The sequence below is a fragment of the Theobroma cacao genome, chromosome 7 (genome assembly GCF_053813885.1).
Source record: "Theobroma cacao isolate CCN51 chromosome 7, ASM5381388v1, whole genome shotgun sequence".
NCBI lineage: Eukaryota > Viridiplantae > Streptophyta > Magnoliopsida > Malvales > Malvaceae > Theobroma > Theobroma cacao.
Window position 1 is genome coordinate 17,374,833 of NC_142645.1, and position 72,089 is coordinate 17,446,921.

Below are 72,089 nucleotides of genomic sequence, written 5' to 3' on the forward strand. Positions count from 1 at the left end.
ATTATGTGATTAAATATGCATTAAATGACAATATATATTCCCTAACTAATCTAATTGGCTCAAAGGAATACACCAACATGTAAGACCTTGAGCAAGAGGCCTACACATGGTGTAATATGAATTATCGATTAAGGACTATGCCAAATTATGATGAATGGGCTACCAAGTAGGTATATGGTCGATATGTATTTGGGTTAAAGGCACAATGATTGGGTGATATCAAATATGCGAGGTCGAGGGGCCATGGTTGCTTATGGAGTTGATCTATGCATGAATGCCCATGTAATTATGGTTGATTTGAAGATATGCATAAGGCTATTAAGCCATGATTGATAGGATTAAATATGATGAATACCCATGTGCGGTTAAGGGCAAGATGGCCTATAGATTTATTATGTTTCATTTGATGGTGCCTTAGAGATTTGAAGGCACTTAGAATTATATTGAGCTTAAAGATGGCTGAAGCTCGTTGAATTTGAAATATTATTTGATATGGACATATGGAATGTCACAGGCAATATGGCCTAATTTGTGGATATGTGTTCCGTTAAAATGATGAATTTTGGACGTTGATTTGACTTTAGGTTGAGTGGAGTCCCCTGCCCTATAACTTTGTGTGCCTATAGGGATAGTGGTAAGTAAGGACGATGGCATTTGTCACGACCCGGTACTCCCTTCGAGCTCGTAACAATTGTCGCGGTGTCTCAATTGACACTCATTACACGGAATGTCAATCGGAACCCCGCAAGGCTTTAATATCAGTTTTTCATTTCCCCTGTCAGTAATCGTTGCCAAATATCATGTTCTAAAAGATTTTAAGCTATTTCCAATTTAAATCAATAAAAAAAATTATTTCTGTCTCACATGGGCATTTTGGTCATTTTTCTTCAAAAATCTCAAAACCAGCTAAAAATGTAGTATGCAAGTGAAAAACACATATTTCATAATCAAAAATAAGTTTAGATATCTAAAACATTCATTTAAAGTGAAATTATAACTATTTGAATATAATAAAAATATTCATTAAAATATTCTATTTTTTTATTAAATAATATTTATAGGGTTACCGTTAAATAATTTTTACAACGTAAAAATTAAATAAATTCATACATACTGTAATACAGATAACCAAAGTATAAAATTTAATTTACAGTGACACGTGGGCGCACGAACGACCAAAAGTATCAAAAGCAATAAACCAACAATTTTTGAGGATGCAAGTCCAACTGTAGCCCTCAACAAAGTGAGCTATCTACCGACTATCCTGAGCCTGAAATGGGTGGAAATGAAGGTGGTGAGATTATATAATCCCAATGAGTAAACAAATACCATCTAAAATATCTAAATCTGAGTAAATGAAGACAGATAAAATAGATAAGCATAAAAATGATTCTCAGCATTTCGAACTCATTTTAATAAGATAGAATAGATTCATTTCATCAAAATAAATATTGAGGCATATGATTTCCTGAAAAGTTTGGCTCGTGCCAAAATCATTCTCATACTCAGTTATCAGGGATACCTTGGCTGAGGGCTATTCCAACCGAGTCTGCCAAGGCTGTTAAAAAGTTATGTATGCATAAATCATGTTTTTATTTTGAAAACATAGCCGTTTTTTGACTTTGGCTGAGTTCACCCTCACGTGGTGGTTTGGCATGAAGTGAACTCTAAAGTTTTAACCTCAGGAGTTATCCAACCGCGCCTCTCATATTGAGGTATGAATATAATAGGGTTACCGTACCCCTCTAATAGGCTGATCCACGAAACCCGTCCACTGCAGCGACCAATTATAACCCAACATACAATAAAATTTGTGATAACATGACATGGCAATTATTTTATTTTATAGCCCCTCAAGGTAAATCAACAGTTCATACATTTTCAGCACATTTGCTAATTCAACTATTCATGCCAATATTATCATAAGCCATTCAGTTCAAACCATGATTTATAACACAGCAATTAGTCTCCAATTACTCCATTTTCAAAACTATCTTTCAATTTCAAGACAATTTTACAAAATCATTTCATTTAATCACATTTTGCTTATAAAACATAAAGATTTACCATTTAAACTCATTTTCCATAAAATCACAAAAACGAGTTAAAATTCACTTCAGATAATCAAGATGATGATAAGGTTACTCACTATTTTGGGAGTCGAATTTCGAGTATTCCGATTCTTAATCCTCAGGTACTATCTCTTTACTTTTGCCAGAATGCTCACTACCTAGACATAATGCACAATAAGCCATTTACTACGTTTGTGCTAAATTGTTATAAAACCAATTCAGGCTCTATACTAATGCATGAAATGGGATGTAAATTGTTCAGATTATCGTCTAAACACAGTGTTCTACACAAATTCAATTGTGTACCTAAATAAAACGGTATTGGCCTAATTCGATCTATCACTCGATTAATTGGCCAATATGTCCAATTCAACTCCAAATAATTCCATTTTTCTCCCAATACTCCAAATCATCAAACACAAATTAAATAACTTGAAATATGGCAAAATCATCTTCACATTTCTTCTTGAGAATTTCGGCCATGGTGAGTGCAGCAACACTATAATTTTTCCTACTTGATTTTCTCACCATAATTCATCATTTCCTAACCAATTCACTTGAAATAAAATCAAATCCACCATCAACACTCTACAAGGAAGATTCGGCCAATGATGAACTCATGAGGAATATGTGAATTTCAAGCTTAATTCTTACACTTAACACCATAAACAACTAAAAACATCCATATATCTTAAAAATCTATTTAAATCATCATCAAATTCTTTCTCCTAGGGTTTGATCAGCACACCATCCTTCATGATATCTTGTGATTCAACCATGAAAAATGCAAAATAATGCATGGGAAAGGTAGATCACAAGTCAAAATCAAGAAATTTTACCTTTAATTACTTGATTACTTGAAATCCACCAATTTTCTCTTGAATTTTCACTCTAGGGTTCTTGTTCTTCTTTTCTTCCTTTGTTCTTGCTTTGGCTGGCCATATGAATGAGAAATGGGCTGGTTTTGTGCTGATTTATAAGGAAAATAATAAATGGATGAAAATTTGACACATGTCACCATTCCATTGGTCCATGTGTCATACTTACCTATTAAGCAATCTCTCTCCACCACTTAAATTTTCTCAATTATCTATGATAATATTGGGTAAAATCCATGTGCTGGACAAGTATTGGGTGGTGTAAATTACAATTTTGCCCTTAGGGTAGCAAAATGACTATTTTGCCCTTATGCTTAGAAAAATGTCAAAATTAAAATTTTTCACTTCACAAACTCAAATTATACTCCAAATGATCAATCTTAGTCAAAAATTTCATCCAACACTCACATCTTAACCTCAGGTAGCAAAATGACCATTTTGCCCCTAAGTCATGAAAATTCCAATTTGACTCCAAATTGGTCCTCGAACTCCGAATCACCATTTTAAGTCATTTTGGGGTTTTAAAATTCTCAATTTCATCTTAAAATCTCTATTTGCACTAGTTTGAGGCTTAATTTAACTTAATTGTACAATTTGGTACAATACCGTCCTTTAACGATTTTCAAGGTACCCAAGTAAGCAAACATGCATTCTTATGTAGGAATGGCACAGTAAACATATTGTAGAGTCAAGCTTGACAACATTAATCTCGCTTGTGATTTCGGCCTGCAGTGCTTTAAAGGCATCCATTGAGATTACTCTAAGTGATGGCAACTGTCGAGCTATTACTTTGGTCGATGATATGATTCCCTGTTAGCTGCTTTATTTTTAAGTGTGATTTGTTCTCCACCCGTTGCTTAGGCATGTGCATGATTTGATTCTCTACTAATTGGCCAGTAAGTGTGATTTGACTACGTCTAGCTAAGACCACTCATTTGATTTTGTTTGACTATGATAACATATATCGAGTATGGCATGATATGATTTGAAATATGAATAAGTGGTCACCACTGTGAATGATATTTGATGAAATGCTTCGGAATAAGCAATTATTTGTAAATATGTCACACGTGATGTGCCATTTGAATTGTATAAAGGTTGTATGATACAAACCTGCTATGACAGCCAATGTATGACCTTGTGAGAAATGTCTAAGTTATTGTATACAAATTATGTGTCAAAGGTAACACTTATGTATTTGAATTTGAATGTTATTATGAAATCCCTTGCTTATGTATCTTTGGAAATTCTGGGGCTTGCTCGGGTCTCGTAGGCTTCCCCTGTTGAACTCATGCGTCGGTCACGGACCCTCAAGTTTGGGTTGTTACAAGTTAGAAGACACCATTGCAGTAGTCTGAAGGTAGCTCGTCACCATCGTTGTCACCAACGTTGTCTTATGTTAAGTAGAGAAAAATGAGTGGGCGAGGTAAGGTCAAAAATTAACATTTCATGCATCTGCATTTTGATATAAATGAATTCGACCATAATTTCTTAGTGGTATATTACATGCACAAGCGTAATGTCAGGATATTAAGGGATCAAGGTTTATAGCTTTTCATGCATTTAGAGAAGCCTGACAACCAAATGAGGTCTGAACAAATCGATGCATGCGTCAGTGTCATTTTTAAGCGCCTTATAGGTTCAAAGATGTTTTTGTCGAGCAAGCATTATTACGTGGTTAACACGGCATTCTTCATAAGTTTAGGTTTAAGGGTTCTGAAATTATGATAATCTCTCTGTGTGTTGTAGTTACTGATGGCTAACAACTTTTAATTTTGTTTACAAGACATCATCCACATGTTAAGCATTCAATATGTGGAGAAGTTTGACCCCATGATTGCGTAAATTTTGCTTGGGTTGGTGTCTTATGTGTAGGGTGATTTACCAACCTAAGAAAAAAATGGACAGATGTTAATTACATTCTCACCTCATATAATGTGGATGAGCATTGAATTTTTGTAAAGATTGACTTGGTGAATTGGGGGATAAAGATGGTGGACTCTACACAAACTTTTGCTGCTATTGACTCTAGACTGCATCAAAATCAAATGCAATGCCTTAGTACATTGATGCCCATCATCTACCAGTAATCCAATTATTTCAATTATACGCGGCACAAGAAATGAGATTTAATGCCAATGCCACTAGAGATATCACCCCTAAAATCTGTAATACATCGACAAAGCGATCACTACAGCTATGAGATGTTTACTGTTGCATATATTGAAGACATTATGCTATCGAGACAATTCAAAGTCAAGTAGAAGATGATTGTGAAAAAGCAGAAGGAATTCGCTTTAGAAATATTTTCAAACAGTTGTGAGGGTGAAGTTGAAAGTTGGAAAAATCAATGTTGATTGAGCATTTCTGAATATATTTACTTGAATATGTGTAGAGTTCGTAACTTAATTGAATGTGTGTGATAGCTAGCATTCATGACAGCGTCGTTTGAAATGAGTATGCTAAATTATCAAATTAAGGTTAAGGAGTTATTTGATTGGTGTCATTAACGAAGGAAGCAGTTGACCATTAGGAATGGTGTTTGGCAGTTTAGCATGTTAAGCTTGGCATTTTGCCTTTTAAGTTATTAGAGTTGGCGCGTTGCGTTTTGCTTTAAGGCTTGGCGTATTGCATATTAGCATGTTAGGCATGGTGTGAGGCATATTCGCATTTTAGGAATGGCGCATCGCTTTTTCACATTTTATGCATGGTGTGTCACATATAATGAGGTTGCAATATGGCGTCTCGCATTGTCGCCTATTCGTCTGTTTTGCTCCAAATGAAATCATTAACCTAATCAATGATCTTATATGATTACCCTTTAACCACCTTCATCCAAAATCTTAGATCCACCACTAAGTTTGGGTATATAAAAAATAACAAATAACATACCTATTGACATACCTAATGGTAAGTGCAACAAGATCTAATTACTATAAAAGCAAAAGAAAATAAATATACTAGAATTTAGCACACTCATTACATGGGAAAAAAATCGACGTTCTAAAAGAAATAGAGAAGTAGAAGTTGCACAATAAAAAGGGGTAGTTTTTCTCTGTGCATGTGAAACAAAATACAAAATAAAAAAATCTATTTATAGGAAAAGCGTAAAGACATATATATATAACTTTAAACTATTTGATGTAGTTATTTTATTTTTAGATAATTAATCAATTAAGTTAGTATTACTTAATTGTATTATCAAATTCAATAATTGACATTATATTAATATATTAAATAAACTGATAACTAACATCAACTTATTATTTGAAAGTAATGAAACAAAAAATTTGTAAACCTTAGTTTTAGGAATCACATTTTCCCACAGTTTTCTAACCTTCGGTAGTTGCCTATTCTTGCCAACCCAAACCTCGCATGGAAAACCATTTCCCCTCCTTTTTATTCATTCTTACCTTTGAGGATGTGGATGAAATCCAAAATTATCCAATTGCCTTGCTTCAAAGCTATCACCGGGTCGACCAAAATTACCTTTCATTGGAAACTTGTAATCTAGTTTTTTACTGTTGCTCATCAACTTTATAAATTCATCTATGGTACACTACTTTAAAAAGTTCTTAAATTACTTTAAAAATTTTGAACAGACTTTTATTCTTATATTTCGTTCAATCAACCCCTTATACTTTTATTTTAGATTAAATAAGCTTTTGTAATTAATAGTTAATTAAATACCATTAGTCAAAACGTCGTCTATCATTTTATACTTACATGATATTGATGTGATGCTAACGTAGATAGTGAAAATGTCACGCGATCATGTCATCATGCTCTGTCACTATCAATTATGATATGTCAACATATCATGTCACTGCTATGTGACCTAAGATGACAAGTAACTTTTTAATAAAGATAGTTAATCAATCGTAAATTATAAGAATTTATTTGATCCAAATTAAAAGTAAAGAGTTTGATTGAACGTAATAAAAGAATAAAAACTTATTTAAATTTTTTAAATAGTTCAAAGACTTTGTTAAGTATTATACTTTCATATATTTATACATATACACATACGAAAATACACATATATATATTTAGACAGAAAATTATTAGTTTATAGATCACGATGGCATTTGAATGTATTTATGTGTATTTTTATTATTAATTAAGAAAATTTATTTAAAATTTTCAGTGATAAATAAATCAATCAATTAATATAAAATATAAAATTTGACGAAACTCATATGCAGTAAAATTTTTAAACTTACTTTAAAGATTCATACTTTGATATTGACCTTTAAACACCTTCCTTAAAAGGATCTTATCCTCTGGCAAAATGATGCATAAGTTTGAACTAACAATTTTGTCCTTTACGTAGAAAGTTCAAACATATAATCATGTCCCATAGGGGAAAAGAAAAGGAAACAAATAGTCATGTGCTAACAGAATAATTGAATCCTAACCAACAATCAATTGATTTCTTATGGATTTGTCGACACAAAATAGTGGAGAAAATTATGAAGGGCAGCAATCCTTGTTTTTTCTCTTATTTTCATCTTATTTTTTCTAATCTTTTTGCATATTTATTTCTTTGTAAACCTTATAATTGTTTGTTTTTGCAATTTTGGCATTTTTGAAATTTTGTTAGGACTCTTTTCAATATGTACTCCTTACAATTTGAGTGACACGTCAGACAGGACAAATGAGACCCATACTAAGTGTAACTCAAATTTGATATCACGATTACTTCAGGTCCCCATCATTATCTTCTTCTTTGGCATGTTCTTCCTAATGAGCTTGTTGAATCGTACATCTAGCATCTACAGCCAAACTTTCTTGGTCTCACATGCTTGACTTGAGCGTAATTCACATCTTCTTAATAGGATTCTTTTCATGATTCGTCATTCTCAAAGGATAAGAGTGTGGAGGTTGGGAGTCTGCCATGAATGAAGAAGAAGAAGAAGACCCGAGACCCACAGCATGTGATATGCTGATATTTATCCTTTTATATTTTATATCTTTTGTTTCGTTGTGGAATACAAACCGTTTTACTTTTACATTCTTCCATTCAACTTCTTGCTAATTCCAGTAAAATAAAACGCAAAAGGGTCATTTGATTGGGACATATAACATGCAAATTGCATGCTTCATGGAAAGCAATCATAAAATATCAATAAAAGCACTGTTCAGCTGCTGACAAAACATATGAAATGAGACCACTAAAATCAAGTTATATACTTTTGGCACTGCATTTTCCCCATAGTTTCACCCCAAATCTCACCCTTCCAACCCAAGTTTCCAAGTAAGAGAGGAGATTCATAATCAATAAAGGAAACTTCCCCTCCATTGAATTCTTTCCCACTGCTCGCATGGAAAACCAACTCCCCTTTTTCTTATTCCTTCTTACCTTTCTCTTCTTCACATTCAGGGCTTTGAGGACATGGATGAATACCAAATCTAGTGGCTCTCCATCAATGCTACCACCAGGTCCTCCAAAATTACCTCTGATAGGAAACTTGCACCTTCTTATTGGGACTCAACCTCATCGCTGCCTTGCCCGATTGGCTCAGAAGTATGGTCCAGTGATGCTTCTGCAACTTGGGGAAGTATCAACAGTTGTGATTTCTTCACCAGAAGCTGCTAAACAAGTGATGAAAACCCACGACTCTGTTTTCTCTGAGAGGCCTTTTCTCTATGCTGCACAGTTCATAACTTACAACTTTAGAGATATTGTATTTGCCCGTGGAGATTACAGGAGACAAATACGCAAAATTTGTGTGCTGGAGATGTTAAGTCAGAAACGAGTTCAGTCATTTAGACCAATCGGGGAAGAAGAGATATCTAATTTAGTAAGAACCATCTCATCGAAAGCAGGATCGCCCATCAACCTTAAGAACTTCTTGTACTCTTCAACAGTCAACATATTCTCCAGAGCAGCCTTCGGTGGGAAATGTAAGCACCAGGATGCATTCAAGAAACTTCTTCCGGACATTGTAGTGTTGTTTGGAGGTCTCAGTGTTGTTGATGTCTATCCTTCCGCAAAATTGCTCCATCTGATCAATGCCATGAGGCCTAAAAATAAAAAACTGCATAACAAGGTAGATGAGATTCTTGAAAGCATCATTCAGGAACATAGAGCTACAAAATTAACAACAATGACAGGAGAAAGTGAAGTAGACGACCTCGTCCAAGTCCTTCTGGATATTCAGGATCGTGGAGCCCTTGAAGTTCCCTTATCAACCAGCAGCATCAAAGCTATTATTCTGGTTAGTGAATTCAAAGTCTGTTCCTTTATAGTCAATTGCTTTTTTTTTTTTTCTCTTTTCTATATTTTGGCTAGGTGCGATCATAATGTTGACACACACAAAATCAGTCTTTTGTGCATGCTTAATTGAAACTTAATAATCCTACCTACTTCAGGATATGTTCCTTGCGGGGGTTGAAACCTCATCTACAGTTGTAGAATGGGCAATGTCAGAAATGTTAAGAAACCCTGAAGTATTGAAAAGGGCACAGGCAGAGGTGAGGCATGTGTTTGCTGGTAGAAGAGATGTTGATGAATCAGGCATTCATGAGTTGAAGTACCTCAGACTAGTTATCAAAGAGACACTAAGATTGCACCCTCCAGTTCCTTTGCTACTTCCAAGAGAATGCCAAGTGAACTGTGAGGTTAACGGATGTGTCATACCTGCCAAATCTAGGATCATAATTAATGCATGGGCAATAGGACAAAATCAAAATAACTGGACTGACGCTGAGAAGTTTTATCCTGAGAGATTTTGTGATAGTTCAATTAATTATAAGGGAGGAGACTTTGAATTTATTCCATTTGGTGCTGGAAGGAGGATGTGTCCTGGTATGTCGTATGGTATTGCAATTGTAGAGCTTATACTTGCAAATCTGCTCTACCATTTTGATTGGAAGCTTCCTAATGGAAAGAAGCCTGAAGATTTAGACATGACTGAACATTTCCGTGCTTCATTGCAAAGAAAAGATCTGTGCTTAGTTTCCATACCGCATCATCTGTGACTTCAGAATAATAATTGCGACATGCTTTAAGCGAAAAAAGGAACTTTGCTTGAAAAGAAGATTGGGGCAAGTTTTTGCAAATTAGAGTACGCACTAAAAATCTAGTTCATCTATGTATCAGAACCTGCATTTGTGCACTGTCTGTTGTGCCCCATTCCCTAGTGGTTTTAGCTTCCATCTTTATGTTGACTTGATTTGATCTGGCAGTGAAATTCATTTTGCTAAACCAAATTAAGCACACCATTATTCGAATATGCAAGACTACATGGAGTTTGTAGTCCTGCTCATGACAGATTAAAATATGAGACAAGCATGAACACAAAACTTTTGCATGTAAAACAAAGAAGAAGAAGATGACGATTATGATAACTAAAAGATTTTATGTTCTGACATTCCCATTTTCAACAACCAAAAGGGTTGACAGAATCTTCGTTGCATTTCTAGAGACAACAGTCTTTACACAGACAGATGATAATAATCCGACATCTAGGAAGCCTGTGAGTGATTACCATGACAGCTAGGAATTTGCAAATTAATGCTTCACACTCACACAGAATAGTTTCCAAATACCAGGCAAAAATGATGAAGTGAAATCATGCTCGTACACTACAGATATTACTTATCCAGAATTCTCCTGATCAAACTTACAAACAGATCAAAATGTCATCCTCAACTTGATTATTGCTCCACAATTGGGTTTAATAGTAGTTGAAGGTATTGAAGCAAAAAGTTTTTCATCAATTGTACAACTCCTCGAGATAGTAGTACATTAAACTAGTAAAGAAATGGAGAATCTCAAAATGCACAACCTGGTTAGGAGACTGTTGTTTAAGAGCCATAGAGAGGCAGGGAACAGTTAGTTCGGACCTGACCTTGGAATCCTGTCAATACATCGAGTACAGATATCTTTACCATATCCCTGGCAAAGTCTGTTCTAAAGGCTGATCCATTACCAAAGGCATAATCCCTTACATATCTAGCAGTCTTCTCATCAGCCATTAGTTGTTGATCAGAAAAGAGGAGTCCTCTACCCCTTACCAAGTTCTGATAAAAGTGATTGTCAAAACCAGCTCCGGAGGAAATTGAAGTTAGTCCTTGGAAGACAGTACTTTCCGAGATAGATGGATTTGTGGCAGTAGGAGACATACCATTGCTGCTGTCACGAATTTCTTGACAATTTATTCTCATTTCATTGAGAAAATCCAATGGAACGCTTGGGTCTGGCTGTCCAGTCCCTAAGAAATTGTAGAGGCGATTCTGAATAAACTCACAGCTAATTTTTCCAATATTATGTGCCCCTTCAGATAATCAGAAAGAACCATTATGACATCTTAAGTTTCACTTTTCAAGGACCATATAGAGGGAGATAAGGTAAGGGGACAAAAATTCCAGGTATATACCTAAAAGACTGACTGTTTCTCTTTCATCAAAACCTTTAAGGCCAAAGAGGAAAAGTGTCTCCGAGAGGTTACCATCAGGATTTGGAATCTCAGCAACTGCTTCATTGAAGTAAGACTGAATGCTATCCCTTCTACCCGTGAATACAGGATAAAATGGGCCACCAACCTGTGATTCAAACGGAAGATAGTGCATTAAGAAACCAGCATACTTTCAAATATATAATGATAAACTCTGAAAGCAACATTGTTTCATGATATAAGCATTGAAAATAAATATGAATGAGTATCCTCAAAGAGAACCACGCACGCAGTTATCTGGATTGGGTAACATGTTCAGCTACAATCTTAGCTTCTTTTTTTCTCTTTGGTTTTCAGAATACAAAAGGAAGGACAAAAAGAAAGACGTCCAAAGAACAATAGCATGTCTCCAAAGTCCAAACAATTCAGTTTTGAGATGTACCAAATAGAAAGCCCTATCAGTGAAAGCATCATACTCTTACTGCTAATATTGTAAAAGATATTAATCCTCCTCCCAATATCCAATTCCAATCTACATCTGTTTGTCTTCATGCTAATGACATATTAATTCAAGCGTAATGTGAAATCTAAAATCATTTTGAAGTTTCAGTACTCTTGAAGTTTTGGAAAAAGTATAATTATGGGCAATGACAAAAAGGGCATAATACTGAGAGAAAGAAGCATATATGTAAAAGCCTATATCTGTTAAAGAGCCCATTACAGTTATACTACAAAACCAACTTAAATTGCTGTACACTTTGATTTTTGAGCAACCAGTTAGAGGAGTAGCCCAGAGTATTTAACCAGAGTCTCCATTTACAAAATTGTGCAGAGAGAAGTACTCTTTTACCAGTCTATGCCTTACACACCAACACAAGTATATATCATACTCAAAACTAAAACGACCCCTCCAATTTTTGAACCTTGATATCCCTTGAATGGAAGAGGAATTTCAGAAAGAAAAAGAACATCTATGAAGAGAGAGATTAAACAGACCAGAAGAATGCCATCTCTGGTGGCAAGTGCAAGTATGTCAGCACATGATACTACTCCAGGACAAGCCTTTTCAACCTCCTCCTTAATCAAATCTATAATGTCAAAACCTTTCAATGTCCTATTTGGCACAGCTTGCCTCTCAGTGAAATTGCTTCGTTCACCTTTGCTGTCAGTTAAGATGACTGAAGCATCACAACCCTGATTCAGAAAATACCTCAACATTAAGAGCTATATCATGATCAAAAGTAGCGCAGCAAACCATTGGAGCAATAGAAAGAAAAATATACTCTGTCAAACAATTCAGATAAAGACTACGAAGTATAAAAACAGGTGTAACAGCAACATCTAATCAACAAAACTGCCCAAAAAGATGTAAGAACCTAAGAAACTTGAAATCTTTAGAATAGCCAGAACAGCTAAAGTTAACTACTGTAAAGGCAAAAGGCAAGAAATTAAGTTTCTTTTAATGTTAACCCTAAACCCGCACAGTCAACAGCATATTAATTAATTGCAATTGTGGGAAAACTCACAAAACTTCAAACCCAAATTGCTATTAACAGAGCAATGCTCACATCAAGAAAAGCTAATTTACCTTGACAAAGCAGTCATGAAAGAAGAGGCGCAATAGAGCAGCAGGAACATCGTTATGCCGAGAGACGATTTCAGCCATTTTCGACCTGACAATGGTTTCAGCTTGCGGACATGTGTTCCTATAGAAATCGTAGTCAAGGTAATTGCCTCTGCTGGTTATTGTTGTTGTTGTTGTTTCCTCATCATTTTCTTCCTCTTCTTGATCTTCTTCTATATTATCAAGGTAAATGTTATGGAATCCATCCCAAGAAGGAACCTTCACTTCATTTATTGAGCGTTTCAGGGAGATTACGACTGCGATTGTAAGCAGTACCGAGGCCACTCCGATCGATAAACCCCGCATTCTTTCTCTTTTCTTTTTTCTTGTCGGTTTCTGGAAACAGAGATAGGAGAAGGCGCGGGAAGAGATTCTTGTGACGACCACCAAATTGCCCTTTTCTTGTAACTACTTTCATTCTTCTTTTTGTTTTTTATTTTTTTTTCTTTAATACTTTTTTATGGTTTAAGTAGTACCTACATTATAAGTAATAGGCAAAAAAAAAAAAAAAGTTAATTCACAATTCTTTTGAAAAGATGCATCACAAAATTATAACTCAGTCAAACTCATTCAATATGTATATATTCATTTCGGTTACAAAATCAAGACCACTAATTGAAAAAGATAGGAAATCAACTAATTTGAAAAACCAAATTGGAAAATTGAAACCAAAATATCTTTTAAAATTCGTGTAATTTCATCTAAATCCAACTACAATAGTCATGAGACAATTCTTTTCAAGCAAAACACGTGGCATCAGAGAAGAACTTTGTACGTTATAATCAATATTATAAATAAAATATATATAAGAGATGGAAATAAAGTGCAAAAAAAATTAAAAATGAAGAATTGTTGGGTTATATGGCCCAATGAGTTAAGAATAAAATAATATTTCTTGGAGTTTACTTGGGTTGTATTTAATGTTAGCCTAATGTTTTCCTTTGATGTTGCGTTTTTTTACTTTCTTTATTTTTTTAATCCACTTATCAAATAACAAAGAAAAAGGCAAATTCTTAGGCACTCACGTGTTTGCCTAGTCAGACTCTTTGGTAGCGATAAATATCTGTGAAGCCTAAGTTCTTGCTAAACTTGGGAGAAAGACAATAGCCATGCACTGACCATCAGTGGTTGATTTTAAGAGATGAAAAATTCACAGGCAAATTTAGACGTATAACTCCAAAATTAAATTTTGGTAGATAAAACTTTTCATCATCAAATTTTGACCAGTGAGAATTTTATTGAAATGAAGTTGAGGCTTCTAATGTTCAATAGGAAAGGGAGGAGGCAAACCAAAATGAACCCTAACCTAACTTGCAAATACAATATGTAATCGTACTTGTACAGACATGGAAAGCCTTTTCTCAAATAGGAATGGGCTCAATGAGCACTTTGGTAATGTGGTCTTTCAAAATTTTCTCAGACATGGTAAATCCATCCTCATCCTTGTATGTAAGATCTATTACACATGCAATGTTACGAACACGATTAAGGATTTGCATTGGGACAGTCGTTGGCCTCATATGATCTTCATTAAGCTCATTCCAAGCAATGACAAGTCTTTTTCGAAATTCTTCAATAGCTTCTTCCTTTGAAACGCCATATTGCTTCATATAACATTTGATCCCACAAGCAACTAGTCCTCTCTTTTCCTCATCCTTCCATCATATCAAAGGGCATATAGTTAGCTAAAACTATAAAGCTTATTTGGTCGAATGAGAGAATATGGTAATTAGAATATTTTTCTATTTTCCCTTTGAAAATAAAATTATAAATATTACCTCATTGGTTGCGATGTCATCATAGAGACGGGCAATTATTTTTATTGCTGCAAGAGATTTACTGTCACCTTGTCTCAACCATTCAAAAACATTGGCATCTGCTTCTTCCATTCCGACCAAGACTTCAGCAATCACTAGAATGGCTGCACTTGAATGTAATGCAATGTCCAAATACTCATCGAATGTTGGCATATAACCTTCATGCGTCCACTGAGCTTCAACCAGGTAGGAAATAACAATTTTCTTCAACTAATTTACCACAAAAAGGTAAAGTCTCAGTGCCAACTCCAGTACATTGAGCCCTTAAGCATCAAAGAAATAACAAGGTGCATGTTTTTTTTGTCCCATGTTTTATTGGGCATAGAGTTTTTAGTCAAATGAGAAGTCTTCAATAAAAAATGTGAAATTTGAAACCATAGGGACAAAAATCATAAGTATGCATAGCTTTGGAAGTAACATATACACAACTTTACTCTAAGATATATGCTTCTCATCAATGTAAATAAAACTATCGATAATTGTGTAACTAGGTGGAGGATAAGAAAGAATGATCACCTCATCTTTGGTAAAAGACATGCTGTAACATCTCCCATCCATGCTCACCATTCTATCCACTTCATCATAAACATTAAGGAGTGCCCCATAAAGAAATTTCAAATAATCTGCAGGCAGCTGATCAAGGGCACTAATATCCCACCTAAACATGAAGAATTTACTTGATCAGACATCATCGAAAGAAAAAAAAAGAAAAAACCTTCCATATGTGAAACAAATGGAAAGAAAGACTTGTATAAAAAAGGAAAGGATAAAAAGGGTACCTTTGTATTGCATCTGTGAAACATTGGAGTTCTTCGAAGGTACCATATGCGTCATAGGTATCATCTATAAATCCTAAGATGATCAGCAGCTTAGTGAATATGTTTCGGGCAAGTGCATAACGTGGCTCGAAATAAAATCCAACTGTCCAAAAGAAGATCTCCACCGTTCTGTTTCTGGCGTAAGAAAGTTGTGATGCTATGTTCAAGTCTTTGGACCAACTGCAACACAAATAATAGAGTTTGCAATCAATTATCATCTAACATGTTTATCTCAAAAGAAGAATACCTTGCACCTATCATCCTTAAAGCTTAGAACTAATATTAACCTCGAAAGGATGCTTAATTCTTGCTGGTGTAGAAATTGGACTCGGTTAAAATCATATTTTGCGAGCTTGAGCAATGTTTCATTGGGCGATTCTTCTTTTTCATAGAAAGTTATATATTGCCTTGCTTCCACTCTCGGCATGCCTTTGTGATAAGGTCGGTTCAAAGCGTTTCCTATGTATTCTCTAAGATGGGGACTTGATTGGTCTGTCAAGGACTCTAAGTGCTTCGTTGTGAAAGCAAGGGCTTCATCTAAAATTTTCTCGCCATTTATTCTGAACTGGCTAGCTTCATACAAGCTTAGGATGCCCTTGACATCACTAGCTAACACTTCCTTGAACTCACCATCACCCTCCTTAAACTTGTTAAACACATCTGATATAAAATCCAATATTGGATTAGCTAGCATCCTTCATTGCATGCTAGTGATAAAAAATGTTCTTAATGAACTAATTCAATAAAATTTGCATATACATATATTCGTAAATGAGACTTACCACAGCGCATTCGATAACCATGTAGCCTGAAAACTTGAAATATCGCTGCAACTGTTTCCAAGTCATAGTCTTTATCATCCATATGTTTAGATAATGAAACAAAAAGGTAACTTAATTGCTCTTCAATCTCATTCTCAAAGTGGTACGATAATCCAAGGCGGCATAGAGAGTTGATCAAGAGGATTTTTTCTACTTGGTCACTCGGAGCCGATAACATGCCCTTCACCTTCTTTTTCAACACCTCTACTTGTCTACAGAGTGATTCAAATTACTGCAGAACGCACAAGGAAAGCAACTTAAGGTACAATAATTAGAGATCTTCGATACTTTCTCGTTATCATACTTTACTCCTCAATTTCAAATGAACTGTTGATTATTTGTACTTTCATACGTCTTTCAATCATGTTTTTATTTCTTTTTCAAACACCAAAAAGTTTCATGTTTGTTCTGTTTCATATTTATTAATTTTCCAACTATCGTACTTTTACCTTTCTTTTTTTTTTTTTTACGAAAAACATGTTATATTCTATTTTTGTTTGTTTATCTATAAACACTTACTTATATCGTATATAATAAATGTGAAAATTAACATACAAATGCATATAATTTACGTGAGAAACGTGAGTTACCAAGTTATCGAGCGAGAGAGACATGAAACAGTCGCCCCATATATCCGGGGGGAAGTCTGCCAAAGGACGAAAGACTTCTTGGTGAGTGTTTGCCGACAGCGGAGAGCCTTGCAGGGCTGCTGCAGCCATTGAGTTTGTGGAAGCCAAGCATTGTCTCCCCCGAAATTTGGACGGAAGAGTTGGCATATAAACGCCTCGGTGGAAGCAGGACTTAGTGAAAATACTGGCTTGGAGTGCCATATAAATGTTTTCGCCTGGGTAAACTTAATTAGCTGCTATAGATATATGGATTTTTCATAGCATTAGCATATTATATATATTGATAACCTTTTGGATTTTGAAACTGCTAAACTATTTATTTCTGTTTAATTATTAACAACTTGCATCCAACCATGATTGATCAGCATATTTTATTTCTCTTTAATAACAGATTTTATCCATCTATTATTCGTCCAATTATTTCTCTCCAAGCCACAATTTGCTCCATATCCATTATTTCTGAAATGAAGAGTTGAAAAATGTACAGTAAGTGTATCTTTAGTCAATGGGAATATGTGCTCATGTCGACAGTTGCTATGGATTCAATTAGTCAAACCAGGCGGCAAAAGCTGGTCCACGGCAAGCTTTTGAATCAGACAGCCACAGCCGCAAAATAATAGATGGAGAGAGTTGGGCATCAATAATTCTTTAGGGGTTTTGGTCTCACCAAGTTGTTTTGGTGGGAGTTATAGCCAAATTTTCTATGATTTAATTTCAAGCATTTTTTTAAAAATGTTTAAATATCATTGAATCATGGCAAGGATACAAATGTTCAATAGAGTCTCATAAACGAGACGTACATCACAACCACATCAATCCTGCATCAAAGCTCTCAAAAACTCCATACACAAAAACCACCATATCGGGAGCCAAATAGCAACCATCAAAAAAAAAATCACGCAGCCTGAAGCCAGCAAAAAACATACTCAAAGCAATCACAGTAGACAAAATTCAAAACCCACAACATCAAAACAAATTTTAATGTTATTACGTGCAAGTTTGGGAATCCGTCCATCTTGATGTGAAGGTTTTGGAGTTGTCACCAATCTTTTTTTTATAAGGTGTGATGGGCTACCTATTAAATTTGTTATATTCTCCTTCTTTTCTTTTAAGGATTCTTTTTCCCCCTCACCATGCTCCTATCTCCTAGTTTTATAACTAAAGGAGAGGGGATCACTTTGATGTTGCTCCCATTGGTAGCGAACAAGAGGCTTGACTACTGCCATTGGTAGCATTTGACTTGTCTTTTCCCTATCTTTTCTTAGTTTCATCATCTTTTAGTTTGCGTGTTTTTATTGTGTTTCCATTTTGGGGAAGGATTCAGAAAGTCCAAACCAGTGCTCGAGCAAAAGGGGAAAGCATGAGGCACAATGTCACGAACTACCCCCTATTCGCTTAAGTATACGATAGTCCATGTGGCGCTCGAGTGGACGCTTCCACTCAAGCCAGTCAATTGCTCGATTATATCTTAACAACATGAATAATAACCATGAGTTAAGGCATGAAAAGCAATATTAAAATCAAAGGGCATACCGAATACCATTTATACAACCACCAGTGTTATATAAAAGAAAATGTTTTATTAATATTGCAAATAAGTACAAAAGGACTAAGAAAAAGAACGCACCATCATCGGGCCATAGGGGCAGCCTTAGATGGCTAGCCACAGATGCACTTGAATTAGTGAGACAGCCCAACAACCCACCAACTACTTACCCCTATAAAGAATTTACAAGATTTTATAAGCATTTCACCAATAGCCATTACAATGCTTGAGATGGCAACATTCCTTTCCTAAAGGGTTTTCCCCCCTAAAAACTTAACAAGTATTTCTAGAGATGTCACCAAGAGCCATTACAATGTTTGAAAGTAACGGATATCTCCCTTAGAGGTACAAAAGACTCACTCTCTTAAGAAATTCTACCTTGTCATAGCCCTATACAAGGTTGGCTCATGACATCCTCCCCCACTCAATCTATCGACGTCCTCGTTCACTAGTTGGCTTAGAATACTCCAATTTTCTGCTTCGAGCTGCGGAGATCAATTTCCTTCTCCTAAGTGATTTCATCTGGCCCCAAACCTTCTTATCTCACCAGATACTCTTGTGTTGGTCGTTAGTTGATTATTGTCATCCTCCTTGCCAAGATCTCCTCTATTCTACGCTATGATAGTGGTTTGGTGCTGATAGTGGCTTTCATGGCTTGACTCCTACTTACATCTGTTGGATCTACGTGGAATGGTTTTAGGTTGCTGACGTGAAATACAAGGTGTACCTTCATCAACTTGGGTGAATCAATCATGTAGGAAGTCTTCCCCACCTTTACCATAATTGGTACTAGGCCTTCAGACTTTCGCATTAGTCTTCAATATCTCTTTCTTAAGAATCAAAGTTGTTCAGGTACCAACTTCACTAGCACCAGGTCTCATGTCTTAAAGTGTTGCTTCTTTTGACCTTTATCTGCCCAGTTTTCATGCGACTGGAGGCTTTCTCTAAATAGGCTTTGGCAATATTAGTGTTTTGTCTCCACTCCATTACAAAGTTAAAGGCTCGAGGACTGTTTCGACTATATGATTCCACTGAGGTATGGGGAAGTCTAGGTTGCTATCCAATGATGACTTCAAAAAGGGTTTTATTAGTCATTGAGCTTTGTACGAATTAAAACATAGTTAGGCCACATCTAGCAGGTTGGGCCAATTCTTCTAGTTCGCCTATACAAAGTGTCGTAGATATTCTTTTAACAACTCGTTTAAGCGTTCTGTTTGGTCATCTATTTACGGGTGATAATTAGAAGATATGTTGAGTTCTGACCCCAATAGCTTGAAAAACTCTGTATAGAAGAAACAAGTAAACCTCGGATCCCTGTCACTACTAATACTCATAAGAACACCCCACTATTTTATCACATGTTTAAAAACTATACAAGCCATTTCTTCTGTATAACCAAACTTCTACATGGGATGAACATCACGTACTTTGAGAAACAGTTCACCACTACCGAGATTGCTATCATATCTCTCACTTTAAAAAGTCCTACTATGAAGTTCAGAGAAATATTTTCTCATTGTTTGGTTGGCACTGGTAGAGGTTCGAGCATGCTCATTAATCTCTATTTGTTTACTTTGTCTTATTAGCAAATGAGGCATGTCTTGGCATAATCTATCACATTCTGCTACATATGAGGCCAATAGTAACCTTGTTTTAGTAATGTAACGATCCACTGCCAACCTGAGTGTCTTGCGTAAGAGGTGTTGTGACATTCCTGCATCAACTTCTATCTCAACTCTCTCACTCTTGGAATAAATAAACGTGGTCCTTTTATTGGTAGGAGTCTATGTTCCACCCAAAAGTATTTTGACTTTCCACTCTCAACCAACTTTATAATGGAAATTGCTTGGGGATCTCAATGCAAGTTTTCTTCAACAAGATTACGGATATTTGTGGTCACTTTGTTGCCTATCATTGGCTCGATTACCCTAAGAGCTATGAACTCGACCTTTCTACTTACGGCGTTTGCTGCACAGTTGGTTTTTCTGGCTTTGTGCTCAAAGGAGAAATCAAATTTAGTCAAGAGCTCTTGTCATCTTGCTTGCTTAGCTATAAGTTTTGGCTATGTGAGAAAATGGTTTACAGTTATGTTGTCTATCTTAACCATGAACTAAGATCTTAACAAGTAATGTTGCTACACCCGTAGAAAATGAATCACTGCTAAAAGTTCTTTCTCTAGTGCAATGTATTTTCTCTTGACTTCATTCAATTTTCGACTCTTAAATGCAACTAGGTATCCTTCTTGTAACAATACTTCTTCAAGAGCAAAGTCTGATGCATCTATTTGTACCTCAAAAGGCATTTTGATGTTTGAGAGGGCTAAAACAGGGTCTATCATCATGACTTGTTTTAGGCTTTCAAAAACTACTTGGCACTGTAGTGTCCAACTTCACTTTTGCCCCTTCTTCATCAATTTCATGAATGCCACCATCCTTTTTGAATAACTTTCCACAAATCCTGGTAATAATTAGCTAACCCCAAAAATGAACGAAGTTCAGTTGTATTCTTAGGGGTCACCCACTCCTTAATGGCCTTCACCTTTTGTATATCCATTTGGATATGACTCTATTCAATGATATGGCCTAGAAACTGAATTTTGGTTTGCGTAAAAGCACACTTCTCACTTTTCACATATAATTGATTGTCCCGAAGCCTTTGAAGCACCTTTCGCAAATGTTTTTTATGCTCTTTTAATGTTGACTTGTATACTACGATGTTGTCCAAGTAGATTACCACAAACTTGTCCAAGTAGTCATGAAAAACCTGATTCATCAATGTACAAAATGTGGCAGGAGTAGTAGTTAGTTCAAAAAGCATAACAAGAAATTCAAATGCACTGTACCATGTGACACAAGTGGTTTTTGGTTCATCCACATCAACAATTCTAACTTGATGATAGCCAGACCTAAGATCTAATTTAGATAAATAGTTTGTGTGACTCAGTTGGTTAGACAAACATGCTATTAAAGGCATAAGATATTTGTTTCATACTGTGACCTTGCTTAGAGCCCGGGAGTCTACTCACAACCATAAACTTTCGTCTTGCTTCTTCTGAAATAGTACCGGTGCCCTAAAAGGTGCTTTTGTAGGTTAAATAAATCCTGCTTGTATCAACTCATTAAGTTGCTTCTTTAGCTCTACTAGCTTTGGGGGAGCCATCCTATACTGTCCCTTTGTCGAAGGCTTAACTCCCGGAAATAGTTCTATCTCATGATCAATTGCTAGTCAAGGTGGTAGTATTTTAGGTAATTGTTCTAGCATCATATCCTTGAATTCTTCCAAAACTAACTTTAGTCTTACAAGTACTAGATCATGGCTTCTTCCATCTTTATAAATCGAAATCGCCACATAAAACAGTTTTCCTCTTTTAATCCCCTTCTTGAACTGAATGGAAGATATAACCTTCTTCTCACTCTTAGGTAGAATTGTAATTGGTACCACACATGGTTGTCTTCCCAAAAACATCAAGTAGTTAGCCACAGGAAATGGAATGGCCTATGCCTTTGTCATGAAATCCAAACCAAAGACAAAGTCAAAGTCATCTATAGTAGCTATAGTCAAATTTACACTCCCTTCTCAAGAGTTGAACTTGATCTTCACAATTTTTGAATTCCCCATAATAACGAAGGTTGGTGAGTTAATTGCTTTCATCTGTCCAAAGTCTTTCTGAATCTTTAGACCTTAATTCTTTACTTATCCGTAGGTGATGAAAGTGTTTGAGGCCTTTGTGTCAAGCATGGCTTTGGTTCTTTTCTCATTCAATGACACCTTTACATACATTAAACCTCATTGGGCCTCCTTCTCCATCTATTCCAATTGCGCTTGTAAGGCGCTGAGGAAACGAATGGAACCCATTCATGTTGACTCTTCCTCGACTTTTTCGACTATAGTTTGCACTAGTATTACCTGCAACAATAACCAAAAGATTTGCTTAAGTTTTCAATTCTCCAATCTCGCCTTGGAGAGTGCTCAACACATCCTTGGTCTCATCATTCAAGGTATTAATAATCTTGGACAGTTTTTGCTAGACTGTCTCAATTTTATTTATTCACTCACGTGGGACCATCTAAGCTTTTACTGCGGTCACCACGGTCTTTAGCTCATCAATCTTCTGATGGTCCTTTGGTGAACTCTATGTGGTCACCATGATTATTGTTTTGCTTAGCACATCTCACCCATGCTCTAATACCAACTGTCACATACTGCGCCGTATTTGCTTAAGTACATGATAATCCGTGCAGCACTTGGGTGGACATTTCTACTCAAGCTACCCAATTGTTCAATTATATTTGAACAACATGAATAATAGCCATGAGTTAAGTCATGGAAAGCAATATTAAAATCAAAAGGCATACCAAATGCCATATATGCAACCACTTGTGTTATATTAATATTGCAAATAAGTACAAAGGAACCAAGAAAAGGAACGCACCATCATCGAGCTATAGGGGCACCCCTAGATGGTTAGCCACAGACGTACCCAAACCAGTGAGATAGCCCAACAGCCCGCCAACTGCACACCCTCTAAAAAGAGTTTACAAGATTTTTTAAGTATTTCGCTAATAGCCATTACAATGCTTGAGATGGGGACAATCTTTTCCTAAAGGGTTTTCTCCCCTAAAAACTTAACAAGTATTTCTAAAGATGTCACCAAGAGCCATTGCAATGTTTGAAAGTGGGCAACATCTCCCTTAGAGGTACAAAAGACTCACTCTCCTAAGGAATTCTACCTTGTCATAGCTCTATACAAGGTTGACTCAATACACACAAGGTAGCGGTTGCCATGGTAGGTTTTTAGCAATGACCTCCATTTTTCAAATTTGTTGTTTTTTTTTTTTTTTTTTTTTATTGATTTTCTCTCTATTTTTTTGTTTTATTATTAAATCCATTTAATTAAAGGCCTTTGGACCTGGAAAGTCCAAGAAAGGTTCATGTAATAGTGGCCCAAAACACTTTGGATTTAAAAGCTCAAAAGACCCAACCTTTTAATTAAACTTCCATCCTAAAGGGGCTTAATCACTTAAACCCACACCTAATTTGAGCCAATACTAAATAAATACGGATACAAATAAAATAAAATAAAAATAATGACTTAAATTGACTTAGACAAAATGAGGTGTCTACACCATCACCACATTTGTCTTGTCGGAGTGATACAAAATGGTGCAATTATAGTCTTGAAGTAACTCTATCCATCGATGTTGTTTAAGGTTAAGGACGCTTTTGTTGAAAAATGTACTTCGAGCTCTTGTGATTGATATAAACCTCACATGTCTCTCTATATAAATAATAGCTCTATATTTTCAGTGTAAACACAATGGTTGCCATTTCCAAAATTCTTGTTTTGTATACAAGTTGTCAAATCAAAGGATCTCTAACAAATTTATTTCTACACTATTAATGAAAACAATGTTTTGGATTGTAGCTGGAAAACAATAAATAAAACAAAGTTTCTCAATGCATTGAAGTAGCTTAGGCATTGTAGCTTTCTCAATGGGACGACGTTGAGCCAAGTTGCCAATATTTAATTAAATTTCCTGTACCTACTCTTCTTACTTTCTTTGGTTTGGAAGGCTCCATGCAAAATGAGCAACGTTGCATCAGAAGAATCACAATACAGTGTAACAAGAATGTAAAACTACGTTAAAGCATAATCTGAATTTTACTAGCTGCTGCTGCTACATGTTAGCAAATTACCAAGTATTCTCATTTCTTTCTTCCATCTTTCTTCTATTTTACTTGTTAATTTTTGGGTGGTTCGTTTGTATTAACCTCCTAACCATCTTTACTGTTTATACATCAATAAATAGGTGGTTGATTAAGCTTTTAGTTCTTACCACTTCGAAAAATAGGCGTGTTAGTCTTCATAAAATATAATTATTCTTGGGAAATTTAGAATAATATTTTATACATTATCAGTTTAGTTTCTAAACAACACAAGATAGATTAGAATATTGTCACGTATCTTTTTATTCATCACATTAATTTATTATTAATTTTTTAAATGCACTTAATAAGATATTTGACAACCTTTTAACTCGACTGGTAGAGATTTTAAACTCCATCAGCAATTTATTAAATAGTTTTCCATAATTTAATCAATTTAAAACTTAGCTTATTGAGGTCTTCATTATTTAGAAAAGGACAATATATTATATAGATGTTTAAATAAGGTATTTTCTCATAATTGTAAAATGACTAATAATTATTGGAAGAAGCCACTAGTACTCCAAGGCCATCACCTCAAAGACCAAGGAGAAAGTCAAGTGATGAAAGATGGAAGGAGCATCAACTATAAAAAGGGTAAAAGGCTTTGGCTCCAATTTTTTATTTTGATTTTAACTATATAAATACATTTCTACTGCCTTGTTAATTAATTGACGATTATCCATACTTCATCCATGAACTCATGGCCTCCAGCCATTGAATATCACTAAACTAGAAAGCATAAACAATTCGAAATTGATTTTGTTTATATGGGTGAGATTAGGCTAGTAAATCTTAAACAAAGAGTGAAATGAAATCAATTGATTATTGATAAAACAAACTTGAAGAAATAAAAATGTTCTTCATCTGCAGAGCTTTTGTTTCATAAGGAAGTTGTCAATTGCATTTTCAATTTTCAAGCTGGTCGTTCGACAATTTATTCTCATGTGACTCACATTTTCATTAAGATATTGCTCAGAAGGTAAGGTACTTAATTTGTAAATATTTCATAATGGGGCATTTTAAAAAATAGTCCTCAAAGATAAGATGTTTTAAAAAAATAACCCTTTTATAATTTTAATTATTTTTAACTAAGTTTGACAAAATTATCCTTAATGAAACCTCTTTATATCAAGTGCACATAATGTTACATGCCATGTACAAAAACATATTATACGTCATGTATTAAACCTCTTTATATCAAGTGTACATGATGTTACATGCCGTGTTGAAAAAAAATATTATTGTTACACGCCATGTACAAAAATATGTTACATGTCATGGTTAAAAAAAGTTATTATACGCCATGTTCAAAAATATGTTACACGCTATGGTTAAAAAAGGGTTGTTACATGCCATATTGAAAAAAAAAATATTGTTGTTACACACCATGTACAAAACTATGTTACACACCATGTTGAACAAAATGATGTTGTTACACACCATGTTGAAAAAATATTATTGTTACACACCATGTTTAAAAAATTTTGTTACACTTTAATGCTTGAAATGTTGTTATTACCTACGAACCAAAACTTCAAATCTTTTCAACTCTCTTCATTTCTTTTTTTTTTTTTTACGATTTGGCACTGATTAAAATGTTTCTAACACGTTTTCATAAATCAAAACAAAATTTTCCTAATCTAAAACACCTATTTTAACTAAAAATTGAAAAAAATTCCCTTTGAAACCCTAGAATTATAAATTTTAAATTCTTGAGTTTATTAGTGTTTAGGCCCGAATTGATTCAATTAAAAACTATTTCAAACATCTGTGATCATTTCTATAATTTTAGTTTCATCCAAAACACCTAAAATCAAATTTTCTAAATAGCCACCCACCCCAAGCACATTAAAATCATCTCTTGGCATCCTGAAAGCATAGGAAAGAAAAATCAAGAGCACGATAGACAAATGTTGAAAAGAGAAATCGATAAATTAGAGAGAGCTGAATGGTGAGAGAGAGAAATCTAAAGCAGATACGATAATCGAGAGCAATTGTAGTGAATAGTTTAATTTATTTGAAATGGTTTCAAAGATATTTTTGTCAAGTCATGGTTAAATATGGCTAAAAACAGTTAATTTTATTTTGATGGTTATTTTTAAAGTCAAGTTTTGAAGACGATCAACTTTCATAATTTTCTCTTTCATTAATTGTATTTATCTCTCTGTAACACTTTTTACTTTTTGAAGTCACTTTTCTTTTCTTTTTTCTCATCAAAGTTGCTTTTCAATCTCAAATCATCAAAGAATGGCTGCTGAGTTTGCTATTGCTGCCAACATTGTAGGGAACCTGGAAACTAAATACGCATCACCTTATGTCAATTGCTTTATTCGTTTGGGCAAAATTGTTGAGCAGTTCAAGAATCGGCAAAACCAACTTGAATTGAGAAAAGATCGGGTGAAAAATGATGTTGATGAGGCTTTAAGGCAAACTGAGGTAATTGAGAAGGACGTTGAGGACTGACTAACAAGGGCAGAGAAAGAACTAGAAGAAGCTCAAAGTTTGGAAAATGAAATAGAATGTAAAAAGTGTTTCAATTAGTGTCCTTGTTGGGGTTAGCATTATTGATTAAGTAAGAAAGTAGCGAAGAAGACACTTTCTATCTCTCAAATTTTAAAGACTTGTAATTTTCAACGAGTAGGTTACCAAGCTACTATTCTAGGATTAGAGTTCATTCCATCTAAGGATTTCATGTCTTCTGAATCTTCGAATTCTTCTCAACATGATTGGACTATATGGGATGGGAAGAGTCGGTAAAAGCACTTTGGCAAAAGAAGTGGGAAACCAAGCCAAACAACTTTTCCATAAAGTTGTGATCATAACCGTGTCCCAAACTCCAAATTTCAACAATATTCAAGACAAAATTGCAAACTTATTAGATTTAGATTTTAAAAAGAACGCTATCAAAGGAAAAGCAGAGCAATTGTTGTTGAGAATAAAAGAGGTGAAGAGCATCTTATAATCCCTGATGATGTTTGGGAAGAACTTGACTTGAAGGTTATCAGAATTCCATTCGGTGATGATCACAATGGCTGCAAAATTTTTCTAACCACCTGCCTTAAACAAGTTTTCACTCAAATGAATTGTCAAAAGGATGTTCTGCTCAATATCTTATCTGAACATGAAGCATGGGCTTTATTCAAAGATAATGTTTGGGTTAAAAGATGTCACTTCCCTTTTGCATGATGTAGCTGAGGAGGTTGCCGAAGAATGCAAGGGTTTGCCTCTTACAATTGTGATTGTTGGAAGAGCTTTGAAAACTGAAACTCTAGATGGGTGGGAAGTAGTAAATCAATGACTAAAAGGCTCTAGACATAAAGAGAATCAAGATGTTTGTGGAGGTATCTACAACAGACTTCAGATTAGTTATGATTATTTAAAAGGAAACAATAGTCATTCATGTTGGTTATTGTGTTATTCTTTTCCCAGAAGATTATGAAGTTAGTATCGACCAATTAACTATGTATGGAATTGGAGAAGGAATGTTCGACGATGTTAACTTACTTGAAGATGCAAGGAGGGAAATGCATGTAACAATAAAAAAACCTCCAAAAGTTAGGTTTGTTGTTGGAAAGTAGTAATAAAAGACATGTGAAAATGCATGATATGATGTGGCTCATGATTTTATTCATTGGATGAAATCAGAAGGGGAAAACACATTCATGGTGAAAAGTGAGTTAGAGAAATGGCCTAGGAATGAAAGGTTTGAAAGCTACACAACAATGTCATTAATAAAGAGTAACATAAATATTCTTCTTCACAAAATAGAGTTTCCACATCTCAAAACTCTCTTGTTGAGTTATGGTTATCAATATCACAAAGGCAGTTTAACAAGAGTTTCAATTATGTTCTTTGAAGGAATGAAAACCCTTAAAGTTTTAGTTCTTACAAGAATCTTTTGTTGTCAGAAGGACTTCAATTCTTAACAAACCTTCGAACTCTATACTTAGTACGTTGTCGTTTGGAGAATGCTTGGGCATCCAGAAGTTTGAAAAAACTTGAAATTCTTGTTATCTTTTATTCTAACATCAAGAAGCTACCCTACGAATCATGGGAATTGACTACTTTAATGTAGCATTTGGTATAAGAGAAGTGGGAGCCCATTCCCTGTAATGTGTCAAATTAAATTACACTGCAATGTTCGTTTTTGTAACAGACCACTGCAATGTAAGATTGCAATGCAATCACATTGTAACCAAGTAATGTAATGTGATTACAATCCAAAACCAATACAATCCCATTACATTGCACTCTGCAATGTTGGTAAAGACATTTTTACCCTTCAACTTTATTACTTTATTAAAAACATTTTCTAATGTTATAATTAAAATAAAAAATATTAAAATAAAATATATAATATAAAAATTAGAAATTAAAATAAAATAAAATATAAGAAATTAAAAGTTATATAATATAGGTAAAAGAAATTAAAATAAATATATAATGTAAAAATTATATTAAAGAAATGAAAATAAAATATATAAGATTATAATAAGAAATGAAAATAAAATATATGACATTAAAAATATATTTAAGAGATGATATTATATAAAAATTAACAATAAAAAATACAAGTATATTAAATTTTCATTTTAATAATAGGGATAATTTTGAAAATTAACATTACATTTCCATCAAAGTACTTGTAAATCAAACGCTGTAATATTATCTTCCTACATTTTAATTATTATTTTGCTTGTATACCAAATATTGTAATGTTATTTTTTCCTATAATCATATTGCTTGCAATCACATTATGGTGGCGTTTGTTACTTTACAATGCTATTTGATTACAAGTAATGTGATTGTAAGTAATGTGATTGTATAAATGAATATGGATTAATCAAATAAAATGGTGCAATTGAATAATATTTGAGTGTTGCCTAGAGTTATGAATATGAATTAATTTGTACCATTTCAATTGCGTATCTTCATTTCATCAAGTTATTTAATTTTAGAAATTAATTTTATTTAAATGAATATAGATTAACTTTTGAGGATATTAAAGGAAAGGTAACTAAAATTTTAGTTACTTAAATAAGAGTAATTTGTACCATTTTATCCTCCTTATCTTCATGCTTTCCAAACCTACAAACTCAACAAACAAGGTAAGGAGAGGTAAGTTTTTTATTAGCAACTCGTTTGTCACATTCACTTTAGGGAATGAACTATATAATAGCAAATTCACTTTCCAATCAAAAGATAAAATATAATATATACAACATAATAGTAAAATTCATATTAAGGTTGATTTTAAAAGAATGAAAATACTAAAGAGATATCAAGTCACTTACCTGATTCTCTAAAATCAGAAATCAAAACCCAATCATTGAAATCCTTTTGGAGCTTGAAGATGATGAAAACATAATAATTCTAAAATTTGAGAGATCGGATAATCGTTCTGATAACGTGTTATGAAATAAATCTGAAAGACCAATTACAAGAGAAATATAAAAGAAAGTATTTAGAGGAAAGAGAAAGTATTTAGAGGGAGTAAGAAGATCTTATTCAAGTGTTTATTTACAAATGAAGTGAAGGGGCCTATTTATAGGCTAATAACCCCTTATCTATATTGAATTTACAAAAAGAAGATAATACTAAGGGATTAGATGGATTAAATCTTAATATTCATCCAATCTAATTTACATCCAACTCTAGATATACATGGTATAAATAAATATTCACAAAAATATTCATAACATTTTGATGATTTTTTCTAATCAAATCAAATTAAATCGGATCAGAATTTGAATAAGTCAAATGGATTTTTATCAATCCGTAGTACAAATCTCCAATTATGTTTGATGCATATCCATCAAAAAGATTTACACGTGGGTTCTTCTATTTGTTGGTATAATGCTTATATATAAGTAAATAATTTAAAAATTAATTATTTGAATAACAAAACCGAAAGACATGCTGTTTTGTCATTTAGAACTATTTGTGGGTTCTACTATTTCTGCTGTTAATTATTATCCTCTGTTATGTTATGGATAAATTCTTCATTGCATCTCTATATAAATACCTGTAACCGGTCGAGTTACAACGCAATATTAATCATTTTAGTATTACCATGGAAGCAGAAGGTATTGAACAACGATCAGCAGGTAACCTTCCCACTGTTTGGGATGTTGAACTCGTCAAGTCCTTCACCACACCCTACTCAGTAAGTTTACTTTCATTAGATGCCCAAGCTTCATCACCTTAGAATTACTCTGTGTTTAACCTGCACCACTTTATTTTGGTTAACTTTGCAGTTCGAGAACCATGTCACTCGTCTTGAGGAACTTAAGCAAGGTGCTGGGGATTTACTTGCTAGCTGAAAGAACCACGTGACCAACTGGATCTGATCAATACAATGCAACGCTTAGGAGGGGCTTACCACTTTGAGAAGGATATCAAGGATATTCTCGCTAAACTTGTTGATGCCAACATTGCCACTGATCTTTACACTGCCGCCTTGCAATTTAGACTTATACGTCAAAATGGTTTCTTCATTGGTACAGGTTATATGCGCAAAATGTTTTCACTATAGTTAACTTATTTTTTTATCATTTTGAATAGCGTTTCATTAAAGGACACTATATTTAATTTATGGTCATCTTTTTTTGTCAAGCCTAGTGTTAAACTTAAATATGATAGTTGTCCCTTTCCTATCAACTAAAGTTTTGAAATAATTGAACGCCCAACTTAATATAATATTAGAGCTTTGATTTCGAATGTTAGAAAATGTGTTTCTCTCCTTTTAATATTGTTTCGAGTGTTTGGTTACAAATTGAACTTTACAATACTTCTTTAATCCTTTTTTGGGCGTGGCTTATTTCTACACTTGAGTCCACCTGCAAGCCCATTAAATATTCATCTGAAATACATGTGAAGAAGTGTATTAGAATTTAAATATAATAATCAAGTTTTTTTTATTAGTTTAACTTTTTGGAATAATCAATCATTCAATTTAACACTTCAGATTGGCTAACAAGACTCAAAATGTTCGTGTTCTTTTTTAATTTTAATTTTCCTCCTTATTTAATTTTTTTTTGACAAATCTAGTTTATTTCGCTTTATTGAAACTATCACAATAAATAGATATTCATGAATACAATATCTTTTACCAATCTATACCCAACTATCTTGAAAGGAATAGTTTGCTTTACTATGCATTCGAATCCTTACCGACGCCTCATCTTCATTTAGCATTTTCAACAGCTGTGCCCTTGCAGGGACCCTGCAGCTGGATCATTTAAGGGATTCCACTTCTTGTTTATTTGGGTAACATACATACTCAAGATGTAAGGGGTGAAAATGTGCAGATCTGTTTAATAAGTTCATGGAGATAGATGGAAAATTCATGGACAGCTCACGAGAAGATGTTATTGGGCTATTGAGTTTACACAAAGCTTCTTACCTTGGGATGCCAGAAGAAGATGTTTTAGACGAGGCCCTGAATTTTAGTACAAAACATCTGTTAGTGCTAAAGAAGACTATAGCTCGGCAAATACAACAATCACTGGAATATCCACTGCACTGGAGGATGCCTTGGACAGAAGCACGAGATTTCATTGCTATCTACCAATATGATGATAAGATGAATTTGGTTTTGCTCGAGCTTGCCAAGTTGAACTACAATATCATGCAATCTGTTTATCTGAAGGAGTTGCAGGAACTAGTGGAGTAAGATTATCTATTAAAAAATAAATCTGAAAAAGAAAAAAAAAAGAACTTTTAAGCTAAGATTGTCATCAGATTTTTAAATTACGATTACTTGACATCAGTAATTAGTTAAATTACATTGTTAAGAAATCAGATTTTTAAATTATTATTACTAGATATCATTAGTTAAATTAGATTGAAAATAAATCAGATTTTAAAATGTCAGTTTTTTTATGGGTAAAAATAAAATGTGATAGTTAAGAAATTTAATTTTCACATCAACTTAAATCATTTAAATTGTTACTAAATATCAGTGCTGTTAAATGGATATACATGGTTTAATGGAAAATGCCCCTAAATCGCGAATAGGTAGTAAATTGTAATAAAGTCTACAAATTGAATTTAGTTGCTGTTTGTATGTAAAGATATTTACTGTTTTCCAATTGATTGGGCAGGGGGTGGAGGGACTTGAACTATAAGGAAAGGCGACCTTTCGCTCGGGATAGGCTACTTGAGTCTTATTTTTGGGCACTGGGGAGTTGCCCTCCGGGGCCCCAATTACCCCTATTGAGGAGGAACCTCGCGAAATTCGGATTCATGGGAACAGCCTTAGATGACATATTGGACGTATATGGCTCACTTGATGAGCTTGAGAAGTACACAGATGCAGTAAATAGGTGAGAAATTTAGATTTTCAACAACTTCTTTCCTTAGTCTGAGCAATGCTTTTGAAAATTTGTGTTCATTCTACGTACACGTTTCCAAACTCTTTTAATGACAAACTTTTCCCGAATTGCAGATGGGATCTTAATAAGGCAATGGAGGAACTTCCAAGAGTACATGAAAGTATCCTCAGCCATGTGCAACCATGTTAGTGAATTGGTTCAATTTGCCTTGAAAGATAATGGCATGGATATTTTACCCTATATTAAGGAATAGCTATGTTCACAAAAAAAAAAATGTAATAGGTATGGTACATAATCGAATGACCAAATAAAATATTATTTATTTGTCTTTCTTGAACTTTTATAGAAATTAAGGGAAAAAAACCTTTAGTTTTAGTCTATTTGTTAAAAAAATTTCAAAACAATTTTGTAAATTAATTGATGTTTTACAATTTTTAATGCTGAAAAGTAAAAAAAGAAATTATAAATAATAATTTATAAAATACAAAAAAGAATTTTAGATGTTTAAAAAAATGACATAATTTTAAAAAAAGATATATAAAGAAAAAATGGAAATTATGCATGGAGTACATACATAATGAGAACTTTATCTATTAATTGTAATTTATACTGACAAGTTGACATTCAATTTTTGTAGTGGTTGTGTTATATTAGAGGATATCTCAAGGAAGCACGATGGTTTCACAGCGGATACACTCCAACTGCAGAGGAATATCTTGAGAATGCTTGGGTCTCGATTGGTGTACCTGTATCCATTGTCTATGGCTTTTTTGGAGTGGTAGGACACTCTATAAATGATTATTTGTCAGAATTTGTGGAGCATTGGTCTGTCTCTGACTTAGTTAGGTTGCCTGGCTACATTGGTCAACTCATTAATGATTTAAACACTGCCGAGGTTTGTTCTTACCTGCATTGCTATTGCTTTATTGCTGTACCAATTTAACGTTTCAACAAATCTCTCTCACTTGTCTACCAAACTAGTGGCTACCTATTTTATTATATTTCAATAATTTGTTAAGTTAGATATTACTTATCTTTTGAAGGTTGAAATCAAAAGGGGAGAATCAATGAATTTCATCCATTTTTACATGACCCAAGAAGGTGTTTCGGAAGAAGAAGCACATAATCATGTGACAGGCTTGATCAGAAATTTGTGGTAAAATTTTAACGAAGTAATAGTTAAAGATTCTCTTCGAGCACCCGATATTGTCAAAGTTGCTGTCGAAATGACACGATGTATTCATCGGATCTACCAATATTGCGATTGGTTTGGCATTCAAATCAAAGAAAATCAAGATTGTGTCAAGCCAATCCTTGAGCCCATTTCGATGGAACAATGTGATCAAGCTTTACTGAAATAAGATTTTGAAATTTCAGCCCAAGAGTGGCTTAATAATTGGATTTTATGCTTTATGAGGTCTTTGAATAAAAGGTTGCTTATCTTTTTCTAATTGAGTCTTGCTTGTAGCTATTATGCTATGTTGTATCATTTATTGCACCTAATTCTAGTAAATTATATTTATACATTAAGGAAAATTTTTTAAAGCTAGCAGGGGTCCTATGTAGTACATATTGAATCAAAATACTAAATGCAATCTCGTTTTCCAAATGGATATTTGGTCTTGCTATTAGCAATTTTGGTGTAAATAGAAAAAAACTACTAACCGTAAACATTTTCCCATTATATATCTACTTACATCTATAATCTAGTTGTGTGTGTCATAATGTGCAGGTTCCGAAACTAAACCATTTAATGTTAAATGAAATCATTATCAATATTTTTTGTTTAGGTGTGATTGACCACTTATTTGAATTTACTTTATAAAATGTTACCTATTTTTTTTTGAAAGGTAATGACTTTGTATTCATGATGAGAACAACAAAAGAAAACACATAAGGGTGGCCTAGATAGCCTTCCCCTGTGATCTCAAAAACTTCAAATGAGCAAAACTAAATCTGCGTAGCAACCATATAGCTTTGTCAGCTACCCCTACTAACGATACCCTTTATGATACTATCACGATCCCTTTTTGGGGTTCCATGACCAGCACTAGAATTTAGATAGGTATAGCCCGCTAGTCCCAAGCAAACCTCTTACATTCATATAATGAAACTCCCCCATTTTATGAAATGATGTTGCTTAAACTTAAGTAAATGTTGGACAAGTTTGAATGAATTACGTGTTAATATAATTTGAATGTTGGTTGAGTTTTCCTAACTAGATTGACATGAACTTCCTACTCTGATGTTGTTGGATTAATGTGGTATCAATGGATGAAAGTATGATTGCATAAGGAAACCAAAGAAATGTAATTTTTGCAAATAAGGCATGAAAGGTTGTTCACATGGCAAGGAGGGGTCGATCCCTAGAGGTTTTAAGCTTGGCATAGCTACTGGAATTGTAATACCCCGTACTTTGATATGGTGATTAATAAGGCTTATTGAATGCCAGTTGAGGTTAATTATAATGTTTAAAATTGATGAAAGATGAAAGGAATAGTTTGGGATAAAATATTTCGCACGCGAAGAAATAATAATAAAATAATAATATTTTTATCAAGGAAGAATTTGCAAGATAAAAAAAGTGATTTGACATCATAATAAGGTATTTTGGGCACCAAGGAGACAAGAGGAGTGTGAGACCTTGACCTCTATAGACCCATAATTAAAAGTAGATGTGATAACATGGACTAGGGGTAATTTCGTCATTTCTCATGGTGAGCTCCTTGAAGTAGCTCTCAAATGTTATTAAGGTCTAAATAGACCTAAGGAATAAATGAATGATGATAAAATAAATGAAGAAGATAGAAATACTGATAATTTTCATGGTAAGGGTAAAACGGTCATTTTACATCTTGAGTCAAAACTTTTAAGTTTTCATGAACTCGAGTATTTCTAGACTATTATGGACTTTGTCTCAGTGTCAAAGAAGTAAAAAGATTGTCTAAAGGTAAGAGGAAGACAAAGTGACCTCGTTAAGGGCATTTTGATAATTTTGTGAGAAATTGGATAAACATTAGGCATAAATATCTAAGTTTCTAGCAACTTCTTCTTCTTCTTCTTCTTCCCTCCTCACATTTTCTCACATTCCATGGAAGCTTGCTTTGAAACCTCCATAAATTTTCTCAAGTTAACCCAAATTTTTATGCTTTTCTTCACCTTTTTACAAAGTCCTTTGTGCTCTTTTACTCTTTCACCTTAAAACCCTCCAAAGCCTTTCCTTAATACTTGCTCTCACTAGTTGGATGTTCTAGAGAGAGAAAGAAAGATTTTTCACAATAGTTTGAAAGCTTTTGAAAACGAATTCAATTACAAAGCTACCAAGGTGAGTAATGAAAATTGAGTTGATTTTTAAGTTGTTGAGAATGGCTAGTGGTTAGATTTGTGAGTGTTTTATAGTTGAGGTGGTTTATTCATTTTAGTGTGACTAGAATAGTGAAAATAGATATCCACTTAATGGTAGTTGGAAGCTAGCTAGGAATAACTAGTAGAACATGATTTAGGAGATAGCTTTTAGAATTATGGTTATGTGAATTGAGTTGATTTGTGATGCTATTATGTGTGATAGGTTCTAACGAGACCCCACATCTCCTTTCGGACCATTAGGGGGAGTTAGAGTCGATTTAAGAATCAACGAGGATCGGTGAATGTGTTGGTCCTGATAATATGTGCTAGAACGGGGGTGAATAGCACAATTTGGCTCTTGACAAGATTGGAAACTAATTTTCAGAACTTAAGAAAACAAAAAACAGAGTATAAAATGCACAGTAATTTAGAGTGGCTCATTCTAAGACCTACATCCACTACCTTGATTATCCAACCAAGGATGTTCCCACAAATCCACTATGGACCGGTGAAATTCACAAGCTTTCACCAAGCTTTACAATAGCTTTTACCAGGCTCAACCACAACCTTTTACACTAGTTTTTCATGGGCTCAATTAAAACCCAATGTGGTTTTCTAAGGCTCAACCACAACCTACAACAATCAAGCTATCCCAAGCTTGAACAACCCCTTAGAGTGACTCCCTCACTCTAACAATACAAGAGAAGTAATAAAGAAGTACCTACGATCACTTACTTGATCTAGATGGTACAAGATGAAGTACTGAACTCTGTTACAAAGATTGGCGTTTAAGTACAGTAAGGTGCAGTGAAGCTTTTCTGGTTTTTTCTACTTTCTATAGCTCAAATCTCATTCAAGGCTTCAAAAAATTTCTTTTTTATTGTTGGAAGACCCTTTTATACTTGGAAACGCAACTCTGATGGCAGTTTGGCAGTTTATATCTGTTGGAAATAGTTGAGGATGAGTTCTAGCTGTTAATCTGTCTTATAATGCTCTGGTTCAAATTACAGACAAAGAGCTCTTAGTCGACTAACTTGGTTGACTAATTTGGTTCTGTTTCTAGTTTGCAGATTCTGGCAAAGAGCACTTAGTCGACTGACTTGGTTGACTAAATTGGTTCTGTTTCTCAAACTCTTCAGCCCGTCATTTCTCCAATTTGAAATTTGGTCAACCAATGTTCTTCCTTGTTTCACCAATAAGCTTGCTCCTTGTTATTTAGTTACATCTTATTGATTTTATTCTTCTTTTTCTTTCAAAAATACTCTTTGAAGAGTCAATAAATTAATTTCATATATTACTTTCCTGCACACTCAAGTAAAGGCATTAGACACACATAAATGGGAATGTTTTATTATCATAAAAAACTAATGGAGTCAACAATCTCCCCCTTTTTGATGATGACAAAACATTCATTGATTAACAGCATAGTATCATTTTAATTCTTTTTAGTTTCTGTAAAAATTGAGGATTGCTCCCCCTAAGTATAAGCTCCCCCTTAGTGTGTGCATATTTTGCTTATTTTATTTCAGCCAATTTTATTCTCGTCATATAGAAAATGATATTGTACATTTAGAGTATACATATGTTCAGCAAAATAGAGTGATTTGCAGCAAGTAAGTATTAGCAGATCATCATTAAACTTTCAGCTTTAAATGTTGACAGATTTTCATCACTATTCCAGCAGCTGTTAATAGTTTATTCATTTCAGATTTTGTTCACTTCATTTATGTTTCAATTGATATACTATTCATACCATCTATATCTATTTTCAAACAAAAATTATCCACAATGGCATAACAAAAATAATTTATCAGCATGTAAATCAATATCAGCATAGCACCGGTAGATTTTGTTCATGACAGTCAAAATACCAAAATAACAAATTATTAGCAGACTTCAATTTTTAGCAATTAAGCAACATAGCTATATCAACATTCATTTTTCACATACAACCACATAAATAACAGAATTAAAACTGAGTGTTTAAGTGCCACCATGGCACAAATAACAGTTAATCAACAAGTATTTTGAAACTGCCCCTGGACTATTTTTGCTTCCTATCTTCTATTTTTCTAAGTTCATTCATCTTTGATTTTGTCTTTTTTCCTTTCCTAGGTTCCTTCCTGGTTCCTCAACCCTAACATTTTTTTTTTAAATTTATTCTCTGGTTCTTGGTTCTTGTGGTTCTTGGTTCGTGCACCCATTCTACTCTACTCTCCCTTTTTGTCAGCATCAAAGGGAGGGGCTTCTATTCATCTTATGTGTCAGAGGGTGAGGATTCAGTGCTGTAGAAAGGGTTAAGAGGAAAATGAGAGGGCTCTCGGAGAGGTGATGAATGTCTTGGGGAAGGTTTTGGTGAGGACTTGTCTGAGACAGGGATTGGAGAGAAGGTTGAAACTGGTCTGGATTTCTCTGCCAACCTGGAAGACTTTCTTCTCTTGAGAAAAGCTGTCTTAGTTGCCATGGTCTTCCTGCGTTTGGTTGGTAGTTTTGCCTCAATTGGTGGTGCTGTAGTGGCTTTGGCTTTCCCTGCTTTTGTCTTTACTCTGGTAGCTGATGTAGATTTCTTTCCTTTTCCTACACCTTTACCATCCTTTTGAGTTTCTGTCCTAGCAATGTCCTTTTCAGCTTGTCCCTCCTTAACCATTTGGTGGAAGACATCCATGATGGAAACTTCCTCTAAGTTTGGAGGAGAGGCCTGGTGTTTCTCTATCTCTGAATTATTTTTGCTTTGAGGTTCAGGGGAGGGTGTCTTGGTTGGTTGATCAACCCCTTGGGGAGAGTCTTCAGTCTGTAGAGCAGGACTGGCAGATTTATGGGTGGAACCTTCAGTCTAAATGCTAGAACTTTCAACACGAGGAGCAAATGTTTCTACTGACTTAACTAAACTTTCAGCACTTGTTGTGCAGGTGCAGTGCTGGATGTGGCAGAGCTATCTGTAGCCATAGTTTCAGATGGCATGTTTTCCTTCTCCTTCAGCTTGTTTTCCAACTTAGTGATTTTATCTTCCATTTTCTGTAGCTTCATTCCTTGGTCAGTCAGGTTACCATCAATCCTCATGAGCAAATTAAAAATCACTTCATTTGAAAATCTGAAGGGAGCTTTTTCAGGTTAAGCAGGTAGGCTGTGTTCTTTTCTTGGACCAGTCTTGGAAGTTTTAATGAACCTTTCTCCATCAAGTACATACCCCATTTTAACCAAGCTACCAAAATGAATAGCTTGGTCTCTGGTTTTTACCAAGTCCATATCATACCTCTTTGCCCATATTCCCTTCTTTTGCACAAGGGATGTAATCATTTTCCCATACGGCAGATTTACCTTATCAAGTCTGCAGGCACTTCTCTTTTTCTTAATCATAAATCTTCCCAAATTCATAGACACTCCATTGAAAGCATGCTCCATTAGCCAAAGGTCCTGAAAGCTGATGTAGCTAAGGCTTCCACTTCTGCCTTGTATATTTGCTGCTATGAAATAATGTAGAATTCTGATATGAGGGCTGGTTATCAAACCAGAATTACTTTTTGAAGAATAATTTTCTTTCCTTCTAGTGATGATCTCCCACAATGAGGACGGATCATATTTTTCAAGCAGTTCAAATTCACCTTCTTCATACTCTATTTTCAGCAGGTTCCCTAAATCCTCAGCAGTCATAATAAACTCTTTTCCATTCAGATAAACATTCAACCCATTTTCTACATAATCATCAGAATCTATTAATTCCTTTCCTTTCAAAGCAATTCCAGAGTAAAACTCTTTGATCAGACTTGGACTACAAGACCTATTCTTAAAGGTGTTGTAACCTTTCAGTTCTAGTTCATCAAAGTACTCAGATAAACTAGTTTGGATTTCGACATTTTCCTCAAAACTCTTCTAATCAATAAACTTTCCATAGGAGATTGGTGCATTCTCGATGTTTTTGAATCTATACTCATGTAACTTATTCCTAAATTTTGAAGAAGAAGAATTGGTACCTTTGTGGAGTGAAGGCTCTGTATCTTTCTTCTTGCCAGTTTTCTGCTTCTTTTCTCTTAGTTTCTCGAATATATCTTTCACTGAACCAGGCATGATTTTTAGTTTCTTCTTCAGACTTTCAGTTCCTGTTTCTTCCTCCATTGGCCTGTTCCCTTTCTTTTTCTCTGATATCTCTTTGCTTTGAGATGTTCTAGCCATATTGGTTGTAGAAATTTTTTAGGGTTTGAGTCGGTTTCAGAGGCAAAAAGGGAGATTTAGGTTTTTATTTTTAGAGCAACGAGTTTCAAGGGTGAGAGGAGGAAGGCAGTCAGCAGTTATTACCAAAAAAAAATCCTCACCTTCCTTTAAGTGCTGCCTTATTTTATTTCTTTATAATTTCAAACTTCCCTCTAAAATCTAGTTATTTACCTTTGACAGTTTTTCTTCATTCTTTTTGCACCCGGTAAACCTAAATTTTTACCAAATTTTACACTTCTTTCTCTAAAACTCACCGAGTCTTATTATTTAAGGCTATCAGACCACTCTTAGTTGACTAAAAGCATTCTATTTTCTATGTGAGAGCCTAAGGTTTTCTTATAATTCCTTCACACTAATTATCCCTAAATTTCTTTTAATCTCACAGAATTTATCTTCACTTAGAGGTTTGGTAAAAATATATGCTAATTGATGTAAAGTATTCATGAATTCTATCTTAATATCATTTTTCACCACATGGTCTCTAATAAAATGGTGTCTAATTTCAATGTGCTTTGTCCTAGAGTGCTACACAGGATTTTTTGATATATTGATTGCACTTGTGTTATCACAGTATATTGGTACATTATGCATAGTTATTCCATAGTCTTTTAATTGTTGCTTGATCCAAAGGATTTGTGCACAGCAACTACCTAATGATACATATTCAGCCTCTGCTGTAGACAGTGCCACTGAGTTTTGCTTTTTGCTGGACCAAGACACAAGCATCCTTCCTAAAAATTGGCATGTTCCACTAGTGCTTTTCCTATCAGTTCTGCTGCCGGCAAAGTCAGCATCTGAATATCCAACTAAGCTAAGAGTTGAGTCTCTAGAGTACCATATTCCTAGTTCTTGAGTGTCTATGAGGTATCTAAAAATTCTCTTAACAGCTGTTAGGTGTGATTCTTTAGGGTGTGACTGAAATCTAGCACACAAGCACACACTAAACTGAATATCTGGTCTACTTACTGTTAAGTAGAAAATAGAGCCAATTATACCTCTATAGAGCTTTTGATCTACATCCTTACCTTTTTCATCTAAGTCGAGTTTGGTGGATGGACTCATTGGTGTAGACATTGATTTCAGCTTCAGCATATCATGAGTGTATCTTTCTTGGTTGATAAAGATTCCTTCCTTACTTTGTTTGATTTGAAGACCAAGGAAGTACTTCAACTCTCCCATCATGCTTATTTCAAATTCACCCTGCATTTCCTTAGCAAAGTTCTTGCAAAAAGCCTCATTAGTTGCACCAAAAACAATGTCATCCACATATATTTGCACAACAATTAAATCATTTATATATCTCTTAATGAACAATGTAGTATCGATGCTACCTCTATCATACCCCTTTTCAACTAGAAATTTTGAAAGCCTTTCATACCAAGCTCTAGGAGCTTGTTTCAATCCATACAAGGCTTTTTGAAGTTTGAAAACATGATCAGATTTTTCAAAGTCTTCAAAACCAGGTGGTTGTTCTACATATACTTCCTCTTGAATTAATCCATTTAAGAATGCACTTTTTACATCCATTTGGAACAATTTAAAATTCATGAAACATGCAAAAGTTAGCAACAACCTTATGGCTTTAATCCTAACAACCGGAGCAAAAGTTTCATCATAATCTATTCCTTCCTCTTTGTTGTATCCTTTTGCTACCAACCTAGCTTTATTTCTAACTACATTTCCTTGCTTATTTACCTTATTTCTAAATACCCATTTTGTACCAACAATAGGGTGATTTGAAGGTCTAGGTACCAATGACCATACATGACTCCTTGTGAATTGATCAAGTTCTTCTTGCATGGCCACTATCCAACTTTCCTCTTTTTCAGCTTCTTCAAAGTTTTTAGGTTCAATTTGAGATATAAACGATGAAAACTCACAAAGTTCTCTAGTTGCTTTCCTAGTTTTAACTCCTTGAGAAATCTCACCAATTATTTGGTCTTGTGGGTGATCTCTCACAAATCTCCAACTCCTTGGTAGATCATCATGCTGATTGTCTACTCTTTGCAGATTTTCTAAAGGTGGAGTTTCATCTTCTCTTCTAGGTGAGCTTTCGTCATTATTTTTGTTGTTTTCTAAGCTCATTTCCTTTATTTGTTTTTCTAGGACTTCTACATCATCATCATCATCATGAACTTCTTTTTGCAATGCATTTGACTCATCAAAAACTACATGAATTGATTCTTTAACGGTTAAGGTCCTTTTGTTGAAAACTCTATAGGCCTTTAAGTTTAAAGCATATCCTAAAAATATTGTGTCACGACCCGGAACTCCCATCGAGCCCGTGACAACCGCCGCGACGTCCCGATAAGCACTCATTACCCCGAATGCCGATCGAAACCCCGCAAGGCTTAGCATCAACTTCCGCATCTCCCCGGTGAGCGACAGTTATTAAATCTCGTATTTCAAGAAATCATAAGTTGTTTCCAACTCAAAACAATAAAAATATTATTTTCTAGCTCACTGGGGCATTTTCGTCATTTTTTTTTTTTGAAATTTCGAAATTCGAAAAAATGTAATATGTAAGTGGAAACACATATTTCATGATTTAAACTAAATTTTGAAGTCTAAAACATTCGTTTAAAGTAAAATTATAGCTATTTGAATATAATAAAAATATTAAATAAAATATTCTATTTTCTTAAAACACAATATTTTCAAAGTCTTCCTAAAATAACTTTTGTAGCGTAAGAGTAAAATAAATTTATTCATATAGTAATAAAGATAATTAAAGTATGAAATTTCGTTTATAGTGACACGTGGGCCCCCAACTAACCAAGAAGGTGTAGAGCTACTAACCCTTACTTCCTATGATGCAACTCCGAGATTAATTATCGCCTTAATCAACTATCAACAAACTGTCCTGAGCCTAAAAAATGGATAGGAAGAGGGGTGAGATTAAATAATCCCAGTGAGTAAACAATTACCATCAAAAGCATCTAAAGCCGAGTAGATGGAGACAATATAAAAACGTTATATCTCAATAATGTTCATAACACAAAATTCGTTTCAATCTATACCAAATAATTTCTTTTCATCAAAATTTCCCCGACTTATGAATTTTTTTAAACTTGGCCCTTGCCAATATCATTCTCGCGGGTACCTTCGTCAAGGTATCCCACTGAGACCGCCAAGGCTGTTCAATGACCCATACCCATAAACATGTTTTCACATCTGACACACAGCCGTTCCTTGGCGTTGGCTGAGTCTCACTCTCACGTGGTGGCCCAAACGTGAGGTGCACTCAAATCATACCTCAGGAGATACTTCACCCAACATCTCCCCCCGGAGGTAAGTATATAATTGAGTTACCATGCCCCTCTCATAGGCAGTCCACGGAAACCCCCACCACTGTAGTGACCGTTTAATATACCACCAGACCCATAAAAATTCCAGTAGCACAATATGGCGAATAAAATGTAATCCAGTCTATCGAGACCAATCCAAAACTATTCATATATTTCATGCCAACCCCAAAAATTTAGCCATCATGCTACCATAGTGTCATAAGCCACAATTTCAATAACATATAAAATCATAAATTTCAACACAGTCTCCATATACTCAATTTTCCCAAAACAATATTAGTTTTCAAAACCAGTATAAATCTCATTTTTTATTAAAAAACATTTTAATTGGAAAACATAATATTTTATAATTTAAACTCACCATTCAATAAAAGCATCAAACAAGTATAATTACTCTAGATATTTATGACGATAAATTGTCCACTCATAGTTCTAGGAGTCGATGTACTCCTAATCCCAATCTTCAAGCACAATTTTGGTACTTTTACCAGTGTAATTTGCTCACCACCTATCCACAATGTACAATACATAATTCACCACATCAATGCTTGACCATTATAAAATCAATTCAGGCTCGGTATATATGCATGATATGACATGCAACTTATCCGACTACCGCTTAAATGCGGTGTTGACTTAATTCGACCTATTACCCGATTAAATTACTAACGCGTCCAATTTAATCTCAAATTAATTTTTTTCAGTTTCTATACCTCAATTGCACCCAAATTGACTTAATGTCCCTCGGTGTGGTGCAAATTATCAGTCCTGATAGCAAATTACGAAAATACCCCTAATGGGTAAAAATTCATATTTTTGCTCCAAAAATTTCCATTATTTTTCTAGACTCATAATTCATCATTATTCATCATAATTCCTCAAATAAACATCAAGATCATCAGCCAATATTCCCGTAGAAAATTCAGCCAATAATGGTAATGGAGGAAAATAAATTCTTTTCTTGTTGTTTTGTTCCTAAATATGCTAAACTAACTTAAAACACTAACATAACTTAAAATCAAATTAATCTAACAAGTTTCTCTCTCCTAACCCATTTTTTTCAGAATTGAATTCATCCTCAAATCACATGATTCAACCATGGAAAATGCATGGGAAAGGTAAAGCACAAGTCAAAATCAAGAAATTTTACCTTTGGTCACTTGTTTCCTTGAATTTTCACCAATTTTTCTTTGAATTTCTCCCCCTAGGTTTTTGTTTTTCTTTTCCCCTTTGTTTTCTTGCTATGGCCGGCCATAATGAAGAGAAAATGGTGGTGTGGGCTGATTTTTATAGTTAAATAATATAATAATCTAAACTTGCCACATGTCACTACATTATTGGTCCATTTTTTAAATTCTTATCTTTTAAGCTTTAAATCTCCACCACACATTATTCCTTAAAATATCCATAACTTAGATAAAATTCTCAAACTTATCCAAAGTCTTGGTGAAGTAATTTTTGATATTTACACTTTTGCCCCCGTAAAAATAAAAAATTACATTTTTGCCCCAAAAACTGAAAAATTGCCCATAGACATATTTTTTATCCCTTATACTCATATCATTCCCCAATTTTTCAAATGTGATCTAAATTCTCTTAAAATCTCAAATTTTGTCCGCAGATGGAAAAATTACAATTTTACCCCTATATAGTGAAAATTTCAATTTGACTCCGAATTGATCCTCGAACTCCTAATTACCATTTTGAGTCATCCCTGAACTGTGAAACTCTTAATTTCACCTTAAAATTCCTATTTGAACTAGTTCGAGGCTTAATCGACTTAATGATACCATTAGGGGCAATATCGTCTTTTAACGATTTCTCGAACTTCCTAAATATACAAACATTCTATCGAGCATGTGAATGATATTATAATTATTTTACAAAGCAGGGTTTGACATATTGCTTCATCACTCTTTGCATCAAACTTCCCTAGGGGCTGTTTTCCATTGTTCAATACAAAGCATTTACAGCCAAAGCTCCTAAGGTGAGAAATATTTGGTTTCCTACCTTTATAAAGTTCATATGGAGTCTTTGAAATTAAGGGTCTTATTGAGACTCTATTAAGAATATAAGCTGTTGTATTTACTGCCTCAACCCAAAGATATTTAAGTAGGTTGTTCTCACATAGCATGGTCCTAGCCATTTCTTTCAAGGTTCAGTTTTTTCTCTCTACAACTCCATTTTGTTGGGGTGTTCTAGGTGCAGAAAAATTGTGATCCAACCCCTTTTCATTGCAAAACTTTTCAAACTCATCATTTTCAAATTCTCCTTCATGATCACTCCTTATGCTAACTATGGCTATTCTTTTTCCATTTTCTATTCTCTTACAATGACATAAGAATGCTTGTAGAGCATCATTCTTATGAGCAAGAAAATACACCCAAGTATATCTTGAATAGTCATCAACTATAACAAACCCATAAGATAATACTCTTAAGCTAGTTATCCTTATTGGACCAAATAGATCAATATGAAGCAATTCAAGACGTCTAGATGTTGACACAATTTTCTTAGACTTAAAGGATGTTCTAACTTGTTTTCCTAGTTGGCAAGCATCACATATCCTATCATTTTCAAATTTTAACTCAAGCAGTCCAACAACAAGATTTTTCTTAATTAATTTTGACATAGTATTCATGCTCACATGTCCTAATCTCCTATGCCATAGCCAACTATCATTTTCAGCATTTGCAATAGGACATACTTCACTATTTACTTCAAGATCTTCAAGAAAAATTACATACATATTCTTCAATCTATTTCCTATAAATGAGATTTTATTTGTACTTATGTCTATCACTTCACACTTAGTTGAATCAAAGCACACTCTAAATCCTTTATCACATAATTGACTAATACTTAGTAAATTATGCTTTAAGCCTTTAACCAACAACACATGACTAATTTGAGTTTGGGAATTCTTACCAATCGTACCTATACCATGAATTCTTCCTTTTGAATCATCTCCAAAGGATACGGTTGCTCCCTTTCTCTTATCCAGCTGAGCAAACAGCATTTGATGTCCTGTCATATGCTGTGAATAGCCACTATCCAAGTACCAAGGCTGTTTCTTCTTGAGTTGAGTTTTTGAACATGTCTCATTTAAGTCCAGCTCAACCTACAAAATAGAATTTCAGTTTTTCTTTATAGGTACCCATACTTTGATGGGTCCTTGAGTGTTAGTTGCAACAAAAGATCCCTTAAGAACCCAGATTTTCTTAACTTTCTGCACTATTCTTTTCTTAAAACACTCATATGATAAATGACCATGTTTACCACAATTATAACATCTAGGTAATGCTTTAGTTGAATTTTTATTGTGGTGTACATCTCTTTTTGAGGATTCATGTTTCAAACATTTAAGAGCTGTATTTTCATTAGGAGTTATTTGCAAAGCTTCAGACTTGTTTTCCAACTCTTGTTTAAAATCCTCAAAGTCTGTTTTTGAGTGTTCTAACTCAATTTGCAAAATATTTCTTTGCTAAAAAACAGAAGTAAATTCTTGTTTGATTTGTTCCAAATCATTTTCAAGAAATGCAACCTTTTTCTTTAATGATTTGTATTTTGAAAAAAGCTTTTCAAATTCATCATAAAGGCACTCATACTCATCCTAAAAATCATCATCTGAATTAATGCAGGGGGATAAGGGTACCTCTGTTTGATCCTCTTGTTCCATTAAACAGATGTTTACTCTTTCCTCAGATTTTTCATCATCAATTTTCGAGCTTGATGTATCACTATCCGACCATGCAGCAGCCACCATTGCTTTCTTGGATTTCTTATTTTTCTTGGGAGTTTCATCTTTCAGCATTGAACACTCGGACTTGAAGTGACTAGGTTACTTGCATTTGTAGCAGATCATCTCCTCTTTTTTGTTCCTTATTTTCCATGAAGCACCTTGGTCTTTCCTGAAACCTCTTCTAATTAGCTTTTGATTTCTTCTGCTCATTAGCTTTTTGAATTTTCTTGCAACTAGAGCTAATTCTTCATCATCATCACAGGAAAGCTCTTCCAACTCTTCTTCAAGGATGCTAGCTTTAAGTTCAATACTTTTTTTCTTTTCGTTTGCTTCCCTTCGGTCTTTTTCTTCTTCTTCCTTAAGCTCCAGCTCATGAGTAAGAAGAGAACCACAAATCTCATCGAGAGTGATGATGTTTAGATCTTTAGCCTTTCTAATGGCAGTCACTTTTGGTTTCCAGGATTTTGGTAGGCTTTTAAGTAGTCTCTTAACTAATTCATGTTCAGAGATAGGTTTGCCTAGCTGGCTCAAGTTATTTGTGATGTTTGTAAACCTATCAAACATGCTGGTGATGTCTTCACCATGCTCCATTTTGAACATTTCATAATTATGTGTTTAGAGAGCAATTTTGGACTCCTTGACTTGGGAAGTCCCTTCATGGATTATCCTAAGTTTCTCCCACACTTGTTTAGCTGTTGTATAGCTTGAGACTTTGTTAAATTCAATGGGGGTCAAGGCACAATCTAATGTGTTGATGGCCTTAAAGTTTGTTTAAACTTTCTTAGTTTCAGCCTCAGTCCATTCAGACTTTGGCTTGGGCATCAACTCATTTGTCACTACATTCACTGTTGAGGGCATAAAGGGTCCATCAATTATGACATCCCACATTTCATAATCTATAGCCCTACTATAAATTGACATTCTATTGCTCCAATAAAGGTAATTAGAGCAATCAAACAGAGGTGGTATGTTTGTTGATTGTCCCTCTGCAACTATGGTTTTTTGTTGAGCCATTTGGATCCTCCTAAAGGATGTTAAGCCTTAAAAACAGGTAACTAGCTCTAATACCAATTGTTGGTCATGATAATATGTGCTAGAGGGGGGGTGAATAGCACAATTTGGCTCTTGACAAGATTGGAAACTAATTTCCAGAACTTAAGAAAACCAAAAACAGAGTATAAAATGCACCGTAATTTAGAGTGGTTTAGTCCAAGACCTACATCCACTACCTTGATTATCCAACCAAGGATTTTCCCACAAATCCACTATGGACCGGTGAAATTCACAAGCTTTCACCAAGCTTTACAATGGCTTTTACCAGGCTTAGCCGCAACCTTTTACACTAGTTTTTCACAGGCTCAACTAAAACCCAATGTGGTTTTCCAAGGCTCAACCACAACCTACAACAATCAAGCTATCCCAAGCTTGAACAACCCCTTAAAGTGACTCCCTCACTCTAAGAATACAAAAGAAGTAATAAAGAAGTACCTATGATCACTTACTTGATTTAGATGGTACAAGATGAAGTGTTGAACTCTATTACAAAGATTGGCATTTAAGTGCAGTAAGGTGCAGTGAAGCTTTTCTGGTTTTTTCTACTTTCTATAGCTCAAATCTCATTCAAGGCTTTAAAAAACTTCTTTCTTATTGTTGGAAGACCCTTTTATACTTGGAAATGCAACTTTGATGTCAATTTGGCAGTTTATATTCATTGGAAATAGTTGAGAATGAGTTCTAGCCGTTAATCTGTCTTGTAGTGCTCTGGTTCAAATTGCAGACAGAGAGCTCTTAGTCGACTAACTTGGTTGACTAAGTTGGTTCTGTTTCTGGTTTACAGATTCTGGCAAAGAGCACTTAGTCGACGGACTTGGTTGACTAAATTGGTTCTGTTTCTCAAACTTTTCAAGCCACCATTTCTCCAATTTGAAATTTGGTCAACCAATGTTCTTCCTTGTTTCACCAATAAGCTTGCTCCTTGTTATTTAGTTACATCTTGTTGATTTTATCCCTCTTTTTCTTTCAAAAATAATCTTTGAAGAGTCAATAAATTAATTTCATATATTACTTTCCTGACCACTCAAGTAAATGCATTAGACACACATAAATGGGAATGTTTTATTATCATCAAAAACTAATGGAGACAACAGAATGAACTTGCATCAAAATGTTTTGGAATAAATGATTAGATGCTTGATTGAACCACTTGAGATATTTGGTTGGTTTTTCTTTAAAATTTGCACGGGAAGAAGCCCTTAATGAAACATTTTTATGTTGTGAAATATGAATGTGATGAATTTCTGTGTTTCCACATTATGTTGATGTGAATGTTATGCATTGAATGATATTATTGTTTGATAATTATGACCCAGCTATGTGCGGTGTGGGAGTGCACATGAGCTGATGATGACCCAGCTATGTGTGGTGTGGTAGTGCACATGAGCTGATGATGACCCAGCTATGTGCGGTGTAGGAGTGCACATGAGCTGATAATGACCCAGTTATGTGCAATGTGGGAGTGCACGTGAGCTGAGGGAGAGTTGGGGTGATGCCAGTGGTCGTATGTATGTTTATATATGTTATATATAGAGAGGTTATGGAAATTATATTGTGCTTGCATTGATTATTGAATGTTAAAATTTGAGAAATGCTTTCAAATTGATTTTCACTGTAGTAAAAATGGATTTTCATTGTGATAAGAAATTAAGTTGAATTGCATTGTTTTCAACATAAGTGCATCATGTTTTCTAAAACTTCCCGAATTGATGCTTGTTCCCTTTTTATGTTCATTCACTGGGTTTATACTCACGTTTTTAAACTTCATGTTTTAGGTTTTTTGAGTTAAAGGTGACTGGTCCTAGGAAGAGGTACTCTTCCTTATCCATTGCTCGGTAGGTTTACCATGACACTAAACGTTAGCAACCGTGCCCAGATTCACTCCGCTGACGATCAAGGTCTAATTATGTGTATATGAATGCTGGATGTGAAATTCTAAGACTCATTTGTCAAGCTATATATGTATATTATGGTTGATGATGCTATTATGAATACATAATTGGGTCTTCTGAATTGTTTTCAAAGGAATTATATTTGAACATTACAAATTTTGGATTTTAAAGACATATGGATTAGTGTACAAGATTATATAAATAGGCTTGCTTGGGCTTAGTGGGCTAAGCCCATGGGCCCTTGCACTGGTCATGGTTCGGAAATTAGGTTGTGACAGGAATAGCCAAGGAGCAACTCCCATGGACGGGTATATCGATCCTCACAGCACAAGGTGCTTGTATGAGTGTTATTGATTTTTCACATAAGTGCATGTTACCACAAACAAGTAATATAGTTATAAGTAGAGTATCGTTCCCACAAAGATTTCTTCCTAAAGTTTTAGTAAGTACTAAAATTTTATAACAAATCAATCTTATTTAAGTAACTCAAATTTTAAGAACATTAATTAAAACTAAATTAAAGCAAGAACTAAATTAACTAACAGAAATTAAAGTTACTTGAGAAAGACAACAGACTAAAGACCTAGGATTATGGGTTCGTTCAACACTTCATTTGATACGAGCTTCGCTTATTATTTACCTTCCTAGGTGGTTTTACTAACCTAGAATCCAAAGCTGTCTACAAGTCTCCATCGAGATGCTTGCACAAATACCTAACTTAATTAGCTCACTATATGTCTATAGGACTCAATTAAATTAAGTTTATTAAGCTAGTGTCCTAATTTGGCTATGTATGGCAATTGGCATATGTCTATCCAAATCGTGAATCAGATCACCTAAGTGATGTTAGCATACACTATTTAAATCTTAGTCCAATCTAAAACCTCTTTATCAAGTCTCAATTATATTCACAAATCAATTAATTATTGATCAAGCAATTAAAAGCATTAAGAATAGATTTGAATAAGCAAAACTATACCCATTCATGATAAATAAAAGAGAAACTAATATTCAAACTACATGTTGAAATCCACCATAATCTTAGAAAAACAAATTAGTTCATGATATCTAAGTAAAACATTATCCAAAGAAATTTAGCTATGAATTCAAGTCAAAGAAAATAAGGAAAACACAAAATAAAGAAAGAAACTAATGTTGAAGCTTTTTGATCTCGAATCTCTCTCAATTTTTCTTATTCTCTTACTTGATTGTTAGCTACAATTCTTCAAAATAACTACTATTGTCCTCTCTCTAAAATTCTTTGAAAATGTCCTTTAAATAAGCACAAATTAGCTTAATTTCCAAATTTCTAGTCAAACAATTATTTTTGGAAATAAGCTTTAGCGCTGTGGCTCTCAACAGTTCTGACTTTGAAGTTCGCCACAAATTCCTTTTAGCGCCACGGTTCTCAAGTGTTCTGTCTTTGTTTTACTCTCTTAGTGCAGTACTCTCTTTTTGACACTGGTTTTGATCACCTTCCAATCTAAACTAGGCAAAGTGATAAATAGAAAAGTTGTAGCCTTTCCTTGCAACTTTCCAGTGGTCTAGAATCACCTCATTTGGAGTTCTTTAGAAAGTGTTATGGCAGAAATACTACAATATGTTTAGCAAATTCTACACCTAACCGTCTTGCACATTTCACTTCCTTGAAGCTTTTTACACTTGAGAACCTTTAAAATAGAGACGAAATCTGTGATTTCTCAAATTAAGACTTTTGATGTAAAAATGAGCTCAAATTACTCAAATTAAAAATAATTCAACATGCAATAAACTAAATAAAGAAAAGTATAAAAATTACTTAAAATTAACTTCAAAACACAAGAACTTAGCTATGCTTTTTATAATCAAAATGTGGCAAACTAACTCTATATCATAGAGTTATTACACCCCCAAACTTGATATTTTGCTATTCCTCGAGCAAAAACTAAGAAACAAAATAACATAATTGAAAACATCAAACTAACAAAATCGGATGCACCAATTCATTTATAACCTTTAATTTGCTCATAAACTATCTCGTTATCTCAACTCATAGTAAGACATAAATATTATCTAAATTCACATTACATTCAAATGCAAGCTCATTTTTGGATAAATTCTCGTGTGTGTGTGTGTGTGAGTGTGTGTGAAATCTCTTGCCATGAATCTCATGCACTCCGGATAGGTTTATGTTCATTCAAACTTCAAACTAGTTAAAAATTTCATAAGTTTGTTTTTCATCTCCCTCTCCAATAATGTAGGCTAATACTAAATTAAGGATCCCTAGGACTTTATTTAGCTTGTAATGTGTGGCTAGGGTTGAGGTAGGATCCGGGATAATATGTAGCATAAGTCACTCTAAACACATATTTGTTTTAGGACCTATATAGCCTTATTATTTTTCTTCATCGAGTACACCCTTTTTCTTTCACTTTCACTATTCCTTCCTCAAACATATTTTTTTTTCAACAACCCCAAACTTGGTTTTTTCATTAATAGTGGGATGAATACTTCAAAATCTTTTGCATTTTTCTCTATATTTCATCTTTTCCACTTTTCTCATCAAACAGTTCAACATACATTTCTTAAAACAATATATATGTTTAGGAGTGAGTTGTAAAAATAGGAGAAGTTTCTCAAAGGCTAAGCTAATGTTATTTATGGGTTAAATCAAATAAAAGACAATTTAAGCTCAAAGGGGCATACTAGGGATAAAGATGTAAATAGGTTGGCTTGAAAGGCTCAATTAGTCCAAGAATGGCCTAAGTCAAGTCCCTGACTAAGTATAGCTTTATGATTTTGCATCAAGGAGGAATTAAACAAATTCTAAAACTATAAACATACTTATAAAATCTTCATTTACATAAACTTTCTCTAAAGAGATAGGATATTTCAATGTAGAGATATAGTGCTCAAGTATGAAAATTTCATCTGATCATGATGCTAACAAGACTCCACATGACATTCAAACAACTAAGAGTAAAAGATCAACAAAATAGTTAGTTATCATCATTGGATGGGTGAATCAATTTCATTAGTGCACCAATTTTAGCTTTAGTTTTTCAACATTTTCCTAAATTCACTACTCCTAAATTATCATGCTAAACAACTAAACTTAACTTCAAAACATAATCAAAGACATGAAAATTTAAAAACTTCCTCCCCACACTTAAAGTAAGCATTGTCCCTAATGTTATGAAAAGTAAGGAAGAGAAAATACTCCGTTAAACTATAGCTGCACCCTATTGGTCATCTTCATCATCCTTACTAAAATCGTCATCAGAGTTTGAATTCGTGGGCAACGAAAGGAAAACAGCCATATCCATCCCAATATGCTTTTTCTTAGCCTCACATCATTTGCTCAAGTGTTTGATTCTACCTTTCTTGGCGGTCCATATGATGATCAATCCATTCCATCCATTTGCACTATGGGTTGGAGCTCGCTGTGGAGGTTATGGAGCAGCTAGAGAAGAACTACCAGCCACTACTGTGTACTCTTCCAATTGCCTCAGAATTCCAATGGTGGTTTGAATTTTAGATTGCTGTAACTCTTCACTATCATTCCATCATACACCAGCTTTTCCACACAAAGCAGTTATGAAAGAAAGAAATCCTATACCATCTCGATTGATTCGACATGTGTGAAGCATAGCATGAGAAATAACCTTCCCGATGTGGATGGATTTATGAGTCAAAATAGCATATGTAAGAATTGTACGATCCTTGGTAACATCACTGATGTGGGTAGATGGGAGCAATCTTGCTGCAGCAAAAATGTAACCACACTTTTAGCTCCTTCTTCATGGCACTTCATTTGAACGAAACAAGCTCCATGAAATGTTTTCCATTGGGTTCCTATAACACAAAGCTCCGAGATGATCGCATCACTATCTTGTTGATCCCCCAAATATTGCTTGTATTGATTATTTTTAAGGTTTAGAGTTCCAAAGAATTTGTTAATGGCCTAACTGTCGAATGGTACCTGTTTGCCACGGACAAAAACAACCCAATCAACATGCTCAAATACATTCGCATAGAATTCCTTTACCACTGGCACAACCGCAGCTTTAGGTTAGGCACAAAATCGCTGCCAATGTCATTCTTCAATCATCTTATGTATCTTTTCATAATGGACTAGAGGAATATTTAAACCTCATTCAAGGATAGGCACATTGTTAATCATCAAATTATAATATCTTGTTGAAGCATCCATTGAGACAAACTTCGCTCGATCGAATGTGCCACTTTAATTTGGTTTTGAGCGCTTAGGTGCCATTATTGTAGAATTTCCAAAAACCAACAAAGATAAAATCCAACCAAAATAACAAGAGTTCAATTATTTCCAATATCTAAAAAAAATTTGAGCACAAAATATAATAAGTGTGTAAAAGAAACCAAACCAAATTGTTTTAGCACAAATTATTTCCAAAATCACCATGTTTGTAAATGCCATAGTCTAATTGTTTCCCAACCCAAAATTGCAACTTCTACTACATGCCCATCATCCACCAAGCAAATTTCTACCAACTCACACCATAGGAAACAAGACTTTCAACATATGCATTAGCAAGCACACAAAATTCTATGAACCAAACCCATAATCAACAATAATTTCACTATAATCATCATCAATCAAACAAGAATTCACCTCACCCAAAGCATAATCAAGAAGAAAATCTTCAAACCCATCACCAACCACATGCAAGTTACCACTAAATATGTAAAATCTATGGAATCTAGCAATGGCAATTACTATCAACAAAAAATTCTCAAAACAAATGAAAATTGTTGAAGAAAGCACTTAATTGATTGAATATATGGAGAATATGAGGAATGGTGAATGAGATAAATGCACACACTTACAATTTAAAAGCACAAGTGGGTGAGTATTGTAGAGGCAAGAACTAGGGGATGAGGAAGAAAAAGGATTCTTTAGGAGCTTAGGTTATGTGTTGAAGCTATTGCAGAATGTGAGAAGACTGATGAAAATCATGTCTTAAACAAGGTTGGGGCTGGGCCTCGACTCAACGCCTTGGCTCTCACTTTGAGAGCCACGACTCTCGCTTGGTCTACACTTGAAGCATTACACTTCATGTTTCAATGCTGTGGCACTCAAGCTTTCTATTTCTAGCAAATTTAATTCCTAATTCCAGTGCCGACCATTCTATGTTGGACATTTTTTTTCTTCATGTGCCAACGTTGTGTCTCTAAGAAATGAAGGTCGCGGTGCTCAACCATTCTATTTGTAGATATTATGTTACCTGCTTTTAGAGTTGTGGCTTTCAATGTGAGGGTTGTGACTCTCACTTTTTTTTTTCAATATCACTTTACTCTATTGTATTTCTAAGACTTGCAAAATCAAACATAGAATAGAAAAGAAACATAAAATGATAAGAAAAAAATTGTAAATAAACGAAAAACTAAAAAAAATAACTAGTAAAGTAAATTAAGATGAGAAACTTGGGTTGCCTCCTAAGAAGTGCTTCCTTTATAGTTGTTAGCTAGATTTTTTTAAGCTCATTTAGAATCGAAAAGATCGATGGAAGATTGTTGACGATCAATATTTCCTCTCTAGTAGTGCTTCAATTGTTGCCCATTCACCTCAAATGTCTTATTAGTTAACCCATCTACTATTTCTACTACTCCATGGGGAAACACCTTGGATACAATAAAGTGTCTTGACCATCTTGATTTTAACTTGCCTGAAAATAGCTTTAATCATAAATTGAACAACAACACATGCTGACCTAGCTTGAAATGCCACTCGACAATCTTTTGATCATGCCATCGCTTCGTCTTTTTCTTGTATAATTTGGCATTTTCATAAGCATCCAAGTGAATTGCATCCATCTTATTTAATTGAAGAAAACACTTCTCACCCATTACCTTTAAATCAAAATTTAATTCTTGATGGCTCAAAATGCACTGTGCTCTAATTCAATCGGGAGGTGGCACACTTTTCCAAATACCAATTGATATGGGGACATACCTATTGCAGTTTTATAAGTGGTCCTATATGCCTATAATGCATCATCAAGTCAATTGGCCTAATCCTTCTTTGATGGAGATACCACTTTCCCTAAAATTCTCTTGATCTATTGGTTTGACAATTCAACTTGCTTACTCATCTGAGGGTGATAGGCCGTGGCAACCTTGTGTGTCACTCCATACTTAGTTATAATGTTGTAAAATACTTATTACAAAAGTAACTCCTTTCATCACTCACAATAGCTTTTGGAGTACCGAATTTGGTGAAGATGCTCTTTTGTAGAAATTTTATCACGACCTTAGAATCATTTGAAGGTAGAGCTAAGGCTTCAACCCACTTTGACACATAGTCAATAGCCACCAAAATGTAGTGGTTGTTGAAGGAGGATATAAATAGTCCTATGAAATCAATTCCCTTGACATATAAAATTTCTACATCCAACATGTTGCTATCTAGCATCTTATGTCTTCTAGAAATGTTCCCCATTCTTTGGCATCTGTCACAATGCAAAAAAAACTTATGAGCATCCTTGAATAGTGTTGTCCAATACAAACCTAATTTAAGAACTTTGGCTGCTGTTCTGTCATGACTAAAACCCGAGAGTTCATGACTAGTGCACGAGTTCAACAAGCAAGTCCACTAGACTCGAGCAAGCCTCAGAGTCCAAAATCATACAACGTAAATGCCAAGGGATTTAATAGTCAAATATTCATCATAAAATTCAAATATAATGCATTATCCTTGGCTCACAATTTGTACAAATGTTCATACGACCATACATTGGCCACACTCATCATTAGACTTACTCTCGAAGCCAATTCAAGATATTCTAAATCAATCTCCATGACACACTCTAGTCGTCGGAGTATCACATCATATATATTTAAGCCTCTCCACGACTATCTCATCTCATATGCAAATCACATCAACGAGTGATCCTCCCTTAGACGTAGTCAAATCAAGCTCAGTGTCCAACCAGTGGAGAATCAAATCACATTCAAGGCAAAGCCATTAGGGAGAACAGATTACACATAGCGCCGAAGTAGTTGATGAAGAATCAAAGTCATCAAACGACGTAATCTCCTAGCGGTCGGCATCACCTGAAGTAATCTCCTACAAGTGGCATATAAACACCACAGGTGGGAATCATAAACGGGACTAATGCCACCATCCTTGCTTACCACCATCCCTATAGGCACACAAAGGTCACAAGGGGACAAAACTCCATTCATCCACAAGTCAGATCAACGTCCAGAATTCATCCCTCGGAAGGAACACAATCCACAATGAGGTCATCATGCCTTTACCATTCCATATGTCCACAACATATCTCAAATCATATTTATCGAGCTTTAATCGTTTATAAGCTTGTTTAACATTCTAAAGTACTTTATATCCCTAAGGCATCATTTGATCAAATTCTCTTAGCATATCATTAACCTAGGGTAACCTACTCTTAGGGGTTAACCATAGCTTCTAGACATTCTAGCCTAGGCTTACACAATATAAACCATCCACATGGCATTGCACTAAGGCACATAACCTCAACACATATCATTTACACACATATATAAATATACATACATTTATTCTTACTTGCACATAAAACATTTGTTCTTTAGCCTAGGCATGTTTATCTAGGCTTACATGCATAATATAATACCAGTACAATGCATTTTCCATGCGTTATGCATTACATGCATTTAATTAACCCAGTCATCATGACAAATTAGAAGTACTCCAAGCCAAACTTTGATCTTTAGCCTCTAATTGTCCTCCAACTCACCAACGAGTTGAATTAACTCTGTTTTCCCCTTAGAACACATCAAACATTAAATTACTAGTTAAATCCTGACTTTTAAAAAATGCCAGCTTTTTCACAACTTACCAAATCTTAGCAATCCAACTATTTAAGCTTAAATCCATCAACAATGAGGTAAACTCATACCTTCAAAGTTAGATTACCTAGATCTTAGCTCCAAATTCAAGCTGAATCGAGGGAGATTCACCAAAGTTGGAAAAACTAGATTTCTCAGAATCTAACAGAATAAATTAAAAAATAATTGGTTAAAACGTTTAATCTTACCTCTAGAGGTGTTTCACAAACTCAGAATAGGTCCAAATAGCTTCCAAAATTCATATGAGGCAATAGGTTTTTGAGATGGTAAAGAGAGAAAGAGTTTGGGGGTTTTTGTTAAATAGGTGAAATGCCCGTGAACCTTTTTTTAAGTTTGCCTTTCTTTCAGTGATGTATCAATACATTTGCCCTTATTTCAACTAAATCTATTGATACATTTGCAATGTATCAATAGATTTCAGGTAGAATGGCTCACTACCCAACATGTACTGATACATAAAGGAAATGTATCGATACTTTTTCCGTTGGGTGCTTTCTACCTCAAATGTATCAATACATGTTCATCTTTGGCCAAATCTATTGATATATTCTTGAATGTATCAATAGAAAATCTACTGAAAGCCTTTATTGTTCATCTTGCCAAGAATGTATCGACATATTTGGGGATGTATCAATGCATTTTCTCTTGTAGTCAATTTTCAGCTTTCCAAATTTCCAAAAATTCAAGTCTAACCCCTTAATTTTATTTCCTGTTAATATCACACCTCAAATCATCCATTTAACTTAATCCCATACATATATATTCACAAATATGAAGTCAAACTTAAATCAAAACCTCAAATTATGGGATTTATCACCTATTTCCTCAAAATTTTGCCTAAGTGTCAATATGTGCACTCTCCAACACTTGGCATATATATCATATCATTAAAGTCCTCAAGACTTCACATATTTTGTAATTCATTCTCAATTACCTTAATTTACATCAAATTTGGGAATGTTACATTTTTTCTATCTCCTCTAAAATGGCCCCCATATTCTGACGAGTGACAATGTCTCATCACACTTTCAACTTCTTCCTTTGGAATGCACCTTCTTATCATTCTGTCAACACATTGCTTAAACAAAAATAGTTTATCCCAATATATAATTTAACATCATGTGAAAATTTCTTTCTTTGCTGAAAAGTTAAATTTAGAGGGAGAAGCTTACTTACAATGAAATTGACATAGTCAGCATACCATGGTAAATTCTTTTGACCAACATGTAACTATTGTTCATTAGGTAAATTCATTATATTACACTACTCAAAATATTAAACATAGATCAATGATGAAAGAATTTACAAGCATTTCTTTGAGATCTTTTTTGAAACCCTCAATTATGAGACATGAAAGACTATATTTTCAAAAAGGATATTTGTGTGACCATTTATCAAAATTTCCTCCTATCAAAATGTTGCATCAACAAGAAAAATTCAATGAACTTACCCATAGTAACTCATCATTGAACTGAAGTGATCGAACATTACTAATTCCATTAAACAAATTACATGTAGCATCAACGTTGAACTCATCTCAAAGTCCATTACATGATCACTCATGTCAGGATTGACAAGAGAATGTAAGTTTACTAAGTAGTAGCTCTTTAATCGATCACAACAATAATTGGATTTGACGTAGACAATACTTAAGGCATCAAGGCCAAGATGAAAGGGTTTATATCGAACATATCACCATGATCATCTCAATTCAATCTTTTCAGTCATGTTTACAAATATTTAAATTGGTAAAACTTTTAGATTGACGAGAAGATCGAATCAAGAACTCTTCAAGCATAGGGCAATCAAGCAAAAGCCTTCCAACCAAATTATCATTGACAAAGTCTAAACCACCATTATTGATAGTCTTTAGCAGAAAGGATCTGTCAGTCGAGATGCTCCAAACAATAATAGTATAAACAGATAGTTCCAATTTCATGAGTGTTTTATTTCTAAAAAGACTCGCAGGCAACAAACCCTTATAATCATTTATAATGTACATTTGTAAATAAAGTTCTTGAACACTTTGCCATAATGTAACAGATATTGTACACCTAAAAGGTTGATAACTTTTAAGATCTTCGTATTATTAAGAGTAAAAACTAGCGAAGAAAGAAACTTCCACATACTTGATAAAACGAAGGTGTGAACTGCATCTATTGCGGGAAGCAAGGACAGGATTTTAAATGGAATTGAATCTAGTCAAGCATTAGGTCTTTCAATGCTACTATCAACTCTACTCCTGCCTAAAAATTACCGAGCAATGGTTTTGGTGCACGTGGGGCTAGTGGCCATTTAAGGATTTTTATTTTGAGTTGTTTTTAATGAAACTCAAATGGTTGAAATGATCACAAAGGTTTGAAATAACTTTATGTGATTTCCAATTTTCTCATATCATTAAACCCTAAACCTTCAACCATAAACCCTAAACACTCAACACTCAAGCCTAAACAAGTGCAATGATGCAAACATGGCCACATGTCCAAATGATTAATCTTTTTGTCTCTTATTCGCACTTCGCCAAGTCGGTTAAGCTTCAATTAGCAATAGTAGACATTGCGATTAATCCTTGGACATTGTATCCATTTTGGCTTGTTTCTCTCGGTTACTTTGTACTAATGCTCCATTGTACTAGGTCATTGATTCTGCAAAGCATGATGTCATGCAAGAGACCGACACACAAATAACCGTTGGGGAATTATGGTTTCACATTTTCCTCCTTTCCAATCACCACAATAGTAGGGAATTCTAATTTCATATCTTCCTCTTTTGGAGTCACCACGATCTGTTATTCCTTTGGTTTCACATCAACGTTCTCGTACTCCCTAAAATCCATCTACAACAGAATACAATAATTGTGAGACCTCAACTTCTATAGGCTTGTAACTAAGCATAGATGTAATAATATGAGCTAGGGGTAATTTCGTCATTTTCTCTAATAAGCTTCCAAAATAAAGTTTTATGATATTTTAAGGCCTATATAGGCATAAGACAGTATAAATGATGTGTACTGATGAAAACACTAAGAAAAACTAGAAGTTTCGACAATTTTCATAACAAGGGCAAAATGGTCATTTTTCACTTCGTGTTAAAATTTTAAGTTTTTATGAACCCGAACATGTCTAGACCATTATGAATCTTGTCCCAGTGTTAAAGAGCAAAAAGATTGCATAAAAGATTGGAGGAGAGTAAGTTAATTGGTGGAGGGGCATTTTCGTAATTTTAAAGGAAAAGATAAGATTGCCTATAAATACCTTGAATTTCCAGCAGCTGGTCTTCTTCTTCTTCTTCTCCTCCCTCACGTTTCTTCAAAACTCCATGGAAGCTTGATTTGAAGCTTGCTTGATTTTCTCTCTCTAGCTCTAGTTTTCATACCTTTGAACCGTATTGACTAGAACCTTTGAATTCTTTCACTATCTCACTTCAAAACCCTTGATAAAGCTTATTTCCAGACTTTCTCTCACTAGTTGGGCGTTCAAGAGAGAGAAAGAGAGAATTGCCCTATTGACTTGGAAGCAATTGGAAGAGAATTTGACTACAAAGGAACCCTAGGGTAAGTGATGAATTAAGCTTGATTTTAGCTGCAGAAAATGGCTAGTAATTGTGATTTATGAGCTGTTTTATTTTTGAGTATGTTCATTACTTTTTAGTGATTAAGATAGTGAACATAGATAGCCATTTAATGTAGCAATTGAAAACTAGCTAAAAGATAGCTTTTAGAGTTCATAGTGTGTAAATTGATCTATTGTTTATGTTAATGTGATCTTAAGTTTTAAGGAAGTCCCATCCTTCCAATTGGACAATTAGGGGAATTGGAGTCATCTAAAGGTTCTACAACTAATTGGTGAGTGGACTGCCTATCAAAATTGTTTTGGGAAAATGACTGTTTTGAACAAAGTGTTTGAATGATTTTATAAAATTTTTCTCAAAAATGAATGCCTTGGGAACAAGCTCTTGTGAAATGGTTTATGTTATGATATGTGATATTATGGATTTCTATGTGGCTGCATTATGTTGATATACATATATGCTTGAATATAATGTTGTGTAATTACATTGACTCGGCTATGTGCGAATAGGGAGTGCGCATAGATCGAGGATGACCCGATTATGTGCGAGTAGGGAGTGCGCATAACCCGGTGATGACCCAGCCATGTGCGAGTAGGGAGTGCGCATGAGCTGGTGATGATAATGATGGGTTGGTGAGATGATGATGATGGGTATATACATATATATATATATATATATATATATATACATATGTGAATATGTGTGTTATAGCAAATTGATGGACAATGATTTATTGTTGTAATGCGTGTGAAACTTGACATGTTAAGCCTTGGAAAATTATCATGTGTTTCTTGTGGTTTGAACATTTCAGCAGGGTGGTTTTCTTTGAGAAAAAAGGGGAAATTTTCATTGCTGCCCTGTATCTCACTGCAGCAAAAATCATTCTCATTGCAGTGAGAAACTCTCGGATTTTGAAAGGGTACACTGGTCGAAAACTCGTTGTAGCGAGGATGCATTTTTGCTGCAGCAAGAATGACACTATAGCTTCTCGTTGCAGCGAAATACATTCTCGCTGTAGCGAGAAACTTTCTGTTTTCTAGGTAGCAATTTCGCTACAGCGAGAAACATTATGTTTCTGGGTTGAAATTTCACTACAGCGAAAATCATTCTGTTTTGATCTCTTATCTTGTCCAATTGTTGTCCTATCTTTCACTTCTTTGCTACCATATCAGAGCATGGACTTCCAACATTAAGGATTTAATGAGTTAAGTTTAAAAGTAAGAGGTTTAGTGAGAAACCCTCGGCCAGTTAAGAAACCCTCGTTCGGCTAATAGCTAAATCCCAACATCATTGTAACGAAAATTCATTCTCGCTGCAGCGAAGATTCGTCGTCACATTTGACTTGTTGGTGTATCACTGAAGCTTTTATTTTTGGAATTAATTGTTATGTATGGGTTCCTCATTACCAATTGATTAATCATATAAAGGTTTAATGAGGGGTCTTTAATAAGAATAGAACAAATTGCATTGTTTTGGAAAAGAATGCATCATGGTTTCATTAAAGATTCCTTATGGTATGCTTGTTCCCTTCCTTGTTCACTCACTGGGTTTATACTCACCATTTTCAAATTCATGTTTTCAGATCACGAGGCAGTCGGTAACTAGGATGAGGTGTTTTTGTAGACCTGTGTCCATCTTTTGGTAGGTGTCTCAGCATTCGGTAGCTGTATATTCATCCGAGTCACTCCGCTGGAAATTGAGTCTTCTTTTTGAGATGTATAGACAAACTTGATGTACATTATTAGAATTCATGTTGTAAACATGGTATGTAAATTTTAAATGAGTAATGCCAGTACGAGTTGGCAATGTATATCACTATTTTGATTCTAAGTTATGAAATGTGACTTAGTAGTTTATTAAAGAATGATGAGTAAGATAAATAATAGGCTTGCTTGGGTTTAGTGGATTACATCCATTGGATCCATGCGTCGGTCATGGCCCGGAATTTGGGTCGTGACAATAATGCACATGTAAGCTACATGCAATGATCAGTTAACACAGAGAAGCTCCATGACATTTTCAAAAATATTTATTGTCTTACATGCCATGCCTATAAATTCTTGGTTGCTACATGCCATGTATAATGAATAATTTGCTACACGCCATGCATAAAATACCATTGTTGTTACAAGATATGTGAAATACCCCATATTTTGATATGGTGATAAATAAAGTTGATCGAATGCAAATTGAAGTCAATTAAAATGTTTAGAAGTGATAAGAGACGAAAGGAGTAGTTTAGGATAAAATATTTCGCAAATAAGAAAATAACAATAAAATAATAATAATTTTATCGGAGGAGAATTTGTGAGAGAAAAGGCGATTTGGAAGTCAAGTGAGACATAATAAGGTATTTTGGGTACCAAGGAGACAAGATAAAATTTTTAGAATAAAATAATATTTTATTAATAAAATAATATTAAAATATTAATATTTAGCCTGATGTCGAAATCAGTCATGAAGAAGGATCATATGGTTGATCCAAGTGGGGGAGAATATGACAAGCCCGACTCTATAAAAATAATTTTCATGACATACATGTGATGGATAGCATGTTTGCATGCTAAGAGAGTCCCGAAAAATTTACAAAAGTCGATATTGTACCTAGAGGTACAATAAAGTTGATTTAAGCCTCGAACTAGATCAAATAGAGAATTTACGATGAAATTAAGAATTTTAAAGTCCCAGAATGGTTTAATATGGTGATTTGGAGTTCGAGGATCAATTTGGAGTCAAACCAAAATTTTCGCTATCTAGGGGCAAAATGGTCATTTGTCACCTGGGGACAAAATGAAAATTTTAGAAAAGATTTTTTTTGGCCCCATTTGACTTATTGGAGTATAATTTGACATATTGGAGTAAGATTTGAGGTTAAAAAGTGAAAAATTTTAATTTCGGTATAATTTGGAGTAAAAGGGTAAAATGGTAATTTTGCCACCCCAGGGGCAAAATTGTAATTTTCCACCACCAGGACATTTTTCCAGCACATGGTCTTCCTTTATCCTCATTTTGACCATTGACTAATTGTGTGGTGGAGATAAAAAGGATTAAAATTTTAAAATTTTAAAAATGGACCAATAAGAAAATGACATGTGTCATACCTTTATTATTTTATTGTTTCTTTATAAAAAGGCATAAAATCAGCCCATTTTCTTCATATGGCCGGCCAAGCAAGGAAGAGAGAGAAAGAGAGGAAGAACAAAGGGAAAAACAAGAAAACCTAGGTGAAAATTCAAAGAAAAAGTGAAGAAATCAAGGAAACAAGCTAGGTAAGTTAGAATTTCTTTAGTTCTCCTTGATACCTAGCTTACCCATGCTTTTGTTCTTGATTTTCATGGTTGAATATTGAGTTATTATGATGAATTCAATTCTGAAAAATGGGTTAGGAGAGAGAAAGTTGTTAGATTAATTTGATTTTAAGTTATGTTAGTGTTTTAAGTTAGTTTAGCATATTTAGAAACAAAATAACAAGAAAAGAATTTATTTTCTCCCACAACCCTTAATGGTTGAATTTACCATGTGTTGAGTGAGGATGAATTTGATTTTCATTCTAGGAGAATTTGTTAAGAAATGATGAATTATGAGCCTAGAAAAATAATGAGAATTTTCAGAGCAAAAATACGAATTTTTATCCACTAGGGGTATTTTTGTAATTTGCTATCGAGACTGATAAATTGAATCTCATTCACAGTCATTAAGGTAATTTAGGTATAATTGGAGTGTAGAAAGTGAGAAGAATTGATTTGGAGTTAAATTGAAGATAATAGGCCGAATTAGGTCAACACCACATTTAAACGGTAGTCTAATAAGTTGTATATCATATCATGCATATATACCAAGCCTAAATTGATTTTATAATGGTCAAGTATTGATGTGGTAAATTATGTATTGTACATTGTGGATAGGTGGTGAGCAAAGTACACTGGTAAAAATACAAAAATTGTGCTTGGAGACTGGGATTAGGAGTACATCGACTCCTAGAACAATGAGTGAACTTATTATCGTCTTAATTATCTAGAGTAGTTTTATACAACTGTGTGATTTTATGAAAAATGGGTTTAAATGGTAAATTGCTATGTTTTAAGAGAAATTGTGATTTTATAAAATAATTTTATAAATTTTCTAGAAAAATCGAATATTGGTTTTGAAAATAGAGTAATTGGAGACTGCCAGTTTGTGTTACAAATTTATGGTTTTGAATTGAATGGCTTATGACAATAAATGAGCATGAATGGCTAAACTAATTTTGGTTTTAGAATTATTTATACTGTGTATTCAGCCTTGAGAGGCTAGGTTGCGATAAATTGCCATGTCATGCTAGAATGAATTTTATTGATTGGTGGATTATATATTAATTATTTACTACATAGAGGGTTCCGAGGACCAGCTTATTAGAGGGGCACGGTAAACTCCATTATATTATTACCTCGAACGGAGAGGCGCGTAGGGTATCTCTTGGGGTAAAGCTTAGGGTTCACTTCATGCCAAACCACCACGTGAAGGGGAACTCAGCCAACGCCAAGGAACGATTGTATTTTTCTCAAACTAAAATATATTTTAAGTGTATACAAAATTTTAACAGCCTTGACGGACTCGGTTAGATGCCCTGCGCAAGGTATCACCGAGTATGAGTTTTGGCACGAGCCAAAGTTTTAAGAAATTCATAAGCCAAGTTGATTACTCGATTTTTTATGGATTGATTTTATTTGGTTGAAATGAGTTGAAAGGTAATGAAATTATGGTATGATGATTTATTTTAATTGTCTCCATTTACTCGACTTTAGATAGTTTAGATGGTATTTGTTTACTCATTGGGATTTTATAATCTCACCACCCTCATTTCCTCACATTTCAGGCTCGGGGAATTCCATAGTTAGCTGACTTTGACAAGGACCTTTATTTGGACTCGAATCGGTAAAAGCTGTAGGTTTCCAGCTTCCGATGCATTTTGGTTAGATGTGGGCCCACGTGTCATTGTAAAAGAAATTTTATGCTTTGGTTATTTGCTTTATAGTATATATGAATATAATTATCTTTTACGCTATAAGAATTATGTACCAATAGTTTTATGAAAATTATTTTACAAGAAAATAGTTTATTTTATTGAATATTTTTATTATATTCAAATGGTCAAATTTTCACTTCAAATGAACGTTTTAGATACTTAATTTGTTTTTAAATCATTAAATATATATTTTCTGCTTACCTACTACATTTTTAGCAAGTTTTTAGATTTTCAAAAAAAAAAAATGAAATGATAAAAATGCCCTTGTGAGCTAGAAAATAAAATGTTATGTTCTGATTTGGAAATGATTTGTAATCTCTTGAATTTTGATATTTGATAACTATTGCTCACCGGGGAAGTGCGAAAGCTGATACGAGAGCCTTGCGGGGTTTCGATCAGCATTCGGGGTGAAGAATGTCCGTCGAGGCCTCGCGGCGGTTGTCACTGGCCCGATGGGGAGTTTCGGGTCGTGACAATATGCCTAAAATTAATAACATGCTACATGCCATGCATATAATCCTAAGATGATACACATAATGCCTAAAATTCACTGGTTGTTACATGCCATGTTCATGCACTTAGAGAAATCTCAAGAGTTGTTACACGCCATGCCCATTTTCTCTCCATGTGCTTACAACATTCAACCCAAATGGCCATGGCATGTAATATCTCTGGGGATTTCAACAACTTCAAACAAAACCAAATGCCATTTAACACCAAAACGCTTAACCACATTCTCAAGCAATATGGCATTCAAATCACTAAACCCACTCAAAAAAACAAAAAAAAATTCAACATTCACTAACTTACCGTTTGTTGTGAACTTCTTTGCTATAACTGATTACTTTGCTATGAAATTATTCAACACTTTCCTATCTTTGAGAATGGATCAAACAATCATTTAGTATACCTGCTGTGTAACATACCTACATTTGTGTTAGCGTTAATGTCCGAAAATAAGAAAAATCATTTCTTACAACATGAGGATGTTTTTAACAAAATGTCATATAGCAAATTCTTGGTAGATTTATTTTCGCCTATTTGTGTGTGTATGACAGTGCACATGAAGGAAGAGATTTCATTAAGGGCATTTTTATCCCAAAATCTTTTCTCTTGGCTAAAATTTGTCAAAATTATGAGAAGGGTTATTTCTAAAAACACCTTATATTTGATGGCTAAAAAAAATGTGTCCCCAGATTGGTACTATGGCCCAAATTATCTAGGATCCTCCCTAACTAGAATTTCTACTTGGTTGCCTCATTTCTTGATTGCCCTGCTTCCTAAGCACTTGATCCAAACAATCAAGTCTTTTTCTCCACTAACTTGAATTGAAGGGAAGACAATTAGAAATTAAATACAACCTAAAAATTTGGTGAAATTTTTAGTTTTGAATATTTACATTTGAGTATTTGATTTAAGGATAAATATATGAATTCATTACTTAAAGATTGGATTCTAATCTTTCATTTTTTATTTGAAATAATAGAAAACGCTAAAAAATTTAATTTTCAAAATTAGATCACTCAAATTTAAGATACTTAATATTTAAATTTTTGTGTCACTTTTTTAATCACCAAATCTCAAACAAGTTTATCATGATCTTGAAGGTAACAAACGTAGAGAGCAAATTTTTACTTCACTAACTGTTGTTCAACTATATTAATATTTTTTATTTTTTGGAGAAAACACTTGTTCAATTAATAAATAAATAAGAAATAATATCGAAAAAAATCGTTAAATTCAAATAAAATTTTATTTTTTTATTGCATTCAATCAAGTTCCTATACTTTTTTTTATTGTCAAATAAGTGCTTCTGACTAATGGTTGACTCAATTAAAATATCATTTATCATTTTATGTCATATGATGTTGACGTGGAATGTTAAAATATTATAATAGATGATGGTGTGGCATTTAGATGTCAGGGACGAAGCTAATCCATTTTTTTGGGGGCCTAAAGATTAAGAGGAATAAAGGCGAAAAATTTTTAAAAGTTAAAATGTTGAACTTAACCAACAATTTTTTCAAGATTGTGCTTAGGAGTTTTAATTTTAATTGCTCTTGTTCATGAGTTGAAGCATTGAGGCTTGGTGGTTTAAGTGTAGGAGAATCATTTGGACGATTTACATCTTTTTATTTTAAAGAATTTGTTAATTCTTTTTAGCTTACTCATACTTTAATCAAATATAAAAAAAAATTAATGCAGTCAAATCCAATATTCTTATTTTATTTTTATTTAAACTTAAAATACTAAATATAAAACTATAATGCATAAAATATAAATAGTTAATTACCATACAAAGGATTTCACACAGTAGTTAAATATATAAATAGAAAAAAAAACATAAAAGATAACTTTACTTCTTCTTAATTTCACACAATGGTGTGGTCCTCATCTTTTCTTGTTTAAGTTCACAAGCTCATAAATCTTTTTTTGAGGAATGAGGTGTGTTTTAGTGTTACGTTACAGAGAAGAGAGTAAAGTAAAAATAAAAGAACAAAATAAAATAGAAAGAGAAAAAGAAAAAGGGAAAGAGGTGTGGAGAAACTTAACAATTAGGGTAAAATTAAGTAAGGCTTGTGGGTCAATTTATTATTTATTATTTTTATTAATTGATAAATAAAAATTTATTTTGAGGGGCTTAAAAAATAATATTTTAAATAAATTTTTTTAAAAAATATATGATAAATAAATAATTTTAAAAATTTTGGAGTACTATCCTCCGTCCCTGGCTAATGTGACTTGATGACATATCCACCTGACATTTTTTATCATTCACATCAAGGTCATATCAGTGTCATATGGGTATAAAATTACAAATAACATTTAAACTAATGATAATTAGTCAACTATTAGTAATAGAAAGAATAAAGACTTATTTGAATTTTTCTAAATAATTTACAAGTCTTTTTTAAATATTATATCATATATAAATAAATTTGAATTTATAATTAAAAAAATATCATATAAAATTAGAGTAAACCTACTTACACTGAAACTTAAGCTTATAACTTAATGATTTCGAGACTTGTATATTACAACTGGGATACGTGACCGTTAATGTAGCAAGAAAGGATTGAAAACATGTAAGTATCTACGAATTAGGCCTTCTCGTTAAAAGTTAAGCTCTGCTCGGCTTGGGTTGCTCATTCATTATTATTTATCATTTCATAATATAAAAATATTTAATTAATATTTTTTAAAAAATAACCCAAATTTATTGTTGAATGTCAAAGAAAAATACTTTGGATTTATTGTTACAAGAAAATTGAAATAAACAGAGAATAAAAATACGAAAACCCCTATGACCAAAAAAATCAAACCTACCCATATCTGATTTCTAATGAAAGAACTCCTCACAAAATCATGCCCATTAATAAAATAATATTTTAATATTTTAAATATATTTGGAATTAAAATTAAATAAAAATATGTTATTTATTACTAAAATATATAATACTAATAGAATTAGAAAAAACAATTTTTTAATAAAAATCGATCAATATAATCAGAATTCTATGGTATAAATTACATAAATTTTATTACTAATATTTATAATAAAAGATATTTAAAATTATAATAAGTAAATATTTTCTTTTTCATCAATACAAAAATTTTACTAACATTATATATACTAGTTGACAGAAAATAACTCAAGTATTATGTTTGAATAAATTTTAATAGCAGCATGTCTCAATTTTATGTTGCATATGCACAATCAATTGCTTTACCATATTGGGATAAAATAAATTTATTTTCTTCTTGTCACTATGTGTCGGTTTGAGAATCTGTCAGTCTCGACGAGAAAGTCTGGGTGGGACGAGAAAGTGTCGGAGTCACTACCAATATTTTTTTTATGATGCGATTCGTCACCTATTAAATTCATTTTATTCGATCAGATCCTATATTGATTTTTGGTAGATTTAATCATATGTTATCCTATTTTACCTTAATTTTTAATTTTATTCTTATGTTTTCTTAATTATTATTCATTATATTCTTTTAATTTTATTCGCAACCTAAATTCCATTAATCGGTTTATTTCTATGACGTGCACATGATGCAATTATGGAATGTATGGTATAAATCTCAATTAAATGTCACATGAAACCTTTTATTGAGAATATTTTTCAAATCTGCCCATCATACTAGTGGGATACAGAGATACTCTTTCATATAGGGAATTATTCGAGAAAACTCAACTTTCTAAGCTTATGAAGTAAAACCCAAGATAATCATTTGCGGGTAAAAACATTTTCATGTCATGTAAATCTTAATACGAGTAAAGGCATTTTATTAAAAATATTCTTGAGGCCCTCCCTTTATATTCGTGGGACCCGAAAGTATTCTTTCAGCTAGGGAATTTTTGGAGAGAATTTGTCTTCGCAAGCCTCTCAAAAAGTCCTATCATTAAGACCTCAACTTGTGTACAAAATATATCTAAATAGATGCAATGACAATTAAATAAGGTGATGGTGACTTAGAATAAATTTCGATACTTATAATTTTTTATACTATATATTTAATATTGTTATTATTATTATTTTTCATTTCATTAATATGCTTTTATGTTTTGGATAAATATATAATTTTGTTACTAGATGTCCAAGCAATTTACTTTGGACTTATTACTACTAGTAATAAGAAAATATAAGATAAATAAATAGAAATAAAATAAAGAACCCCTAAATAAATTGTCTGCGGATGTTGGGATGTCCGAAATCTAAGAACATAATTGAGGCTCACAAAAAGCCATACTGCTTTGTAAAAGTCCAATCCAAACCCGATCAGAGCTTGTCCAAAGCTATCCTCTTGTACGAATTTTATTTTAGCCAAACCATTGCTGTCTCAATATCCAGAACGTGACTGTCCGCAACAGTTATAATATCAAAACCCGTGTTCACACCAACATCCGACTCTTCCTTAAAGCTAAGCTGAATTCCTTTAAAGGTAAGCTCAATCAAAACAGATCCACTTTTGGTATTCCATTTAAATTCAATTTCATTCGGTTTGAAGGTACAACAGTCCTACGGCAACTCGAATCCTAACAGCTCTTTATGACCAAATCAAATTCTAAGCGAATCTGATTGAGTTCCTTAACTTTCTTCATCTCTTTCCATCACACAAATTAAATCTGAACGTCTAGTAACTCCTTCCTTGGCCAGCTTGTTAGCCACATCATTTGTGGTCTTCAAGACATGCGTTTCTTTCCATCTCATTATATCCTTCTGCAAATTGTGTATTTGAATTAGATGTTGTCTGAGATTCCATGGAGCTTCAGACGGTTTACTTACCCATTTTATTAATACACTTCCATTAATATTTAGGAAGAAAATTTTATTTGAATTAAAATATTGAGACTTAAGATTAAAACCCACCCACTATACTGGTGGAATTTAAATCAAATCTTCCACCTAAGAAAATTAACTCAAGATTGGGACTTTTCA

General features: G+C 33.9%; 3 protein-coding genes and 1 pseudogene across 3 annotated transcripts; 2 read left to right on the forward strand and 2 right to left on the reverse strand.

Moving 5' to 3' along the window:
• The first annotated feature begins 8,107 nt into the window (after window positions 1–8,107).
• On the forward strand, window positions 8,108–10,165 carry LOC18594732 (desmethyl-deoxy-podophyllotoxin synthase-like). Its single transcript, XM_018125154.2, has 2 exons — window positions 8,108–9,171; window positions 9,326–10,165. The coding sequence occupies exons 1-2, from the start codon at window positions 8,275–8,277 to the stop codon at window positions 9,932–9,934; spliced, it is 1,506 nt and encodes a 501-aa protein (XP_017980643.2). The 5' UTR covers window positions 8,108–8,274; the 3' UTR covers window positions 9,935–10,165.
• Window positions 10,166–10,514: 349 nt separating this feature from the next.
• LOC18594731 (peroxidase 1-like) lies at window positions 10,515–13,406 on the reverse strand. Its single transcript, XM_088808192.1, has 4 exons — window positions 12,941–13,406; window positions 12,349–12,546; window positions 11,335–11,500; window positions 10,515–11,232 (listed from the first exon to the last, which is right to left on the reverse strand). Exons 1-4 carry the CDS (start codon window positions 13,280–13,282, stop codon window positions 10,763–10,765), a joined length of 1,176 nt encoding a protein of 391 aa, XP_088664318.1. The 5' UTR covers window positions 13,283–13,406; the 3' UTR covers window positions 10,515–10,762.
• A 931-nt stretch (window positions 13,407–14,337) lies between these two features.
• On the reverse strand, window positions 14,338–16,418 carry LOC148761765 (putative terpene synthase 6). The gene is made up of 6 exons (XM_088808191.1): window positions 16,394–16,418; window positions 15,899–16,271; window positions 15,573–15,791; window positions 15,310–15,451; window positions 14,755–15,003; window positions 14,338–14,631 (listed from the first exon to the last, which is right to left on the reverse strand). Exons 1-6 carry the CDS (start codon window positions 16,401–16,403, stop codon window positions 14,338–14,340), a joined length of 1,287 nt encoding a protein of 428 aa, XP_088664317.1. The 5' UTR covers window positions 16,404–16,418.
• Window positions 16,419–30,674: 14,256 nt separating this feature from the next.
• On the forward strand, window positions 30,675–38,841 carry LOC18594729 (putative terpene synthase 9; annotated as a pseudogene).
• The last annotated feature ends 33,248 nt before the right edge of the window (window positions 38,842–72,089 follow it).

Coding starts and splice junctions, on each gene's coding strand:
- LOC148761765 (XM_088808191.1), bottom strand. Junction 15,792..15,898: donor GAATTAAGCATCCTTTCGAG/GTTAATATTAGT, acceptor TTTGTGTTGCAG/TTGGTCCAAAGACTTGAACA. Junction 15,452..15,572: donor TTCACAGATGCAATACAAAG/GTACCCTTTTTA, acceptor CTTCATGTTTAG/GTGGGATATTAGTGCCCTTG.
- LOC18594732 (XM_018125154.2), top strand. CDS start 8,275: ATGGAAAACCAACTCCCCTTTTTCTTATTCCTTCTTACCTTTCTCTTC. Junction 9,172..9,325: donor GCATCAAAGCTATTATTCTG/GTTAGTGAATTC, acceptor TACCTACTTCAG/GATATGTTCCTTGCGGGGGT.
- LOC18594731 (XM_088808192.1), bottom strand. CDS start 13,282: ATGCGGGGTTTATCGATCGGAGTGGCCTCGGTACTGCTTACAATCGCA. Junction 12,547..12,940: donor TTCATGACTGCTTTGTCAAG/GTAAATTAGCTT, acceptor TTTCTGAATCAG/GGTTGTGATGCTTCAGTCAT. Junction 11,501..12,348: donor CCAGAGATGGCATTCTTCTG/GTCTGTTTAATC, acceptor TTTGAATCACAG/GTTGGTGGCCCATTTTATCC.